This window comes from Malaya genurostris, chromosome 2 (assembly GCF_030247185.1).
Source record: "Malaya genurostris strain Urasoe2022 chromosome 2, Malgen_1.1, whole genome shotgun sequence".
NCBI lineage: Eukaryota > Metazoa > Arthropoda > Insecta > Diptera > Culicidae > Malaya > Malaya genurostris.
In genome coordinates this window covers 258,515,516-258,587,604 of record NC_080571.1, presented here as the reverse complement: position 1 = coordinate 258,587,604, position 72,089 = coordinate 258,515,516, and the positions used below count along the sequence as shown (strand labels likewise).

Sequence of the window (72,089 nt, the reverse complement as noted above, 5' to 3'; positions counted from 1 at the left end):
TGATATAACCAACGTTGTCATTATTCCACCTAGAAGTTAAGGACCATAATAAAATAAGAAAACATGCAGAAGGCATATACCTTTTAAAATGCATTGTTGTTGAGATATGAAACATTGTTTATTGCAGACCCTCAAAATCATTTTTTTTGTCGTTTATTTATACCCGGCTTTAACCAAGTTGCGGTCGTTCGCCGGGAAATCAAATTGTTTTCCCTCATTTTTTTCTATGGTTTTTAATTTTTAAATGTTCTAAAAATATATTTAAGTAAAACATATAATTGAATTGCTTCGTGGAAAAATCATGTCTTATAACAAATAGAATATTTTCAAATAGGTGTTTTTTCTATATGATTTCGTTGAGTTGTAAAACTTTCATTCCCCCCTGTGAAGTGGAGTGCTTAAGTGAGCGCCAGTCTCTAACAAAAATTTTGCACGAACTAAAAAAACACTAAATAACGGAGAGGTCTTCTGATACACCGTTTCATCCAATTAAATAAGAAACACAAGCCGTTAAACTGATTAACAATATTTAATTAAGGCAAACATTGAAAACTTCGTCTATCTTTGGTATGATTGGAAACACTGCGAAAAGGCTGTACCAATTTGTACAAAATTAGACTCAATTCAAAGCAACAATGTGATCACAGTCCAAGTTCAAATGAATCATGGTTAACACTCCCGTTTCTGGAGATAAAATCCTATACTGTGGACACAAAGTAGTAAGACTTTTGAATTATATTTCGCGCTGAAACCTTATTCGTCGTAATAGTTTTTTTCTAGGTTGGTATGACTGTCAGTGACATTTGTGAATCAAAGCAGAAACAAATTTCTGGTGCCGAAACATTAAGAAACAACAACATCAACTGATGATGAACACGTCAATAAAATGAAGAAATTTGTGCTCGCGAATCGTCGATTAACAGTCAGCGATCTTACTGGGATCGTTGTGATATCGGAAGGATCAGTAAAAACCTTTTTGAAATATCATTTGGGCCGAAGAAAAGTGAAAGCACGTTTGGTTCCAAAATCACTGCATTGATTCTTTGTGATTTTGTTGCCAAAAATTCAACAAATATTGTTCCGCACCCACCGTATTCGCCTGATTTAGCTTCGTGTGACTTCTGGCTCAAACGACCACTTGGGGAAACCGTTTTGTATCAATTGAAGACATCAAACGTGAGTCGGTACGCGCATTGAAGGCTATTCCCGAAATTGACTTTAATGTCTGTTTCGAGGATTGGAAAAAACGTTGGCACAAGTGTATTGGGGTCAGGAGGGATTGCATCGAGGGGGACGAATTAGATTTGGAAGAATAAATAAAGAATTTTTAAAGTATGTGAGCCAATCGACAAATCGTTCTATTTTATTTTTCAGATTTAACTCAACCGATTCAGACAAACTTGGGCTAATTCGACAGCTACTTCGAAGCCATTCATCAAGTTTGGAAGGCTCTAGAAGAAACTTATATATATATATATATATATATATATATATATATATATATATATATATATATATATATATATATATATATATATATATATATATATCTATATATATATATATATATATATATATATATATATATATATATATATATATATATATATATATATATATATATATATATATATATATATATATATATATATATATATATCGAAAAAAAATTCAACTGTCTTTAGTGCACGGTTTTGAGAGTATCCAGGTAATTTAGAACAACATTTTCTTGAACATCATTTTATTACCAGTTTCCGAACTACGAGAAGTGCATACAATATTATATACGGCATTTAAAAAAAGCAGTACACAGTTGATAATCTAGTGCTGATTGTTGATTGTTGATTGTTGATTGTTGATTGTTGATTGTTGATTGTTGATTGTTGATTGTTGATTGTTGATTGTTGATTGTTGATTGTTGATTGTTGATTGTTGATTGTTGATTGTTGATTGTTGATTGTTGATTGTTGATTGTTGATTGTTGATTGTTGATTGTTGATTGTTGATTGTTGATTGTTGATTATTGATTGTTGATTGTTGATTGTTGATTGTTGATTGTTGATTGTTGATTGTTGATTGTTGATTGTTGATTGTTGATTGTTGATTGTTGATTGTTGATTGTTGATTGTTGATTGTTGATTGTTGATTGTTGATTGTTGATTGTTGATTGTTGATTGTTGATTGTTGATTGTTGATTGTTGATTGTTGATTGTTGATTGTTGATTGTTGATTGTTGATTGTTGATTGTTGATTGTTGATTGTTGATTGTTGATTGTTGATTGTTGATTGTTGATTGTTGATTGTTGATTGTTGATTGTTGATTGTTGATTGTTGATTGTTGATTGTTGATTGTTCATTGTTGATTGTTGATTGTTGATTGTTGATTGTTGATTGTTGATTGTTGATTGTTGATTGTTGATTGTTGATTGTTGATTGTTGATTGTTGATTGTTGATTGTTGATTGTTGATTGTTGATTGTTGATTGTTGATTGTTGATTGTTGATTGTTGATTGTTGATTGTTGATTGTTGATTGTTGATTGTTGATTGTTGATTGTTGATTGTTGATTGTTGATTGTTGATTGTTGATTGTTGATTGTTGATTGTTGATTGTTGATTGTTGATTGTTGATTGTTGATTGTTGATTGTTGATTGTTGATTGTTGATTGTTGATTGTTGATTGTTGATTGTTGATTGTTGATTGTTGATTGTTGATTGTTGACTGTTGATTGTTGATTGTTGATTGTTGATTGTTGATTGTTGATTGTTGATTGTTGATTGTTGATTGTTGATTGTTGATTGTTGATTGTTGATTGTTGATTGTTGATTGTTGATTGTTGATTGTTGATTGTTGATTGTTGATTGTTGATTGTTGATTGTTGATTGTTGATTATTGATTGTTGATTGTTGATTGTTGATTGTTGTAATTTAAATATTGATCATTGATTGTAGACTGTTGTGTCTTGGAAACCCTTTGTATTATGTACCATTCTACTCAGTTCGACGAGATCAAAAAGGCTATGTGTGAATGGGCGCGTTCATTAATTTTTTTTTAACCGTTCGATCACTTCTTCTTGTGCATCAGATGGAAAAGACGTTGCTAGCTGCGATTAGTTACAAAATTACTTACTAATTAGACGAGCGAATAAGCATCGAATAGGAACGGTTAGGAACAATCTAATTTTTGGTGAAAGTATAAAATTGGAAAAGAATAGTTAATTGATTTTATTTACTAAAAATTTATCACGATACGCCGGCTTTGTTTCATTGTTAGGATCTTCAATCATATCAAATTCAAATAGACGAAAATAAATTTACGCGTCATGTAATCCTCAAACAAGTGTACGGCCAGCAAGTCGAACCTTGTTTCGTCCAAGTAACCAGGTAGCATTAACCAAGTAATCAAATAGCAATAACGGTTTATATTGAGCTGCTGAATCTCGTTGAAAGTTTATTATAAACTGCTAACGCACTGATTAATCATAGACGAAACGTAAAAACAACTAACAATGGTTATGTGCTCTTCGTATAAACTAGGGGGGAAATTTTAAACTCTCAAATAACCTTTTTCTACAAAATCAATTCCATTTTACAATCCCATGAAAAATTGTTTCTATTGTGGCATTTAATTGCTATTTGATCAAATAGTAAAAAGACAATTGTATGACAAAATTATCTACTAGTGCATACTTATTTCGCGGAAACAGAAAGTACGGGCATCGCTCAAATACCCTAGCTTCGCTTCCAATAATACTGCACATAAAATTGATAAAAGAGATAAACAATACATTGTGCCGCTGCTAAAACTCGCGCAGTGCGATAGATATTGTAACTAGAAGTTCATTCAACTTTCTGCTTCGCAATCTGGTTTGAACCACTCGAACGATCGTTTGCATTTTGCACAAAAAATAGAACCTGACCACACCAAATTATTTGCTCGGAATAAATATACACATACACAAAATGAACTGCCAAAATTTTGTCTAAATGTCATTGAACTTCTGTTCGCCTGCGTTCGTTCCCGAACGGTCGTACGTAGCTCGTTGCAAATGTGTGCATTTTTTCAGTCCCTCTCTCTAACAGAACACACCGAACAACTTCTAATATAAAAATTAGAAGCAAAATATCGCAGCATGCACACACATGCATGCATTATTATCCGCGCCTCTCCGTTGCACGCCAACCAATTCTCTAATACATGCCGATTGGTGGAAATGTGAAAAAGTGTGACCTAAGCAATGAAAAAAAACACAGTTGCACCTCCTCCTGCTCGGTTCCTTTGCTTCTGAGAAGTTCACTTTGCACCATTCTACGCTATCCGCTCGGCCAACTAAACGAGGTTCCTAAAACCATTTAAGGTTGTGTGTATTTTCTATGGTACCAAACCGCATTCATAAAAACAGCATTTCTCAAAGCAGCAGTGCATGGACGTCAAGCGGAAGGCAAAACCACTACTAGGCAATCCATCTAAGCAAAATATAAAATCATTCCAGAAATATAACATTAATCAGCGCACATCTCGCGTTCTTCCTTTCGCATATGAAGACTGCACTCTTCCAATGGAAAGAGAGAAGAGGGCGGGGAAAAAGCACATAATTTTGCATACTTAAATTTGCGGAGGTCAATGATACGGTTGCGTAATACGATTACTTCATATTGCATTTTTTGTGAGTAAACAAATTTTGTTCCATGGATGAACGCGATTTGGCGCGTTCCGCACTTCTGGTCATTCCATTGGTAGTTCGAATGGAAAAATCCATTCATTAGAACAAATTGCTACCTGCCCACCATTTTCAACTACTTCCTACTTTACTGAAGAAAAAAAAGAGAAACAGGTTCTACGTCGCGTCCATTGGAACATGAAAAATCAATCAGTCAGTTTCCGATGGTAAGCCAACCCCGGAATATATTCTTCGAGTCAAGAGTTGCATTTTTTTGTGAGTATCGCACAAAGCCCCTAAAACTTTCTGTCCGGTGTGAGTCCAACATAACGGCTAGATGCACATTCGTGCTCGGTGTAACAGCGCTCGGTAGCATAAAAAAATGCGAAACTTTGTAAATACCTCGGTACCGAATGTGTCAACTGGGATAACGCGCAGGAAATTAAAAACGTCAATCACAGAACAGACGGAGTGCAAAAAGGCATCAAACGGTACCATGATGGAGTACGACGCAGGCCGTTCGGCATTCGTTTATTAGAAGTTACACAGCGGTTTGGGATGCGTACTTCAGTTTTTTTTCTTTATTTTTTTTTTTTTTTTGCTGAACAGAGTATCAAACCCGGAGCATAGTTTTTGTTTTTGTTACTACTTTTGTGATTACGATATGACTGCAAAGTCAAAATTGCATTTTCTTACCAGCAAATAGAAATTCATGCAAAGAAATTTAAACAGCATTCTAGATTGCTACATACTAGAATCAATTTTGAAATTGATGCTATTATGTCCCGAATTCCATTCCTTTGTGGAAACGCACAGTACGTCGTAGATTATGTAGTATGAAAGCGTGTTGTTTACTTATTACTCAAAGGTAAGTTTTAATTATTTCTGTGCTATTTTAATAAACGTCTATAATAAATATCGATACTGAAGTTTAGAAAACTAAACGGTCCTTTTTAGGGCATCTAAAATTCTCAACGAAATATAATCCAAAAAATATTTTAAAATAGAAACAAACAAGTTCGTGGCAAAAGCTTGGTATCACATTCCCTTTGTGGAGTTTCATCTTCTTCTTCAACAATACTAATAATACTTTAGGTATAGGAACAAGCAAATTATGAGCGAAACGTATAATAAAGATTGCTAATGTACGCATAATCTTCCTAAAACACCAACCACAGGTATTCGTCGTTGTTATCGTTATTGTTATTGTTTTCTTTGTTGTGGTTTTTGTCGTTTTTGCCGTTGTTGTCGTTGTTGTCGTTGTTGTCGTTGTTGTCGTTGTTGTCGTTGTTGTCGTTGTTGTCGTTGTTGTCGTTGTTGTCGTTGTTGTCGTTGTTGTCGTTGTTGTCGTTGTTGTCGTTGTTGTCGTTGTTGTCGTTGTTGTCGTTGTTGTTGTTGTTGTCGTTGTTGTCGTTGTTGTCGTTGTTGTCGTTGTTGTCGTTGTTGTCGTTGTTGTCGTTGTTGTCGTTGTTGTCGTTGTTGTCGTTGTTGTCGTTGTTGTCGTTGTTGTCGTTGTTGTCGTTGTTGTCGTTGTTGTCGTTGTTGTCGTTGTTGTCGTTGTTGTCGTTGTTGTCGTTGTTGTCGTTGTTGTCGTTGTTGTCGTTGTTGTCGTTGTTGTCGTTGTTGTCGTTGTTGTCGTTGTTGTCGTTGTTGTCGTTGTTGTCGTTGTTGTCGTTGTTGTCGTTGTTGTCGTTGTTGTCGTTGTTGTCGTTGTTGTCGTTGTTGTCGTTGTTGTCGTTGTTGTCGTTGTTGTCGTTGTTTTTTTTTTTTTTATTCAATAATATAATATAATATTAAGGCACACTGCTTAAGCTCTAAGATGCCAAGGGTATTTACTAATCTTAATTATCGTCTAACTTAAAACTAGAGTAGTATCATTATGTAATATAGTATCTGGCGATCGGTAGTGGCCGGTGAATTGAATTTAGGATGAGATGATTCCAGATGGCGATGGTAATTTTCTATGTTGGCCGCATTCTTCGGTCCGTGAGGGTCCGCGGGAAACACCCCCAGGCTACGAAGGCCCGGCGGGTGGCCCGCATGCTGGTCATTGACTGGAGCGGTCTTCCGGTGATGGTGATGTTACGGAAGAGAATGAAAAAAAGAAGTAAATATTGTGGGAAACGGGGTAAAAAAGGGGTGTGGGAACAAAATGTTTGAAAACGACAGAGATCTAATTAGTTGCCATCGAGATGGTGAAAAAACAGGGAAAGGGGAACGAAAAAGTTAGTGACAAAAAAAAAAGATCTTGTTAATTCCAATGAAGATGGTGGACAGGGACGGGGATCGAGAGAATCGGGCGGATGTTAGTGTCGAACCTGTAGGTGGAGATTATATTTTCTGAGCGAGGAATAACACATTACACTTGTATATCAATGTGTTTAAGGTACTGGTATATGAGAAGCATATATGAACTATCCCGACTCGCCAACACATCCCGAACCGGCACCTCAGGCGGTCTACCTCGGGCCCTGAGGGATTCCAGTAGCTTCGACCTGGCGTCACGATACTCTACGCACGACCACACGACATGCTCGATGTCCTGATAACCGTCGCCACAGGTGCAGAGCCCGTTCTCCACGATCCCGATACGCCGGAGATGTGCGTTGAATGTATAGTGATTTGACATGAGCCGTGACATAACGCGAATGAAATCACGACTCATGTTCATCCCCTTGAACCAAGGTTTCGTCGATACCTTAGGGATAATGGAGTGTAGCCATCGTCCCAGTTCGTCATTCGTCCATGAAGTTTGCCAACTTTCGAGAGTTTTCTGACGAGAAATACTGAAAAATTCATTGAAGCAGGTTGTTGTCGTTGTTGTCGTTGTTGTCGTTGTTGTCGTTGTTGTCGTTGTTGTAGTTGTTGTCGTTGTTGTCGTTGTTGTCGTTGTTGTCGTTGTTGTCGTTGTTGTCGTGATCTGTCTTAGCAGACTGTACCTTAGAAATCAAATTAAGGAGCGTAGAAAATGGTTTTATAAGTAAGTGCTCATATTTTTATAATTAGAGTTTTGTAGAAACCCTTCAATTTTAGCATTGCATTTACACATCTAAAATTGTTCATTTATTAGCTATGACACCTATTGCACTTGAAACACATTCGGCGTTGTCGTTGTAGGAAAAAGTGCTTTCAAAGACATCTAATGGCTTTTGGGAATCGGCATTCATAGCATGAACATCCTTTTAAACCTTTCTCATATAAAAAGGTTATGCAATCATTGGGAAAACCGAGGCCCGCAGGTCCGAATGTCATATACCATTCGACTCAGCTCGACGAATTGAGTAAATGTCTCTGTGTGTGTATGTAACAAAAATGTGCAGTCGATTTTCTCGGAGAGTTCTGGATCGGTTTTCCTAAACTTAGATTCAAATGAAAGGTCTTTTGGTCCCATGGAGTGCTATTGCAACAAAATGAACAGAACGTGCGCTCGATTTTCTTAGAGATCACTCAAATTAAAGGCCTTGGAGTCCTATAGGTTGCTATCGAATTTCTCAGAGACCGCTTATCCCATTTTCACAATCTTAAATTAAAAGTCTTACAACCGCATATAATCCTACCAAATTTCATCCGGATACGACTTCCGGTTTCGAAATTACATGCTGATAGGTACAAAAGGGCCGTGTTTTTATTCATGACACGAAAAATGCAACCAAATACATTCAAATTACCGTATAATTCTTGAATTGGACAGATTTGGTTAGTCGATGATCAAATACATTGATTATGGGTATACCGGATCTTCGTTTCAGATTCCGGAAGTATCGAAAAAAAGTGATCCTGTACTCCAAACCGGAAATCATTCAAATTTCTTAGAACCGGCTGAACCGGTTTTCATAATCTTATGCCGTTTTTCATTGAAACACACTGGTGGCGTGGATTACTCTGGTTTTGCACTTTCGAGCAGAAATGGCAATGAAACACCGTCAGAATTTTGCATTTCTGCTCGAAAGTGCAAAACCAGAGCAATCCACGCCACGAGTGTTTTTCAATGAAAAACGGCATTAAATTCGAATGAAAAGTCTCTTGGTCCCATAGCCTGCTATTGAATATTATTCAGATCAAACTTTCAGCTCGGGAGTAACAGAGTAAAATGTGCAAAAATATGAAAAAGTGTACTCTAATTTCTGGGAGTCCGCTCAACCGGTTTTGTCATGAATTGCCATGGGGAGCCTTTTCAAGATTTACCCTCTGAGAGAGTGTTAAATATTCGATCGTGAATATATATAACCGACTTTTGAAATGAGTCCCGTAGAGTCGAGTTCATACACTATTCGACTCAGTTCGTCGAGTAGCAAAATGTCTGTGTGTGTATGAGTGTGGATGTGTTTATGTAACATTTTGTTTGCACTAACTTTTCTCGGAGTTGATTGAACCGATTTTCACAAGCTTAGGTGCCAATGAAAGATCTAGTAATCCCATACAAAAATTTTGAATTTTGCTTGGATAGAACTTTCGCTTCCGGGGCTATGTGGTAAAATGTGTAAACAAATAAAAATATGTTTACTAATTTTCCTCAAAGATGACGTGACCAAGCTTTACAAACTTAGATTTAAAATAAAGGTTTTATGATTATATACAAAATTTCTGTAGGGTAAAGTGTTTTAAAATTTAAATTGGCGAAACAAACATCTAAAAAAAATTCTAAATTAGCCTCAACACTACTCCATTTAATAGCCATTATCAGTAGACGGCCAAAAACATTGATTCCGGCTATCATGGTTCCCGGTTTCCGATTCCGGAATCACCGGAAATAGTGGTCATATTTTCCCAAATGGATCTCACTCCCTTTTCACAGCGATGGTTTGACCGATTTTCATAAACTTGTATTCAAATGAAAGGTCCCGTGGTCCTATTTGGAATTCCTGTATTTATCCGGATCCGACTTCCGGTTCCGGAATTACATGGTGAAGTGTGTTTAAAATTTTATACCATCTCTTAAAGGGGCGAAACGAAAAACGTAAAAAAATTCTAAATCAACATTAAAACTGCTCCAATCGGTAATTATTATCACGGCCAAACAAAGCAATTCTGGTTATTCCTTCAAGAATCGAAGAAAATTATTTTGAAGAATACCACAGCATTACTTGATTGACTGTCACTATCTTACTTATGTTAGATTAGATTTTCATGGAGATCCATCAAACCTTTCGGATGGTTGGACAGAGCCAAATTCGATTCTACACTTCCCGAATAAGCGTTTGAAAACGACACAAGACTGATTAATTGACAAACGCAAAACACCACCAGTAACGTAATTTTCGAAACCGCTACAGCTAGTAACCACATCTTGTACACCACCAAAAAGCATCAATTTTGAGTCTTAGGTTCCACACCAACTCAGTATGTATTTGGCATGTTTTCGTCAAGTGTTCCTCTACCATTCTAACTGATGCGTGCTGCCGGTTCCATCAGTTACTATGCCCACCTGTGTGTGTGTGCATGCGTCCTCTCGATTTATAAATAGTGAAGAACCATTCACCACCGAGCAGATTCTTAAAAGTCATTACCACAAAATGTTACCATTCTCCAGCGTGATAGAGAGACGGTTCGCTGTCATAGGCAGAAGAAGAAGCAACCAACGGCGTGTCACTGGTTCTGCGGTGGATATGGAGGAAGTTCCTTCATTGCTATCTCGTGTAGGCTTTGATGCGAGAGACTTCACTCCAGCATGCGACGCTGCCAGGAAATGAGTGGAAATTTGATTTTCAACGTAACTGCTGCTGCTGCCGCTGCTACTCTCAGGTGTTGTACGGTCTTTGATATGGGAAAGAAATGATGTTTAGGAAGAATGGGCTCGCCAGGTGAAACCGTGGTTAATTGATTTTTCGGGTTTTCTGCAAGTTTCTTTCGTTTACATTACATATATTGGATCCGGACGGGGGTAACGAGAGGAGCTTTGCGTGTACCAAGCTCACACGCAATGACACCGAACAGCATGGATGCAAAAGAAACCAAACGCTTTAACGGCTTACCAAATGAGTCCCAACAACTGTCAGAATGTATTCTATGTGGCAGCTTCATGCTCCCATTTCTGCTACTGATACCGATACCACCGGTCGTTATGCAAGAGGCAGGACATTTGCTTTTATGTGACGTTAATTAACTGTTATTACAGACATGTTACGCATTTTATCGGGATAATTAACTTTATATTAGATGTGATTTTTTACTTTTATGGTATGGTACTGATGGGTAGGCGCTCTGCTGTGTTTTCCGCATAGCAAATTATTTCGATGCGTTGCTGGATGTTTGGATTGCAAATGAGCCTTCGTTCATGTTTTTGTTTCAAGCCTGACCTTTTTTCAATAAATAAATTGTTCTGTTTCGATTTTTCGTTTGAACACTAGAGGAATACATTGAATCAGTGATATAGTGACGAACGGGTGTACTAAAACCAATACTTACTCGCAAAAAAGTCCGACGCGAATTTTCTTTATTCATTTTTCTTGTTTCACGAATGAAGCCTTTTTGGACTATATTTCCAAAAATTTCAATGCGGGTTTGTTCAGTAGACAACTCTTAGCTCTCGCTAAGCAAATTACATTTGCGACGCAACAAGTACCAAGATTAGACGTTTTAGGATAAAAAAAATAAAAGAAAAACGTAGACTATGTGTAATAGGCAAGCAAAATATGCTCAGATAACGCCACTGAAGAAGTAAAATAATTCCATCTGATTACTAACAATTTAATTTCTGTAATCATAGAAAGATGTAACAAAAGAAATCATAATAGCAAATGGCTGTTGTGGTTCACCCGTTATTGAAGATTAGTGACAAATAGTAAAACATGAAGCACTAAAAATCAAGCAATGAAGAATACAATCTAAAAATTTGAAATTAAAATAAAGAATATTCAAAAACAAATCTTCAACTGCTCTAAAACTGAATCATACATAAAACAAATACAATACTGAATGTTCCGATGAATTTTCATGGACAAGTTTTCCACTATGAGGTACACTGTCAAGGTACACTGTCATAGTGATAGTGTACTTTAACGATTGTACATTAACAACTGACAATACTGAAAGTTGGAAACAAGATACTGTTGATTTTTCTGAAAAATACCGGATTCTTGGGAAAAATTATGTTTGTTCTAATTGAGAAAGAAAATTAATAATAATTAATAATTGGCAACCAGGATTTTTTTTATGTAGTCTCAACTTTCATACCGAATTTGGAGTCTTTTCTTGGGGGCGATAAACGAACACATGAACAAGATTTTAATTGGGATGCAATACTCGGCTCTCTATTCTCGAAGAAAATTATACTAATTCCAAGTTAATTAAAAAGTTACTCACGCCTTGAAAGCAGGTAATTAATATACAGATTTTCAGAGTATACTCGGAACAAGGAAAGATTTTATTTTGTTACTATATTGAAATGCTATAAATTTGTTTCCATTCGCACGATTGATGTGCAAGATTATTCCAATTAAATTACGATATAGGATTAGGTATAAGAGTTCGAAATATGTAGTGTTCAAGGAAAAGTTCGGTATTTCATTCAAATGATCTGTATTTTAAGTGCTCAACATTTTTATTCAAGCTTTACTTTTCTTGCACACCTGAATTTTTGGAAAACATAAGTGTCAATCATTTATCATTTCTCCTGCTTTAAAGAATCTTAATACAACAAAAGCACCAAATCCTGATTGAAATAGCTCCAAAGTTTTTAAAACAATTAGCAGTAGAATTCTCAACAACATTACCTAATCTCTTCAACTTTCAATTCCAAATTGCAAATTGGAAAGCTTGTACTTAGTACACTTCAGACGTATGTAACTATTGAGAGATTTTTAATATCTCGAACATTCCATCATTAATGGTGGCATATTTCAATAAGTGAAAAACTACATAAGCACAAGAGCTACTTTGAAGGCTATGCTACTTCTACAAATCCTTTGGAATTCACATTCACCTTGGATGCTGCCGACAATAGCAACCACATGGACACTGTATGATTTCAGAAAAGCTTTCGGCCGTATTGACGTATCATAATTACTATTATTTTCTAAATGAATCATATTTAACCAAACTGGGCGCTCTTTTTTTTATCTTGTCGAAACAACATTTCCTTTTTAATATTTCAATATCCAAAAGAACTTGTATATGCAGACGTCATAGAGCTCTTTATGGAAATTAGACGCCGGAGTGTTCCTAAAACATGTTCAAAATTTAGAACAGCAAACGTTTACAAAACTAAACGAAATTCAATATAATTTAGTAGTAAAATTAAGACATGCTCTCCTACCATAACATTTACCTGTATAATTTAAAGTAAAATGTAAAATTGTGAGGTTCCTAGGTGTAGTCATATTCGGTAGGTCTTTATAGCAGTATGCTGGGCTTCGTCAAATGTTTCAGCCATGAATTCACAAACCTGTACACCATCGAACTATAAACTATACTTATGTCAAGACAGCACAGTATGAAACCCATTTACTGCTGTATAAAAAGAATCGGCTCAAAATCCATTTCTACGGTAGTCACTTCATACGCTCGACTGGGATGCATTTCTTCTTCCCTCATGTGAAACACGCTACATGTTCATTAAGGTTGTATCGAAAATAGAAACTCATCGAATTTCACAAAGCTTTTTTTCCACCCGCTTCTTTTCCAAGCTCGATTCATACTGTATAACGATCAGTTCGGTTTCACATCTCATCCAAGTCAGTCGATAAAACAAAACCGCTTACGTTCGGGACAGATGAAAACCAAGTACAGTATTGTGTAGTGAACAATAGAACGATCTCGAGTGAACCAAACGAACAAAAGCTACCGCCGACACGAAAGAATACAATTGTTGTTGACTTCAGGCAGTTCAAAATTCGACCTTCGATACGAGAACTTGAAGGTTTGCTTAAGGAGCAAATGCATCTTGACATTAAACGTGTGCATTTACTTCAATGCAATAAGACCAATAATGTTGTTTACATCCAGTTTTATAAAGAGTTGGATGCAATTCAATTTACAAAAGACAATAACAATGTGCACTATGTGGAACACGAGAACATTAAGTACAACATTCCAGTATATATAGAATATAGTACTATAGAAGTGCGTGTACATGATCTTCCCTCAAGCGTCACCGATTCATGTATTCGCGAAAGTATGTCCCAATACGGAGAGATTCTCTCTATCGAAAAAGAAAAGTGGAAGAATTTTTTCACCGGTATTCTAAATGGCGTACGTTTATTACGCATACACTTGAAGAGGCCTATACCTTCTTATGTGATTTTCGGTCAAGATACAAGAATTCCGAGCAAATCACTTGTTACCTATGACAATCAGATGGCCACATGTCAATATTTCCAAAAAGCTGTTCACTACGGTAAGCCATGTGATAAACTGGACAAGGAGACAACTACACCAAAGGACAACGGTGCTTCCTTCACACAAACCCCAAGCAACCCCAGTACACCTGTGCCAGCCAACAACAACAATGAAGCATCCCCTTCCACGAATCCATCATCATCCCCTATAGAACAAAGTACACCAGCCGCAGTTAACAGCAACTAGCAACGAAAAGAAGACGAATGACCACGAACGAAGTGCCCCTCAATCCTCGCAGGAGGGAAATGGAAGCTCCTCTCCCCCTAGAAAAGGGTGACAACGAGATCCAACTCAAAAAAAAAATTTTTAAAAAATCGGCTCAATCGGTCACGTAAAGCTTGTACGCAAATAGGCCTGAATAAAAAATATCTTTTAAATAAAAAAAAACCGTATAACGAAAAAATATTTTTTTGAAAAAATTAAACTTCTTCCATCCTGCTTTGCACAGCCTCTTTGGTCACTTTCATCAACGAACAACGGAAATTTGCCTCGCTTGTATTCGTTTGTCACGTCAGTAATGACGTTGCAATTCGATGCGAAATGTGTTATTGCAAATAGCATTAACTTTACACCTGCTTGGAAGTTTATGCATGATGAACCGCGCGGTGTCATTGACAGTTCCACTTAAACTGCTAATTAACTGATGAGTCGAAAACGAAACGTAAAAACCTAGAAAAAAATTTCTTTTGCGCAAGACCATAACATCAGTTATTTGAACCAAAGTTTGAGAAAATCGGTCCTGCAATCTCAAAGCAAAAACATAATTATTTCGATTTTTTAGTTTCCGATCATCTATTTCCGATTCTTCTGGAAACGGTTACCGAAGTGGGTTCGTTTGACCATCAACTGATAGATCTGATTTTTTGATAGATCTGATATTTTGCATTGCTGATTTAAAAGACGTAAATGACGGAAGTCTTTTCACCCTGTAATTCCGGAACCGGAAGTCGAAATGAAACTAATCTTTTATTTGTTGAAAATCGTTTATGAAAATTGGTCCGATCCGGTGAAAATGAGTGAGTTCAACTTTAGATTATGAGTTCCGGAGATACAATGATATAAGTGACGAAACCGACAAAACGCACTTTTGTTTATATATCCGCTCAATTTTCTTGTTGATGGCTGAACTGATTTTAACAAGTTCAGGCTGACTTAAGAATAATATGGGGTAGTGGTTCGGGAGATATAATCACTCAGTTCCAACAAACCGCACTCATTTTTCTATACGTTCAATTTTCTCGAAAATAGTTGAACCAATTTCACAATCTTAGACTCGTTTGAAAGCTACCGTTGGATCATTCATTGATCAAGATCAAATGGCTGTCACCTCCAGCTCCGGAAATATAACCGTATAAATGAGGTAACCGAAAAATCGCTCCTTTATTCTATCCGCACATTTTTTAAAAGTGACAAATGATCAAGTTGCCAGAATGTATATTAATGAAAATAAATGGTTTAAATCAGACTGTTTGAAAACAATTCCATAGGAAAGATGTTTTGATTTGACACCAATTTTGCATATGCATTCTTTAGGTTCAACAGAGACAATTCTCATCATAAGTTTGCCAGTTTTACTCTAGCCTTATTTTTTAAAAGGAAAAAATTCCTTAAAAATTTTTGAGAAGAAGAAGCGGTGGGTTCGATTGATTTGGTTTCTTCTGCAATATTTTAGGTAATTATAAGGACTATGTAAAAAAATTTGGAACTGTTGAAAAAATGCATTGGATTGGGCTCAAAAGCGAAAGAGAGAGCAACTAACACAAATTTACTTTTCCTATTCAAATTCAATAGAGTATGAAAATACAAAGCAACATCTCAATCAGTGATGGCATTTCACTAGAGTGATACACCATAGTGTAAGTGTTATTCCTACACTGTGTATCCAGCCAACGAAACCAGAAAAAAAAGAAAGCCCACTTCTTCTCAGTGTTAAAGGTAAAAGAAGCTGATGCCAGTGAACCACAATCTCTTCGCATGGATCGCTCTCACGTGCTCTCGCCTAAATACACCCAAGTGACCACTGGTGCGTGCTGGTGAGCGAACACTTCTGTAATTTAATTTTTAAATTTACAGAAGGTAGCGCTAGCCTTTCTATGAAAATCTTTTTCGCAACAAGGAAAAACTACATTTAAACGATAGCTTGCGTTTTTGCTGAATATGCTTGCCCCACGTTTCTCTTATGCGAAACAGAGGGCAGTGTGCTCACTTCGGTGAAAATATCTGCATCAACCTCGGAGAATTTTGAAGCTCTACTCTAGCAGTTTAGTGTGATCCAGTGCTAAAGGTAAAAGAAAATAAACACGCGCTCTCATGATGCTCTCTCGTTGATGTTGTCAGTGCGAGGGGAGAAATTATACTTGCTCTTCATCTCACAGAGAAGATGGACATCATTCTCAACTAACAATTATCAAAAGCAATTATTATTCAAGGAACACAAAAATATCATTCATTCATTTCAGTTTCTCTACAAAAAACAGATATTAGACGATTTTCATATTGTAATGCTAGCATAAAAATTGTAGATATGAAACTAAATTTCCGGAATCTTTAATAAATTCGACTCTCGAACATAGTATAAAAACTTAAAATAAAATTCTTTCGGGTAAAATTTTAATAAACTCAAATAACCATCCAAAAATCGTTAAAATAATAATAGTTTTTCCGTAGTTCTTGTTCAAACCGCTGTATCTCGAGAACGGTAGCATATAGCAAAATTTTGATTACAGCGTTCTTTCATAAAAATTGCTGCAAAATGAAACAAAATTCAGGATTTTCAAAAATTTACATTATTTTACAAATATGTAACTTTTTCAAATATTATTTCTTCATTCTAAAAATTTGACAGTCTTTTATTTTGGACCTAAGCTACAACCCACCATTTCTGGGAAATATATTAATGAAAATTTCCAAGTGATTTTTTCTTGGTCCCTTTTCAAAAGTGAGGCTAAAGTGAAAAGGGCAAACTGATGATGAAAATTGTTTCGTTTGGCCACAAATAGTGCTTATGCAAAATTTGAACCAAATAAAACAATACAAAAATAAAATTTTAAAACAAAACCTGTCATTTGCGGTGGACTTGCTCTTGAATGACAATAGAAAGGCATTATCATACCACTAGGTGATTCGACAAAAGTTTTTGTATTAAAATATACATATTCTTCTTGCTACTTCAAACTACCAACAAAGTATCGAATATTTCCTACACATTCATTCACCCACATACTCGATGCTCCAAAATCATCCACTCCTAATTGTTCGGCATAAGTATTCTGTAAGAGTATTAACAGCTTCGGGTTCAAAGTATTGAAACCGATTCCCAAAGCACAGCTCTTCTTAATTTTGGAATAGCACGAAGTGGCGCAACCACAAAAGACTTTCAAGTAAACTAGCATCAGCACAAAAAAAAAGAAACCTAAAATCATTAAGATTCAAATTTGCGATGCGAACGAGGAAACCGCCAGAGCGCATAGCACATTTTATCTATTCTCAGCTGCTGGAGATGAGCTTTCCTATGCGACTTCTCTTCACCTACGTATAACCTAGACGAACAGTTGCGATGCAGGACGGGGCGCAACAATTCGCCAGAACCTGTATTTGAGAGACACTAGCAAGCATACCTGGATACGGTGGAGTACGAACCAAAAAAAAAAGAATGATCGTTTACGATCTTGATTGGAAGCCTTTGGGATCTCGGAAACAGCTCCTCACCGGTTTGAACCATGCTGGTGGTGGGTTCATTCTGCGTCCAAGTTCATTGTCATGGCCAAGTTAGTCACGTCAACAACCGCGGACGAGCTGCCCTAGGATGTGGCAATTCCGCGAGGGGCCGGCCGGTTAGAGTACCAGAAACGATACGGATGCTGGAAGGCACCGAAAGTTTGGATTCGAAAATAAATTGAACAGAATCTGCCTGAGGAGTTGATGTGCATGTGGAAATATAAAGCAAACCATGGGACTTACACAAAGAGTTGTGACTTGTACTTTCAAACTCTTTGGTGAGAATGTCAGTCTATGATTGCAAAAACACATTAAGATTCTGATGTATGTACGGATGAGACATGAAGAAATGAAAACTTCCTAACTAAATAAAACCAAGATAGTGATAGAATATATTTTGTGCCCAAATTCTCTGCTGAAGATTTAAAATTAGCTCGCGCAAACTGTTTGTTACTGTTTGCAGACTACAATGGCCTCTATGGTAGCGTTTTAAATTTGCTAACTTATTCTTGTAAGTCAGTGTTGAAAGTGTACATGGCCTCAAGTCCGCATCCATTGTTATAATGTCAATAGATGAGAATTAAAATATACCAACTTAATCAGTTCCTGAATATGAATTGCGAACAGATGCCAGCAACAATTGTTTATACATCCCATTCGCTTAACCATTTCTGTTCCATCAAATTTAAAATGAAATGCTAAGAAGGCGCGAGAATTTCTGCAAAGCACATCTCATTTACCGTTTGTTTAGCATTTGATGTTCCGCACTATTGGTTCAATTTACGTCTCAGTACTCCAACTTTTAATCAACATTCAAAAAGATACCAGTTGGCTCCAAACTCAACGCCCGTCGCGCTGCGGCTCGAATGAAAAATCTACTTTCGCCTGCTCGTGTGATCGTACAGAATTTTCTCGTTCTGTGAACAAAAAAAAAGTAAAACATTAGATGTCGTTTTCAGGGGAGCGGGAAAATGGCAACGAAGGCTGGTAAGTGTTTGTTCCGTAATTTCATCAACCATGAGAAACTTTCAACATCGATTGTGGGTAGCTAGCATTCTACCATCTGTAGGCATCAGAACACACCGCACACGTCGCCACGTCGTGCGTACGACGGCGACAGCCATGTAATTTTCATAGCACGGAGGTTGACTGACTGACTAACTGACTAACGAAAATTGAAAATGAATGCGTCACTAATGATGACGATTTCGACGTCGCACGGCAAGTGAAAGGGAAAACGCGGAAAATTATGCGCTGATGCCAATTTTACCTCACTGGGGAAACCGCCCCGCGCGATATTCGAGCTATGTATTCAAATTCGAAATTTCTTGCTACAGTGAAAACCCTACACCACGGGCAAGGCCGGAATTCGAAGGCAACATTCTGCTCGATGATACAGAAGTATTTATTTTTTTCGTTTATTTCATTTTACGCTCTGTGTGGAATGAAAATCAAAAGTAGCAAATAGATGTCATTCGCATGGAAATGTACCGAAAACACTAATAGAATAATCGAACAGTTTTAAATTTTCTAGCTTCATGCAATTAGTTTCTTTGTAGACAACATCCGATGCTAACAGCACGAATAGCGGTTGCGTTTTTGCGGTTTAAATTATTGTACAAAACCATTAGACAACCAAAACTTGCCAAAAACACGTTTTATTTACAATATTTCACTCAGTAAATACAGAAAATTTTCATAAATAGATCTTAAATTGATTTTTATAGAATATGGAATAGTTTTCCAAACCAATCAATAACTCAACCAGAATATCAAAACATACTATCAGAAGCTTTATAACCAATTCTAGCACAGCTAGTGTGTTGCTATCCTATTATTGATCAACACCAATTGAGTTGACAAAATCTAGACTTGGACAATCTGGTAAATTTTCGGTATTTATTTTAGCAATAAATAGTCACGCACATACGTATAACTCCAGTAATTTAGTAGGGTAAATTGTTCTCTGTGATTGTTATTAATATTTTGTTGAAACTTCTCGAAACAATCATGTTATGACCTTTTTTTAAAAACCATTTTACCATTTTTGGAGTAAAATAGTAAACAGTGCATCGTTATCCTTTGGTATAGTTGTCTTCTTGTCCAGTTTATCACATGGCTTACCGTAGTGAACAGCTTTTTGGAAATATCTGATTGTCATAAGTGACAAGGGATTTACAAGAAATCCTTGTATTCTAACCTTAAATCACATAAGAAGGTATAGCCTTCTTCAAGCGCATGCGTAGCAAACGTACGCGAAAAAGTTCTTTCACATTTCTTTTTCTATGTACAGAATATCTTCGTCCGGTTTGCTGCTAGTACCGAAGGTCGAATTATGCACTGTCTGAAGTCAACAATAATTGTATTCTTTTGTAGTGGCGGCGATAGCTTTTGTTCGTTTAGATTACTCATTTCGAAATCATCCTATTGTTCACTAAACAATACTGTACTTGGTTTCTGCCGTCCCAAACGTAAGCGGTTTTGTTTTATCGACTGACTGAGATGTGAAAGTCGCCAAACTTTGTACACATAATTTACGCAAACTTTTATTACGCGACTTTTTTCACGTCCTTTATTTTAAATAACACGATTTTTTATTTAATTTACGCGATGAAAACAAGGTTTTTGCATAATGGTGGAAATTTCAATTTATATGCATATGCAAAACCATCTGCCTTCAGGGAATCGAATGTTGTGAATAGTATATGAATAGTAAAGTACTGGATTGTTCAGTTTCGAATAATCTAAATAAGATCTTGGGCATCCAAGAATTCTCTTGAAAACAGATATAGTATATAATCACTTAACAGGTATGTATGACAATTGAGTGTGGTATGTATTCGTAGGACTGATTACAGAAAATTAACATACATAAGATCTGTAGAAGATCTTATCACAGCATGTCAATTTTCTGTAATCGCTGTCCAAAGCCTGTCGCTCATCCAAAACCTCCTCGGAACAAGCCTTAAGGTCTACCAATGTAATCAATGACTTTAGCGAGTTTATTGATTGTGGTCTATACTTTTTGTGTTTCAATCAATTTATGGAATCATTGCGACGAACTACTAAGAAGTACTGGTTCATCCAAATATTACTTGGAGCTCAGGCCTTAAGATCTACCTGTGTAATACAGTGCAGTAACGAACTTATCGTTCTCGGTCCACATTCGTGATACCACATGCGATCAATAGAATAATTGTGATTGCTATAGGCCATCCCAAAACTACCTGAAGGTCAGGCCTTAAGAATAAGGGCAATAACGAACTTATCGTTCTCGGTCCATACTCGTGTTACCACATGCAAGAAAATATCAAAATACCCAAGTAAGCAGTATATAGCTCTACGATTATGAACATAATTGAAAAACTGTACATAAACTGCTGAATACTCGTGAAGATCCTAAGACCTGTTTTCACTGAAGTTCTTGGACGCGTGGAAATGTTTCAGGAACAGTCGAAAATAGACTGATGAGCAATATGTAGCTCTACGATTATGAGCAGCATCCAAAAACTTTACATAGACTGCTGAATGCTCGCATAGATCATAAGATCTATTTTCACCGAAGTTCTTGGACGACTGGGAATGTTCCGAAAAAAGATCAAAATACACAAGTAAGCAGTATCTGCGACTATGAGCAGCATTCAAAAACTATACATAGACTACTGAATGCTCGTATAGCTCTTAAGCTCTGTTTTCACTGAAGTTCTTGGACGACTGGGAACCTACCTGTAACATCTATGAAGAGACAATCAAGCAATGTGTAGCTCTAAAAGTATGAACCACAAACAAAAAATGTTGTAGTTCTTGCGGTGACACAGTGTAGTCCCTAAGGGCAATACTCCAAGTAGTTCTTGGATCGTGGAACATCTCTTAAGTTATTCCATAGTCTCATAACATACTCAAAAGGTCATCAGGCGCTAAAGCATCGGACGTAGTAGGATTGTTTATGTTATTTACACTAAAATCAAATGAAATTTGAAAAACTTTTTTTTACGCGAAAAACTTGAAATAACGCGATGTTTATAGGTGTAGGTTCAAAAACGAAAACGATATCAGTCATATACCTCGAGATCACAAAACGTCTGTGTGTATGTGACAAATATTGTCACTCGATTTTCTCAGAGATGGCGTGACCGATTTTCACAAACATAGATTCAAACGAAAAGTCTTATGGTCCCATAACTTGTTATTGAATTTCGTCGTGATACGACTTCCGGTTCCGAAATTACAGGAAATCTATGAGAAAATGCGCACTCAATTTTCTCGGAAATTTCTTGACCGATTTTTACAAACTAAGATGCAAATAAAAAGTCTCAAATTTCTTTAAAATGTCCCCGAAAAGTTTATCCAGATCCGACTTCCGGTTCCAATATTACAGCGCAATAAGTGAAAAATTTTCATTTTCATTTTTTTACAACTGAAGGCGAAACGAGGTGCGATTTTTTATAAAACTCACTGTTAGTTTCATTTAGTTAGAAGGCCTTGTTAGTTAGTCGATACATATATTAACTATGGGACTACTGGTCTCCGGTTTCTGCTTCCCAAAACACCGGTAATAGTGAAAAAAAAAGCTAAAAACGGAACTCATTTCGATTTCTCAGCAGCGGTTCAACTGATTTTCACAAATCATGATTCAAATTAAAGCTCTCAACGTCTTAAAAGATACTGCGCAATTTCATCCAGATTCGACTTCCGGTTCCGAAATTACATGGCGACGAGTATCAAAATTTTCAAACTGTCATATAAAATGATGCAAAACCGGTACGCATCGGTACGTGCTGGTACGGAAGAAGAAAACACCACCACCTAGCACACAGCGTGCTTTGTTCAATTCTGTATAGCGTGCAGGTCTACCATAATTAAATCTATATTAACTTGACATAACTGTTTACAAATTGAAAAGGTTATGGTAGTTTATACCCAAAGAAAGTTTTAGAAGAAAGTTTGGACGGTTCTAGAACTGTTGCATCAGTTTCCGAGCAATTCTACTGTCCATTCAGTTCAAAAGTTACAGAAAATTCTCGGTGTACAGGTCAATACAACATTTAATAGCCAACGGGGCAGAAAGCCAATTAGGTTGGTGATTGACGTGTTGAGTGTTCTCTTGTGGAAGGATCATGAAGCACAGAAGCGAAACTGGAAATTGAGCCATTGGTTGTTCAGAGTCTGTCAAAACCCAAAAATTGGTAAAACAATATCGAGTGCTGTCTGTGTAACTATTTAAAATCTGAATTTCCATTCGTCAGTCATTTCTTTAAATTTATTTTATCGTTAGATACTGCCAAACATCTGACTGGGGTATAGACTATGTATTGTTACGTCCGATCACACGTTTTTAAGCTTGGTTTCTTCGTGTCTGAGCTGTTCCATAGTGTATTGCACATACAGGGTAGTTCAGTTGACAAAACGATTTCCTCGGATGAACGACATTACGGGTTCGAGACCTGTCTCTACGATAACATTTTCGCAGCTTTTTATATCATAGTTGTGTTTGTCAGACTTTTTTGGATCTGTTAGATACTGATAAAATGTAATATCAACAACAACCACACCATAAGCCATCTCTTATCAAATTATCAAACCATCAAGGCGCCCTCGGTTATTTTTAATCTTTTTAATCATTTTCTATTTTTTCAAGAACTGAAATTATATTTACTTGCTTAGATCTCTTATACATATTTGATAGAATAATACTAACAACCGGACAGAAAGCTTGCTACAGTGAAATAATAGCTTTTTTGCCTTTCTCATATAGAAAGGTTATGCAATCACTGTGAAAACCGACTTTTGAACCGAGGCCCGGAGGGCCGAGTGTCATATACCATTCGACTCAGTTCGTCAAGTACGCAAAATGTCTGTGTGTGTGTATGTGCGTATGTGTGTATGTAACGTTTTTTGCACTAACTTTTCTCGGAGATGGCTGACCGATTTTCACAAACTTAGATTCAAATGAAAGGTCTTGTGGTCCCATACGTAATTCCTGAATTTCATCAGGATCCGACTTTTGCATCCGGAAATATAGGGTAAAGTGTGTTAAAAATTTTATACTATCACTGAAAAGAGCGAAAAACCGTAAAAAGTTTTCTAAATCGACCTCAAATCTTTTCCAATTGATAGTTTTTATCAGTAGACGGTCAAACAAATCTATTTCGGTTATTCTTTAAGAATACCACAGTATTATATATGATAGTATGATTGATATGAGAAAGGCATCATTACACCACTAGGTGGATTAAAACAGATTTTTAGTTACTAGGATAGCGGAACTCAAAAACGGCTCCACAAGTAGCTTAAATGAAAATATACCGATTATTCAGCGCTCTACGATTCGAGGTCAGGCTCGAGTGATGTCGTCACTCTATTACGGCTGACGTTGACAAACTCACGAAATATCGTTTCCCACGGCACACAATTTCGCAGGAAGCAAGTACCAGTTACTCCGGCACGAATGAAATCCGGTCCGTATTGCAATTTGGGACAGGGCAATTTTTTGTACGACCTCGAGTGAATGTGTGCGCCATTCACTAACAAGCGAATAAATTTTCAAAGAATAAGAGTGCGTAAACATCTCCAACGGGACAAAGGAAATTTCGGCAGCTAAAGTGAGCAATTCTAATAAATGCACACAAAAAAACACCCTAGTTAGACAGGATCAACGTGCGTTTTTGTAAGGCTGGCTCAAGGACTGCACATCTTTTCGCGTTTTTCGTCGCTAGAGATTTTTGTTGTGTTTCTTTTCACGCCAGCAGAAAGGGGTTCACGTGAGCCTCAAGATGAAAAATAAATACGTATCCATTCCAACGAATTATGCTTATTTATCAGACGTCTGTTTTTGCACTTGATCACTGACTCGATGGAATCTTACTCCAGAGGCCATTTGTTCTAGGCCCGTTCTAAAAGGATTCTTAGTGCCAGTAGGATCTTAGCGATAGGGTATGCGACAGCGAGTTCTCTTCAAATCATAAGGTCAAATTTCACAGCAAAATAAAGACCTAAACTATGTTTTGGGCTCATTTTTTGTTTACGACAGAGCAAAATGTACAAATTTGTTTCTTATACCAAGGAAAAAGTTCCTCCATACAAAGAACCTCACCGTACTGCTCAAAGTAATGTCGTTTAAGTTTTGGATATGGGTATGTTATACTTAACATTGTTATGCGCAACGCAGTGGACTTTATTATTTTCCGCCGCGAATTCAGCCACCTCCGTGGTTCTTTAAAACTATATTATCTTATTATTCACAACGCTGTGAAATGCGATACCTTTGGACGTAATCGAGTGGCTACTTACTGACAGTCAAAAGATAATGAACAAGAAAGGTTCATTCAGGGGAAACGGGTATAGCGTGATGGGTAAGTCGATGCCTTTCACGCTGCCCACCTGGGTTCGATTCCCAACCCCGCACATACGGTCAGAAATCTTTTCTGGACCGAAGAGGTTAATGACAACAATGTTAAAACCTCTATAATCGAAAAAAAGATTCATTCCATTACAAAGTAACAAAATTCTATTACTTACGTGTTACTTTAGTAGATATCTAACCTTTTGATGACCTTTTTGACAATAATTTCACGGTTTTTTTTTAAAGAAAGTAGCAACAGCTTAAAAAGTTTAACCATTGGTCTATATATCTCGAGAACGGCTTTTTTTCTCCTGAGCTGTTAAACCATATTCCAGTGTTCAAATGATTATTTCTCATCCAAAACATCGAAGTTTTGCCAATGTAAATCTGTAAATTGTGAATTGTTTTAGCAGTAACTCCGCCATTTTCGAAATAGCGCTAATATATTTGAAGCAAATATTGGTTCCAACACAGCAAAAAACTATGAAATTTACAGGTGACGCAAATCCACTTATGACTCAATTCATAAGAACGTAATTCGTAAAATGACTGAGTTTTACAAGAAAGCTTTGAATATATGTCAAACACACTCCATCTTTCAAGTTGTCTTTCAATTTTAATGTTTTAGTACTCAAAGGTATGACTTAGCTTAGCTTAGGTTGGCTTATTTGACCGCCCGTGAATTTCCCGTGATTGCTCAGAAACCATTTGAAATTGCCTATTGAACGATATGCATGATACTTGCGAAGTCGTACACTCTTAGAAAAAATGAAATTTACGCTTGACGTAAATTCAAGTATGCCGTAATTTCTTCGGTGATGACACAATATTACATCTACTAACATGTAAACATAAATTTTGCGTCTGTATCGATGTGAGTTTCAGCTGAAACAACTGTGAAGTTAAAGATATGACTTATCTTTAAATGCTTTGTATTGTGAATGTAAGTAAAACGCGACGCTCCTTTTATGTGCATCTATAGAGATGTAACATTTTTTAAGTGTGTAGATCATGCTCAACGTGTAACCTAAACTGACTTAGAACATGGACTGATCAATAAGGTAGATAGCCACGCCCACTCTACTCTCGGACCAAAATAGTAAAATACCAAATGGATCTGTTACGGCTCACACTTAATATTTTGTTTTAAAATGAAATGAAACATGAACTACTACACTTACATCACAACATTTAATAATTTTTCATACTTACCCTAAATTGTGTAATTTTATTTACCTATACTGAAATTTATACTTTACTTACACATCACGCATACTTACCTACTGTTGTACAATTTGACAGATAAAATTGTAATACAATTTGACAGATAAAATTGTAATAATAAACTGAGCAGAGTCTTTATCCATTCTTCATCTAGAATGGTCTTTCATTCTTGCTATCCGAAGTCAAGTGAAAGCAAAGGGTCAAAGCTTACCGTGTCCACCAAAGTGAACTTACCGGTAGCCGAAATTCGCCTCACAGTTACTCGAACAGGATCCTCCTCGCAGTCTAAACTTCATTTACATACGCCCTATTTAAGCACAGTCGCGAGAAATGGCTTCACGGTTGTAAACTTGACGCGCGCGACTTCTTAAACTTAACGTTTAACCCGAATAAAAATAGATCCATTGTTCAAACGTTCCCCCAATAATCGACGGAGATTAGTCTAGCCCGATTTTTAGTAAGGATAAATATGATACGACATTGTAAGTAAGAAAAATGTGAAATATCTCTAGGGAACGATCTCACCAGTATCCTGTTCCTCCTATTCCCATTGTTGTAAACAACGCGACTTGCGGATGGGTTTGTTGCAGACTAATTTTAGATGTTTAGCTTGAATCACACGATTGACAATTTTCACATATTCCATATAAAACTGATAACATAAATTTGATATCATCGACGATGATATGCAGATGGCGCTTTGATCGGTTAACATCGTTTAATTTTGGGCGGTAAATTCGCTGTATCCATCGCTTAAACATTTTTTAGTTTCGCCAATCATTATTCAATAAAAAATAACACTTTAAACACTTTTCACTAATCTACTACTCACACTGCACTACACGGGAAAAATTCCGATTCTAGAAATGAGCAAAACGAGTCATAATTTGGGGAAAATAATATATTTTCATGTTACGATAATACACCTTGATTAAAACTTCTCGGATCATGATCCATTTGGACTGATTTCGCTGAAATTTAAACGTAACACACTTGACGTTGTTGGATATAACTTCAGGCGTGTTTCTGCTACGATGGAATTTTCATAACATAAAATCAGGCGTTATGTGTGATTTTTGCAACGATGGTAATTTTTGCAACATAAATTCAGTGAAAAGCACGACGAACTTCTTTTAATCAGAATCATTAACAATTAAAATATTATGTTTCTGACAAACGACGATGCCCAAAACAACGCGTTTACTTACGTTCATTGTTTCAGTTTTAATTTTGTCTTTCAAAATTTAACGAACTGCATGAAAAAAAAACACGTGTGAATCAATCCTTTTAAAAAAGAAACTCTATGTCGAATTCTTGCAAATACCGCGGATCGATTTTTTCTTTTATGTTTTCAGAACATCGTTTGCAATATCGTCTCATTTAAAATATTTAGGTGAATCAATACAGCTTGTGTTGTTATATCTATGAACCAAATTAATCAAAGTGGTTGAACAAACTATTTTCCTGATATTCGTTAGATGGTGTTCCAAATTCGCAATCGAATTTGTTTTTTGATTTACGCTGACTCTCGGAATATTATTCTTGCAACAACGGTCACATCAAATATGTAAGATTACATTCAAACCAAATGTAACATTGATGTTTGTCAAATGAAAAGTGTAGCCGTGCTTAGTTTCTTATGATGTCAATTTTTTGGTTTATTATCTTTGTTTTCATGTTATGTTTAATTCTCTATCAGCCGGTGCGTAAAACAACACGATTATTGAATGAACATGCTTTAGGATCAAGTAAACATTTTCAGTTGATCTTGGTTTTCAATGTCTGCTTTTTGCTTTACCATTAATCTATTTAGCAGTCTATCACATCACTTGAGGCAGAGGGTTCAAAGCGATATCCGGGTAGAAAATTGGAGTTATGAGCTTTGAAAGAATTACATTCCTCAAGTAACGCATTTTCGAACCATGATTAATTTTCATGGGAGAGGAGTTATTACTCATGGTTTCATGAGGAGTTGAAATTATTGGTTTCATGATTTTCTAATCATGACATAACGGATTTCTTTCCGTGTATCGCTCAAGGTTTTTAGGTGTGAATAACAAGTTCTAAATAAATATATTAAGAAAAAATGCAGGATACATTAGTTTTAATATTTTTTCTGCGAAATATCAGATTCTTGGCAGAGTCTTCAACTTTTCTCTTCAAAGTGTTTGAGTTACGACGATTTAAATAAAATACATTCGCCCTTTTTAAAATAAGTCTTAAGTCAAATTGGTCTCTCCATCAGAGCAAAACGAATGGTTTGCTAAACTGAAGCCGTGTGCAAAGTTTCATCTAAGTCGCAGTAGCTAGAATCTGATGACATTTCTGGAATTTTTCATTGCTAATTTATACCAATACATCAAGACCAACTCTAAGATTTTTCAAACAAGAACAGGAATGAAAATTTTGATAAAACTTAAAAAATAATCCAAACTCTCAAGATTTATTTGAGTCTTTGGTCATGCAAAAAGACTCGTATACATGAGTCCTACTTTCATCGGCTATTAGACAACGCGTAAGCAGTGATTGTCGTTGTAATACAGTCTGTTACATAAGAGCGTGGTCACGATTACTCGCGATCGGTAAAGGGGAATGGTGTGATATTTTTTGATGTGGAACACATCTTTATTTTTCTATATAGAGGTGCAAATTAGAAACTCAAGGAAAAATACACGTAGAAATGTGGTCCGGTTTTAAACAGCTCAGTATATTTTGTATCAGTTATTATTATTTTATTATTTGATTGGAAATATTTCTAAGATTCGATTTGAATATATCAAGCCACGTATTGTCAATTGTAAATGATTGAAATTTTGATTAGTAGCGAGCAGTGTCCTATTTTGTCTGCTAAAAATCTCCGGCATATCGGATTTTCCTGCTATAGACGACGGTTTTGAAGGAGTAAGCGATATATCAAAGGGAAAGCATCGCTCTGATTGGTCAATCGATGCAAAAGCGACGCTGTTGGAAGCATGCGAATCTATAAATAGCAGCAAAATTATAGCTAACGTTTCAGTCCTACGCGTAGCATGTTAGAGGTAGGTTGTTGCTAGACAGAAAGACAGAAAGTGCCATAAAACGATTTGAAGCTTTAATTGGTATGCTCTGATCTTGTGTCATGCAAGCTCGGATGAAATTCCATGTTATGTCGTTTCACCTGAGAAGTTGACAACTACCCCAGGGTAAATTTTGAGTGCCTAAGATTAATGTCTAATTTATATAAGATGAACTCGATTGATAATTAGAAAAAGTTTATCGCTTTAACCGAAATCGCAGAATGGTAGAGAAACTTAACGCTATAAATATAACTGCTTGCATGCAAAACTTGAACACAAGCTTGGCGAAGAGAAGCTCAAATATCAAAATCCGTATGGCAAGTATGTACAAAGATATAATTGCATACATTTGGGATATTGGTGTAATTTCGTTGGCTATAAAACAAACAATGTTCGGTGTTGGTTCCTAATCAAGATCAATCTAGGCAGATTCTCGTGCAAATGTGGATTCAAAAGTGTGACGATTGATTGAACTGTTTGATTGTAGATCATTAGAAAGTTTGGTTGCCTTGTTCCACATCAATGGCTCGAACAACCCCATAGGGGTGATCCTTGTAGTTTTTTAAAACAGAGGGTAGTAGTGTCCTTGATGCAATGTGAGAATAAATCAGCTGACTGTTGTTTACAATTTGATTTCAGCATTTTTCCAAAATGAATACCGCGTACGCTACACGCTTCGAAGCATTTTTTTTTGTGCTCGCACCCGAAAGATCCCAAAATGACCCAAGCTGTCGCTGCGAAATACATGAAAAAGTCGAAACAGTTTGTGAGTAAGTGGGTGAATCGTTTTAAAGAGGTGAAAAAAAGTCGACGAATTTCCAAATCGCGACTCTGTCGGTGTATTGTCGGAAAAAGACGAAAAAGTGGTGTAAATTTTTTTTATTCTGTCACAAAAAAGTGATTTGTGACCTGTTTTTGAAGAATCCGACATTAACTTTACGCGAAGGTGCTTCAAAATTGACCAAAAAACGTTTACATATATCGTACGGAACTGTTCGCAGACATTTGTTGTCTTACCTTGGATTTTCATGTTGAGTGTTTTCATTCTCTCACAACAGTGACCGCGCTCTTATGTTGAGTGTTTGTAAGATAAAAATGTAATGTTTTTGTAAGATAAAAATGCTTACTGAAATTTAATGGCTTTTGCACCACGGAAGCGTTGGAGTTGCATCTGATCGTTTTTCGTAGCAGGAAAGAAAGTCGCTTCAACAAATAAGAATCGAAATGAATCAGATTGAAGCAAAACATAGTAGTGCACATGCTGGAAAGAAAAGCTACCTAATGTAGAGGTATTGCATGTCCCCTTACTTAACAAGTACCAGGTGTTGGAATTAAATAATAGTGTTTCACGAAAGATTGCGTTAACTAGCTATTTATAGTCGCACATACAAAAGTTAATATTTTCCTGGAGGCGCATAGCGCTTCTTTATCTATATATGACATTGCGTTATTGTATCCGTAGCATTTCTAGTGCCTGAAAAATCGTTTTTACTGGGAGTGTTACTTCATAACTTTAACACGAAGGAAAGAGCCGCGTGAAGTTATCTTATTCAGGTAAAGTATACAGTGAATATGATCTCGCCAAGCGAATATGCAGAAAGTGGCTTGCACGGTTCAAAAATGGAAATTTTGACTCAGAATACAAAGAACGACCCGAGTAGTCGAGAAAAATCGAAGATGAAGATTTGGTAACGTTGCTCGACGAAGACCCGAACTAAATACTTCTGGAGTTGAACACTTGAAGTCAACTTTTCCGGAAAACTCAAAGACATGGGAATGGTACGAAAACTAGGAACAAGAGTTCCACATGAATTGAAGCCAAGAGACATCGAACGGAACGGAACCACCTGTGAGATTCTTCTCCAAAAAAAGTTGCGACGAAAAATGAGTGAGTACTCTACGATAATCCCCAGCGCCAAAAACCCCTCATGATTCGACATCATTTCCCAGGCAGAATATTCTTGGAAAGAAGATCTTACTGTGCATTTGGTAGAATCAACGGGGTGTTGTTTATAATGAAATGCTCCAATCGGGTGACACCATTACTGGTGACATATACCGACAACAATTGATGTGTTTGAACGGCCGCAACACAAAGATCGTTAAGACAAAGTAATTTTGGTTCATGACAACGCAAAACTCTGTTTCAAAAGTCGTAAGAACTTGTTTGCTTATTATAATGTTGAAATGGACAGTTCTGCCCCACCCGCCACATTTTCCGAACATTGCTTCACCAGATTACCATGGCGATACATGATTTGTCCGAGCAGTCCTTCGAAAACTACGAAATGTCAAAAAATTTAACCGATCCATACACCGAATCAAACGAAAAAAAAGTTTTCCTACGCGGTATACGAGATTTACCACAAAAATGGCAAAAAGTAATGGATAACGATGAACAATACTTTGAATAACTGTACAAGATCTAGTTAAACAAAATGATAAATTATGCTTGCATCCACCCTCATCACCATGGAATAAATATGCAAATTTAGGACAAAATACAAAAATGTTCTTTTTATTATTTAAACATGAAATTTTTGGTTTTTTTTTGTCTGAAATATTTTTTATTAATTCAATTAACACGGAATGGTTGATACAGAAAATTTTTTCCTAAGTACTCTCATATGCTTTTCTTTTCCTGGAAGGTATCTTCACCCAACTGTATTATATTTCATACCATTAATGTACATTACACTTCTTTATTATAAAATAACTTAATTTGAAATCATTGTAGTAATTGGCACAACGAGTAATAATAATGGAAAAATAATTTCATCCAACTTTTTAGTAAGCTAATACTACATAAATTTGTGCATAAGAAAACAAAACAGATTTAAGCTGATTGAAATTCCGTACAAATGACGGAGGAAAGATAAATAAACGCAATGTTTTGCTCACGAAGAAGATGCCAATTTCATCCGTTTCTCGTTTAAGATTCCTCCGCAAAACCGATCGTTCCGCCAAATTAAGTGCACAGTCTTGTCCTCACATCCTAACACATTGCTACATGAACTCGATTCTTATTCCTCATTGGAACGAACTAGTGTATGCATGTGCGTCACTCCAAAACAGCAAAGCCTTTGGGATAGAAAAGGTCGTTGTATTCTGCTCTAGCAAAAGTGCAACCACCTTAAGACCTTGAAGCATTAGATAACTTTATTGCTTACTAGTTTTGCAGGCGAATCTCCGGAGAAGGCGCCTCGAATGCGACTGTGGGCCAAAATTACTTCAATTGTGAGCAATGCATCATGTCTAACATTGCATGATAAAATTTAATTTGAATGTATTTTTTTTTTCAGGATCCATCTCACAATTCGGCAAACTAATTGTAAAATATTAGTTGTAAATATTAAAATCGTGAGATGGCCCACTGCAGAAATCAACTAGCGACCATCACCATCATTAGAAGCAGCATTCTGGGCGTCTATTCAATCCATGGTTCAACCAAGTAGATGTATTTGTGCATATAAACAATTTCAACTGCTCGTTAGCGAGCGTTGCTTAGAAATTCTGCTTCTCATTTTTTGCTGGACTCAAACGGGTCCCAAGAACCCACACGACAGAGCAACGTTAGAAGCTAGGCACGGCTTGATGAGATTTTGCACGAATAAATGCAAAACAACTCTACGAATATGCCTTGCTATAGAAGGGGAACCAGCTTGGCTGCATATAGTATTGGTTCCCGGTGGATAAAAAAAAATGAGCTGGGAGAGTTCGTGCAAGAAGAAGAAATCCTCTAAATAAGAGTTTTACTACATACAAAAATAAATACATCGCTTAGTTCAATAGCTATACCATAGAACAAGGAAAATAAATAGCTACAATTTTAAATTGGTAGCAAGTGAACTCTTCATAAATAGTTTGAATGCTAATTATAATAACACCATTTTAAACTTGTAGCTCGGAATTCGAAAACCTATCGAAATCCAAATCAATGTGCTTAAAGTAAAACAAAAACTGCAAATCTGAAAACAATACTCTTCAACTATCTCTTTTCCTTACAGAGTTATGTCATATAGCTATGCTGCGAAGACAAAGAATGAAATATATTGTTAGATTGGAAGCCCGGATTTTCCAGTGCTACTAGACTCAGTAGTAGTTTCTAATGATGTAGCCTAAGCCGGATCAAACTGTATACCGCAAGAGCCTAAACGTACACGTTCGGTTTGCTTTTTCTAAAGTACAATCCGAGTTACAGAAAATAATAAAAATAATTTGATAAAAATATTTTAACAAATAGAACAATCAGCCATGGTATGGACTATGACTTTTGAGAGAACATCCAAGAATCGTTAGATGATCGTCATCTCTCACCAATCGGGTTACTATCCCCAAATCTAATACCTCATCCTCTCAAATGCAGCTTGAACACAAAATTCATCCCGACCGTTTCCAACCGCCCAAACCCCGTAACTACGTGAAGCCTTTCGACTGGTGCTCTTGGCACACATTATTTCCTCCTCTAGAAATGCGTATCTCGACTTGAACCTCTCCTCGTTCCGCTACCATGCGTTCCCATCATGTCGCTCAATAACTCCTCCAGGCCGCCTTCTTCTCCCACAAATGAATCAACCTGTCTGCCTTCGTACCACCCTGCCACGGTATCCACCTGCTTGCATGCGTTTCATTCGTGACCTAAATAATACGCCTAGGATACGCACTATACAACTGCACAGGCTATAACCGTGCCGGGTTGGATTCTCTTTGCGAAAAGCAGCATCTACGCTGGGATGAGAGTACATAGAAGCAGAGACACCCATACATTGGCACTTTAAATTCCGGTACGTATACCAGCATAAATTGCCGGTTAGTTCAAAGGACACCGTCGACGGTTTTATGAGAATCGACGCCAGCAAATCCGTTGGCTGCAAGGAGCTTTATGATAATAACAATCATAAGCATTCGTGTGCGAAACAGGCGAAAAACTCTCAACTGCGCTATCTATCTGTTGTTTGCATTGTCATTGTAGTTTAATGTTGCTTTTAATGGAAAAAATAATAGAAACAATTTGATGAACTATGAGCACGGATTAATCATTGTATCTCACGATTCCTGAGCTAGCTTACATCTTTTTTATTTTCACATCGATCTAGCTTATGTTTAACTGGGGATTTCGTTTCGTCGATTTTAACCAAACAAACCTAACTAGGATCTATCATTTAATGACCAAAATGATGTATATCATAATCAAAATGTCAAATGGTGAGATAACTAAGTATTCACAAGTTCCTATCTCATGACTCCCCGTGTGTCTATGATGACATTTGGTCAATAGAACGGCGTCGACTGGGTGCTATCGCCTTCTGCTCTAGTAGCAGAATGAGAGGGTGCGAAATGGTTTATATGTTAAAGCCCATCCTAAAGTGCAACATTTTTCATAGTATATTGCAACATATAGTTCTGTTGTACATTATATTACATTCATTATATATTGAATTGGATTATATTATATTATATTATATAGAATTATAATTATCATTATTAAAAGAGAAATATTATATGTCCGACGAAAGAAGAGCTTAACTTACACTGCGACATTAACCCTTATGCACTCGAATGGGTACCCGGGTACCTTTTCGAATTTCAAAATAAGAAATTTCTGAGTTAGGTTTAAACTAAGATTCTGCAATTCGGTCAATTCCAAGAACTAGTTGGACCATAACTTCTCATGCTTTGACTTTTCATTTTACAGTAAGGGGGTCGAATGGGGGGGCTCAAATTTTTTTTATTACGTAAACACCCGAATGGGTACCCGGGTACCCACAAATAAAAATGCTTGTAACTAAGGCAAATTCCATCCGTTTTAAATTTTTTCAGTACGGGTAAATTCAGAAATTTATCCACTTTTCGATGGCCGTGTATATTGCTGTAGTAGGTTCTTCTGGTTCCCGTTAATCCGGATTTCCGTAGAATGTTCCGACACTTGTGTTTTCCACCATAAATGTCATTTACTAATTTGAAACTTTTCCAAACCAGCTATTTGAGAAAGGCCGTACCAAAATGAAACATATGTAGAATACACAACGCTGCCAACTGTTGCAGGACATCTCACTTATACATATTTACATCGCCTGAGGCCGAGGGGCACGCAGACCGAATTGATTACATGTTCAATTTCAAAATTTATTGTTTTTGTTACATTTTCATTACACTCCTTATATTTTTATTACCTGAAATTTACTACTGCTTTCACTAATTTTGATTGCATTTAATTACATTGCATACATAACACAAAATTTGGTATTGCGTGCTCCTCGCAATAGGCCTGAAGTACATAATAATTTTCAAACTGAAGATAAGAAAGTGAAGTATATAAGGGAACATACATAAAGTACGTCACGCGTTTAGGGGGGAGAGGTTTCAAAAATACGTGACAATACATGGTGAAAAGATTGAGAAATGCTCGACAAAGGGGGAAAGGAGTGGTAGAAAAATTCAAAATTTTATGTTACGTACATAACGGATGCCCCCTGAAATATATAAACATAACAACTCAGCATAGCACTTGATTTTATATAGCAATTCTTAGATAAGATTACAAAAATACGTGAAATCCGTGTATAAATGCCTCGATGTCGGAACTCATTTAGGATATCCGGGTTCCTGGGAACCAGGAGCACCATGTCCATCTTTATGGGTACCAATCCCAAAGAGCTTAAGTTCCTGAATCCAACAGTGCTAAAATTACTTCAATCGGTTGAAAAATGCTCAACTTACAGCGATTTAAAAAAATGGGTACCCGGGTACCCATTCGGGTGGTTAAAGGTGTTTTTTTTTTCGAGTGCACAACGGTTAACTGTTATATATTGTATCATAGCATATTATTTCATATTATCGTCTTATATTATATTATGTTATGTTATATTATGTTGTAAGGTATTATACTGTATTGCATTGTATCATATTACATTGTATTAAATAATATTATAAGTATATATGTTGTTGATGCACAATTGTAATATCAGTAGACAGGTTAAGTGAGCGTCTCTGTACATGAAGTAGAAATCGATCAACGTCATTATTCGATCAGTTTTATTAGTAGTTGAGAGAGTTTGCGATTACATTCGTCTGCGATATAAGCTTTCCGGCATATTCTACGTGATATGCTTTCCGGTAGAGACAAACTTTGTTCATATAATAATGTACGCAGACTATATAATGGCAGTGTAGATCAGATCAGGCGCGATACTGTTCTATTACGGTATTACGATACTGTTTTATTACGGTATTACGGTACTGTGGTATTACGGTACTACAGTACTACGGTACTTCGATAGTACATTAAGTTTACGTTATATTCGTCGTGATTGTCGTAGTTCTAGTTATTACATCACATCCGAAGTGTTCTGCGGTGTCCCCATCCGTGCGAAAGCCGTGCCATGGCTTAATGTATTCGAAGTGTCCGCAGTGTCCCAATCTGCATGGAAGCCGTCCCAGGCTTAAGTTGGAAAGCTGTCTCGAGCTTAATATTTCCGTACAATTTATACACAACGGAGGGTTCAGATGAGCCTCATCATAATCTTGTGGTGAGCGCCATCAGTTGTGTTATATTGTATTGTATTATATAATATTATATTATATTATTATATTACATTATGTTATGTCATATTGTTTTGTGTGATATTACATCATATTATATTATATTATATTATATTATATTATATAATACTACAATATGTTATATGATCTACTGTAAATCAACCCGCATACACTGGTAATGCTTTGAACTGATGGTGACTTTACACATACATACATACATACATACATACATACATACATACATACATACACACAAAATGATGTTTATCATAATCAGTATATCTGCTCGCATGAATATTTATTACGGACACAATTTGCATCAATTGATCATTTTTTTAACAACACCCCATCAGATTTATAACATTCCAAATAAAGTAAATAATAACATCACTTATTAAAAGTGTATGTGTATGTGTGTGCGTGACAAATATTGTCACTCACTTTTCTCGGAGATGGCTTAACCGATTTTCTCAAACTTAGATTCAAATGAAAGGTCGCATACAAAGTTCCAGAATTTCATTTTGATCCGACTTCCGATTCCGGAATTACAGGGTGATATGCACCAAATATGTGAAAATAATGTCACTCACTTTTCTCAGAGATGGCTAAACCGATTTTCACAAACTTAGATTCAAATGAAAAGTCTTTACAATTACAGGGTGATATGCATACAAAATGTGAAAATAATGTCACTCACTTTTCTCTGAGATGGAAGTTCTTAAGATGCCAAAAGAATATCCCAATTTTCATTCGGATCAAACCTCTGGTTCCGGAGATAGGGTGCTCAGTATGAAAACGTCAATATCAGGAATACTTTGTTCATAAGTTACCTCTTTATATTGACTAGTATTTTTCTCTAGTGTGCAGACCAGACTCTGTAACCAAATAAACCATATAAATGATTTGCTTAATTTTATCCAAGTGCAAAATCCAAATCGTCATAGAGAATCGTAAAAAGATGTGTAGGTCATATTAGTGCACCGGGAAGATGTAAATGGCAAACAAAGATCAAAATAATAACAAATTTTTCCATCATATCATATAGTTTCTGTGCTATCATGGCTATACTTGATATTTTATCTAGAGAATCAAGAAATTGTACAATATCATCTAAATTAGTTATTATATCTTAATTCGTTATTGATGAGTTATTCCAATTTTATTAAGTACCATTGATCCAGTAGTTCTTCAAATAAAATACAATTGAATAAACTGCATCAGAAACAGATAAGAGAAATTCTTATCATATTATTTTATTCTGAACGCTAGAATATAAAATAACTGAAAAATTCTTCTTCTCCAAATATTTTGTTTTTTTTTCATGAAGACTTTGTTATGAATTTTATGAATGAATGTTAATTTCTACCATTGAGTTGTTCGGTTTTAATAATAAAATTTGTTATTGGTTTGCAAATCACTTCTACCCGGGCGTGGTTGAATGAACTGAATGTCACTATGCCGATATCCAGCTTTTGGCTGCGGAAGTACCAACAATAGTAATCAAATATGTATAATAAAATGTAGTTCAGTGCACTTTCTCACATTTTATTGAATAGATTATCAGATTATTAACTTAAATTCAAATGTAGTATATCAATGTAGCAGTATTATGCTACAGAAATCTTCAAAACTAACTCTTTTAAATTGCAGTATTTAGGGGAATTTCTGCTGTAATATACAGGAGAAAATGTACATAAGAAAGGCATCATTACACCACTAGGTGGATTAAAACAGGTTTGACCAATCGCGTCAGTTTATCCGGGAAACCGTATTCATGCATGATCTGCCATAGCTGTTCTCGATCGATTGTGTAGTAAATCTGAAACATATCGATTCTATTTTTTTACACTTTTTCTGCTGTTAATTTCTGGAATTGCTCAATTGGACTGAAATATAATACATTTCCACTTTTTTTGTTACTTAGTTTTGAAAGCCCTGTGACCAAATTCAACATGAAACATTGAGAAATTTTATGTAGATTTGCACAGCCAATAATGGTAAATTGTGATACGATTTGAAACAACAAAAAACTGGAGCCAAATGAAAGATAGACAAAAATGGGGATGAGAATTGCGTGATGGGTAAGTCTCAGCAATCCTGAGATCGATACCCCTAACATAAAGTCAGTAAGTCTTTCTGACCCGAGAAACGATTGACCTTACGACTAAGACCTCTAGAATCGAAACAAAAGAAAGGATTGAAAAAAAATAATCCATTAGTACAATGTTTTCTGCGGACTCGCACTGACCGAAAGATGCGGCCAACATAGATATTTACCAACGCCATCTGGAAGACCCTCATGCTATATTCAATTCACCGGCCACTGCCGATCGCTAGCAGAAAGTTGGATTTTCAAGTTTTAAATTAGTCATTAATTAAGATTATAAAATACCCTTGGCATCTTAGAGTTTAAGCAGTGTTCCTTAAAATTATATTATATTATTAAATAAAAAAAATAACACAAGTTTATTCCAAGAGAAATGAACTGTAATAATCAAAAGTACACGACATCCGTTTTTTTCTACAGCAGCTGGATATGAAATTGATAAAAAATAATAATCGGTCATCAGAACTGCATGAATGTTAATAGATATAAAATTCAATTTAACCTCGCTAGAATGCGACAGAGAACAATGATTAACTGAAGAGTAAATCTATAAATTTGATTCAATATTTCTGCTAGCATATTTCCGAACATTACGTGAAGCCTTTATATAAATCATTTCACCGGCTACCCAAGGAATGTCTTTTGAAAGTCATCGGAACCATGTAAATGCTGGTAGCGGCTAGATACTGTTTTTGCAGCTAGCTCCGTGTGCCCGCACTGGTTCCCTAAAAACACACTTTCCACCGGCTGATGGCTGCCATAGTGGAAACAGGAGGCGGGCACACAACAAGCTCAAAACTCGGTCTTGGGCTATGTGCACGAACACGCACACGTATATGTACAGCAGGAAAACCTCTTGTACTTTTTTGCAGGCAACTAAAAAACAGCATCGGCAAAAAGACGCTTCCGTGATCCATGCTGAGTTGCGAGCAGTGGAGAAGCTCGCAGAATGCCGTTGGAAATACATAAAACATAAAGTGGATGAGGAGGAGAAAAGTTCTCTACGCACTACACACATCACGCACAAATTTCATCTTGCCTACCTACAGTTCAGTTCTCAGATGCTTTATCTATCCGGTATCGGAACAAAAACCGTAACGACATGACGCTTAAATTTAAAACCCGAGCAAGCATGGAAAAGTGAAAAAAAAACTACTTTTATGTACAAAACTTTCTATTTCTCCTCATTCCAATGCTCTATTAGGTAACCGACACGACGTAACCAACGCACAGTTTGTGAGGTGAAGGATGTGCTTCTCTCGCATTCTGCCAGCCAAAAGTGGGCTACATTGGAGTGCAGTGGGATGGGATGCTTTTCCGGTATAGGAGGCTGGAGGGAGACTTGGAGAGTTTTTGAGAGGATAGGTTGATGTGGAGACGAATTTTCAGTATTCGACATAGAACCGGTACACCGAAATATCGGTCGGGGAAAGTAGTGAAGGAGAGACGGGAGAAGGGGGGGTTGAGGAGTTTGTGCTCACCGGAGAAGGATGGGAGTCATGTTTACGTGTATTCTAGTTTGAAAAACAGTGCCAGCGGAAAGCGAAAGTAGAACGACAGAACCGGGCGAGACGACGCTGAAAGTGATGCGGTTGATGGTGGCATGCTACCAGTAGAGGGGGGAAATAGCTGGAAGAATAGGAATGTTGTGTGAGAAAAACTCGTTCTTGGCGGAAAAATTTGCAGGCTGAAGGGTTGCCATCTCAGCAATCTCGGCAAATGCAAATAGACAGAATAGATTTTGACTTAATTTTTACTACAATCTAGATGTTTTTACCAACAAATTTAGGATTCTTTTGGTATATAGAATAATATCTTTATCTGAATGAGAAAAATCATTCAGTCTCATTTACATACAAACTTAGCGTGGACTGAACCATTTTTACCTCAAAAATGTTTCTTTTTGTTGAATGCCGTTGTTAACCTTTTTCTTAGGGGATTCTAACAAGTATTGAGGGGCCTTAGCTTTTAGCATTTTTTTGTCTTTTTTTGTTGTAGTCTTGGGGTCGTTGCTAGTTGCTATAGAATCGACTTTCACTGCACTTCCAAGTTAAAACTGAACATAGACAGACCTACAAATTTTGTTAATTTGTACCTCTAATACATGCTTCACTTTGAGATTCATTTGTAAGAATCAATTTCTTTTGCTGAAGGTCTGATTTGCAGCGTTTGGAATACACCCAAACCTCCGTTTACGAACACTTTTTATACGTTAACTCTTTTTACGTAACTCTTTTTACGAACCAAATCCCAAATAACGTAATCTTATTTACGAACCAAATTCCAAATAACGTAAACTGCTATTTCTGGCTCATTTATATTCCATGGAAACTACTACAATATGGGTATTTTTGAAACGGGTTTAAAGAGTAGATTCCGAAAAATGATGTTTGAGGTGGTTCTGAAATTCAAAATGGAGACTTTCAGTTTCTTGATATACCTTGGAAACCCTTACAATATGGGTATTTTTGGAAAGAATTGGAATTCAAAACGACCACAAATATTTTTTTTATACCTACACAACAAATCTGTTCTAAAAATATTCATATTATGAGTATTTTCAAGGAATATCAATATCTTGAGTTTCAGAATCACCTCAAACATCGTTTTCCGACATCTACTTAAATATCTCGATCAAAAAATACTTATATTGTAAGGGTTTTCAAGGAATATCAAGAAACCAGAAGTCGCTATTTTGAATTTCAAAATACAATATTGTTAGGGGTTTTAAGCAATATCAATACACCCGAAGCCGCCATCTTGGATTTTGAAACGAGCACAAACGCCCTCTTCTTTCACTTTCTCTTTAAATCCGTTCCGAAAATAGCCATATGATGGGCGGTTTCCTCATTCATTGCACAAAACTTTTTTTACGAAGTAAATTCCAAATAACGTAAACGTTTTTTGTGAATCAAATCCCAAATAACGTAAACTTTTTTTACGAACTACCTCTTTTTACGAACCCCCGTTTAGTTCGTAAATGGAGGTTTCGGTGTAATTGCGAGTTAATTTTGATCGCGAAGACAAATACTCCGACTATTATTTCTCGGATTGGCTTATTTCGGTAGTGTCTATTTTTTCTCTAAACTGAAATATCCTAGTTTTTGTCATCTCCATCTAAGGCGACTTTCGACTGCATAAGGTACATGTAAAAATTGAGAATATTACATTTATTCATATATTATGTAAAATAAGTAACGTCGTTGTAATTTATCTCAACTGTCAAAGAAATTTGTTGCATTTTAAATTCAAATTTCAAATCCTTATATTTCGGTAAATTTTGTAATACGAAAAACATATTGTAATATTTTTCCACATTATGAACTAAAGATTGACCATATTTGAAAAATGATACAACAATGACAGTGAGAACGGCGAAAAATGTTATACCTTCTGAAAAAAAACAAATTCGCTCTCACCTCTCCATTCATTATTTTCCGTATCTTGAGGGGCGGGTAGGGTCTAACACTTTTAAAAAATTATTTATTTTTTTCTTTATATTTTCTTATAGTAAAACATTTCAAGAATATTATGTGAAAATTTCAAGCCTATTGGAACGAAACTCTGGAAGTTATGGACCTTTATCCATGGCTATCTCATTCTGCGAAGAAGCAAGACCTCGGCGCACAGGCCCAAGATTTCTACTTCGATTGATTTCAAAACTTGATAAAACATTCTTGAAATGTTTCAATAGAATAAATTATAAAAGAAAAAATATAATTTTTTGAAAATGTTAGACCCTACGGGCTCGCTGGAGTAATTAATTGTTTCCATTGATTTTATAGATGATAAACTTTAAACGCGTTTTGCTCGAAAGCAGGTTTCGAAAGTCCGTGTCCATCGTCATTCAAAAACTACTGCACAAATTTTTTTCAAATTTTGCACACACTTTCTACATAAAAAAAACCAGACCCCAACGTTTTCCTTTTCGTTGTTTGTTACTTTGGGGAGATTTAACAGCTACAAATTGGCGGATGTTTTCGTGAAAAATCCTAGTTTTCACATTGAACAACCACCAAAAATTTTAAAAATTAAATACAAATCAAACAGAAACGTTGGGGTCTAGAAAAACTTCTACTCTAACTATGCTGCGTTCATTTGTTCACTTCTGATTAGTCTGCGCTGAGATACAGTGGACACCGCAAATCCTGATTTTCAAGAACCGTCCTCAACAATACCTCTTCACCGACTTATTTCTCAATATTCTTTCACGAAAAAATTTTCAAAATGTTGTTCTAATGATGCTTTTTATCATCCAAAACATTTGAATTTATTTTGCTGAACGATAATTCTGGAAAAAAATTGCAAAAATGATGATTATTTTCATCGTTTATTTTATTTAGACCCTTAAAACTGTTTCAGTTTGTAGTTCATATTATCTGATGGTTTAATGATCCGAATTCCACTATACCGGTATCCAGTTTTCGGTTACATAAGTCATTTCCATGAAGCGACAACTTATTTTTAACTGATCTGCAATACCTTGTTAGTCACTAGTCAAAACTGCGCTTTTTGAATCTCGTCTAAGTTTCAAAAACAAAATCTTTTTACTAGAAATCCCAAATGTTGCGAAACATTCCCGAAACACCAGCAACCCGTCCTATTCTAAAACACAGGAAGATCACTTTCCGAGTGCTATTTTGGAGAAGACGACCGTGAAGTGCAGGGAAAGCGGTGCTCTGACTCGGATATGGCTTTGTGCGGTGCAGCACCGCAGTGGTGATGGTGGTGGTGGTGGTGGCCTGAAGCTGGGAAAAGAAATGATAAGAAGTTTCCAGTGAAAGCGAGGGGAAAAGTAGTTTAGTGAGTCTTTCTTTCTTCCCCGTGGGTCTGCCTTCAGATCACGCTTCCACCAAACACCACGCAACACCACCGGTGCCGACGTTTTCACCGTTTGAAGGCCGAAACCGACCATAATCAGCTGCCAGGAGCGGAAGGAAACAGCAATCGGTGGGTGGTTGCTTCTTGCTTGCTGTTGATGGCTGGCAAGCACAGCGAAAGTGAAAGCGTTCCTATTGTGGAGCGGTTTTGCGAGCAAGCATACAACAACAACAACAGAAGGAGATGATGCGATCGGAAGAAAATACATCCTTGAGAATTTCGTTTCCTTTGGCGAACGTTTCCTATTTGCTGGTTTCTATTTGTCTTGTCCCGGTCGATGGGGAATTCGCAAGATGGTTCGGTCGGCATTGGCTCCATAGGCTGAAGCCTGTTATTTGCTGTCGTGTTCATTTTTTTGCGTCCTTCACCGTCAACAAGCGTGCCTCGCAAGCAGTTTACCACCCGCTGCGTTTTTCATCTATTCGTTGGAGTGTGGGACGAACCGAGATGAAATTTTCCTGAAGGATGAGTAAGAACGAGGTGGCCAATGGTATACTACTTTCGATATTGTTTTCCGCGCTCTTGATTTATTGGTCCGGGAAGACCGTTTTGGCATTACGAGAAAACTATGCCTTTATGGGACCCGGGAGAAACCGAAAACGCACAGTCGCTCCGGTACCAGATACTGAAATGATAAAAGTTTTCCCCGTTTACTGATTTCAGATAAATGGCTTTCCATGGGTGTTCCGTGGAGCGTTTGTGTTCCATTGTTAAATAATGACAAAATTGCATTTTAAAGCAGCGCGTAAAAGATTTATTTGCGACGTGGGAAAATGTGGGGCACTGGTGTTGTATTAATTGCGAAACTTTGCGACAGTTTACCAGATCAAATTACCAGAAAATTATTGTATTGAACCCTATTAATTGGTTTGAAGGGAACATTGAAGGGAAAATGGCCACAATGTGAGACCTGGTAACAGTCTATAATTTTTCATCACGACAACGTTTGTGCTGTGTTGTACTCATTCCAAACGACAGCTTTGTTCCAGACTAGCAGACGATCTGCCGAAAACAATGTAAAACTAACAAAACTGCCAACATTTCGGACTAAATGTTTTTAATGGTTGCCAACATTACGAATGCGATGTCGTCATTCTGGTTATAGGCACTTTAACTTCTATAGAGAACAAGTTTCAAGTTTTATTAAAGTATCCTATCGCACTCAGAAATAACATCAAATGGATCTAAAACTATCGTGCAAGAACCCCTGGAAAATCCAGAATGGCCAGATGCCGGAAACAACAGTTTTTAGAGTGTTCACAACCCACAAGAAAACCCTGACTGTGGAAAGGAATCAGCGGTCCTACGAACTAGGGATCTTCAGAAGTGCAAAAAGGTGATGAGATACGCTAAAGCCAATTCCAGTCTTTCGATCCAAGATGTGACCATAAGATGTAACAGCTTCTTTCGAACGCTGCAGAAGCAGAGATAAACTCAAAATCACAATATCCCATACGGTCTTTCAAAAAATGTTGGATCAGTAACCGCGAATCAGTGAACTTAGTAATAATGCAATTTTATTGACCCTTCGTTAATAAGCGTCGATAAACATTGAAAAACGACGGTAAAATTCCATAGCAACAATACAAGAAAGTAAACATATGTAAACATATCGCACAAAATATTTTGCCTCGTAAGATAAGAATATAACAAATTGAATAGATTCTTGGTAATAATTCTTATTGATTTTTGCTTTACTGTTTCAATATTCACTCGATATGCAGAAAAATTTCACGATGTTTCTCATATTGCAACTTGAGATGAATTCTACATAAATAATCATTGTCATAGTTACGACGCATGTAGCGATTCGATGGTTGTTGTTTTGTTCCAAATAACAGTTGATCTGCAACTGACGGTGAACCGAGCTTATCGAGGGGTCCTATTTGAATGGTACACGGAAAATCATAGATCATTCAATCTTGAGTTTATCTTTGACGGAATATCCGTGCCAGGGAATGCAATGATTCGGCAATCAATTTGCAGTTGTAGCCTGAAAACGGAACCATTCGTCAAATCCTCGCCAATGACATCCCAAGTTTACATCGAAGAATGCCTGATAAAGCGTGTACTGCCGTTCAACATAAGAAAAAAAAAATTTTTTTTGCCATTTGACCAGCTGCCACTACTACAAAGTGGTTCTGGAGCGATACGCTGCCAGCTGGATCGATTATGATCCCAAGTAATATTTTCAGATAATGAAATTTAATAACCTCGATGGACAACCTGCCATTCCATCATTCATTGTCTTTGTTTTGTATGAAAAAGCCTTAAGAGCATATTGAACCCCCAAGGGTGAAGCCAGAGAGAAAGTGACAAGTGACGCGAAGCGAAGCGTTGCGAAACTTGACAGATCGCACGGAGTCGCGCGGTATAACTCCGTCCACTCAAGTTGAAGCCAGAGAGAAAGTGACAAGTGACGCGAAGCGAAGCGTTGCGAAACTTGACAGATCGCACGGAGTCGCGCGGTATAACTCCGTCCACTCAAGTTCAGCAAAAAAAGGACAAGTATATCAGAGTGAACTTAATGCGTTGCGTAGCGACTACTAGCGGCCCTTACACGATCATTAAAAGTGTCATTACTAAGTAATGACACTTTTGCTCAAACGCTCGTCATTACTGCATTACTGTACATCATTACTTTTTAGCATTACACGTTCATTATTAATGATGAGTATTTGTAACTACTCCAGCAATAGCAATAGCAAGATTTTTATTTTCGTTTAGCTAAAAATAAATTTGATTTGCCATTGAAACGTTAAGATTAATGAAATATTAACAATTTAAATCTACACTTTGTCATTTTTTCGCGTATAGTTCTAAAGATATTCAGCACTTCCACAAAAAATAAGAAGAAGAAATAATGTTGGTAATGATGGAAAATCCGGAATTCCATCATTACTCGTGTCATTACTGAACTCGTAGACCTTACACGATCATTAAAAGTGTCATTACTTTTTACTGACCGATCGCATCGCACTCACTCTGACATAATTGTCACTTGAATGGAGTTTCGCTTCGCGTCGCGTGTAGCATTCTCTCTGGCTTCACCCTAAGTGTTCGAGTTGTGCATAACTTAAAACTGGAATCTGGAAATTATAACAAAATAAAACTGGGCATCCCAACTGCATTTTTCTCTGGTTTCAAAAATACACCAATTAGAGCAAATGCAGCAGCTGGAAGTTTTATCTTGGCGATCTATCATAGAACAAAAACTGAAACAAACGTATTCCCAGCCTGCCGTTCTTATGCTCTAGTACTACATTTTATTTATTTTTAAAACATGCAATAAACATTTGCGAAAATGTCATCGAAATAGTCTCAACACAATTTTTAAGCCTGTTGCGCGAAAATTTTTAAAGCGCGTGAATTCTTATTTTCTTTGTTATTGGTTTTGATAGTTTAAAAATGCTTATAATTACGCAACATCGGTAAAAAATCGCCCTGTACGAATTTCATCCTGCTTCATTGTCGATCAATTTTAATAATCCTCAGAGACTACAAGTTGAATTTTTTTTTCACTTCTATATATTCCTTCTCTGCTCACAGGTCACATTTGGGTTGAAAGCTTATTTTCCGATGGAAAACAGGGTTAAGCACTATCGCAGTACTCTGGAGTGATACGAAAACTTGTATTTTTGCAACCTACAAAGTGGAAGAAAACTTTCAACGTCGGTCCATTCTAATACTGAAAGCGCTGGGAACAATGGAATCATTTGTCGCTTCTGTGGCGTAGGCTTTTAGAAGCTTTTATACATTTCCTACGGTAATTCGTTTCACCACCTGATTCGTTGAATACCAAAGCATTTGAATCCGATAGACTGGCAGCAAAGCAATTCAATGCGGCTTCAACAATGATTCAACAACAATGGTGGCCAGGAAAAAGCAGCTAAGGTTTTCTTCTACTTTGATTACTAGTGCTGAAATATATGAAACTTACATCCGAATTTCACTGCATCAATTGTTAATTTGTTTTTATTTCTTTTGGTTTCCTTTACAAAAGTGAACAAACAAAAAATAATTCCCATGCAAAAGTTGGATTCAACCAATCGTTTCCGGATGGCAAACATGGCACTCAGTAGCATAGATAAATATTCTATTGGATGTAGAAGAAAACTACGTACGCAGGCACCATGCGAACGGGAAGGAGGACGAGAAGCTTCTCGATTGCGTATAAGCCGCTTGGCGCCTCCCGGCTCGAACGGAGTCATGTGCAAGATCGAAAGTGCTTCTGCTTCATGGGATGGGAAAGCCTCCGTCAGCCACATAAGCAAGTTTTAGCATCAACAGGATTGCTCTATATAGTTTATGTGCGGGTTTGCAGAAGAGTGAAAGTTGTTTAAAATTTAATAGCGACAAGCCTTTTTTTCCCCCACTGACAGCCTAGCGCGAAAACGACAATGAATTCCGTCCATGTAGAGGGAACCGGAGTCTTTGTGTAACTTTCTAACACCTGTTTAATTTTTCACTCGAGGTATAGCGGAAAAGTTTCTAGATGTAATGGAAAACGGAGCCTACCAAAAGTGATACTTAGTGAATTGAATATCTAGCTATTGAAAAATGGTTGGACCGTTAATCGCACTGTTCATTAAAATGCATCAGATATACCAGAAAACATTAGACACCATTGTTTCAAATTATGTTACAGTCTGTTCAACGCATGAAGCTAACATTTGTCCTATTTTTAACTTTTTTAATTTCTGTCTAATACGAAATACGAATAAACAGCAGAATTAAAAATTATGGGTTTCGGTGTTCTGGCTTTGTGGTATAAAGCAGTGATTCCCAAAGTGGTTCCTACAGCCCACCAGTGGCACTAGATCAATTTTTGCTAGTATATTTTTGGCGACACTGTATTTTTGACAGATCACGCGTAATTCGTGTCTTGTGTCATTGTAAAATTTGTTCAGTTTGGTCTATAACTTTATCATGAACCGTCGTTCGATCTATAATTTAATCATAGCAAATTTTGAGGAAGATCCACTTTTTTATCAAAAAATTGTGTTCAGCGACGAATCTGGTTGAATGAATACGTCAACAAACAAAATTGTCCTATCTGGAGTGAAGATCAGCCAGAAGTATTGCTAGAGCTACCAATGCATCACAAAAAAGTCACTGTTTGGTGTGGATTATGGGCCGGTGGCATTATTTGTTAAATACCGGCCGATATGCTGGTGCCAAAATTGGACCTTGCACATGGGCCATCTAAAGCGGAGCCGCTGCAAACATTTCCATGAATTCATCTTCAAACAATAAAGATTTCATCAATTTTCTCAAAAATTTTGTGTTAAAAAAATTACCCTTCTGTTTGACTCTTAAAATATCACTCTTTATATTTGATTTTGCTGTTGTTGTTGTTAGTGTAACATTGCGAGGGCTAGCGTAAGCCGAAAAGAAAATCGAATATAAAGGCTAGAGTCGGGTAAAAATTGACAATCTGCCATCAAAAGGAAATTCATTTTGTTATACCTTATTTGGATTGGAGACAATTTTCTCGAAATTTCAAGCCTTTAACTGTCATATTGACGGAGCTAGGGTGGTTCCATTGATTTTCATTTCACCGACAAATTTGTAAAAAATCAGGATTGTTTGTTTTAGACATTGTCAGTTCATAGAAAATGTATTTCTTGCACTAAAAAACACTTGAATATTTTGAAACATATTTTTTTTACACTGCTGATTTTGGAAACTCGCTGGGGTTTTCACTACTTTTCTATTCAAAGGCATTTGTATATAAAGTAAAAATATCAAAAATGAAGGTATCACGAAAGAAATATGTTCATCACTGCATTTCATTTAATTCATATTTGAAATCTCCATTATTATTTTTTAAATACGCTTGAATTTATGTTGAACGATTCATCATAGTAGCAGAAACACACCTAAAGTTATACTTATCAATGTAAAGTACGTTACGCTTAAATTTTAGCGGAATTAGTCCAAATGCAAATTTTTTCGCCATTCATTTGACTCCTTCCATCATGTTTTGTACACACGCTTAAAAATAGTTACTCAAAAATGAGTAAGATCCCACTCATCTATAGAAAAAGTGGAACAACTCTAATTTAAAGTAACTCCGTAGTTACTCAAACTTGAGTTCTTCCACTGAAAACGATGTTTGGGTAAAATCTACTCATTCACTGAGTCATACTTTATTTGTACATGTGCTAAAAATTGAGAAACTAGCACTCAAATTTTGAATGAAATTTTATTTCATATATACCAAATTAGCATAAAAATTGTTCCTTATATGAATGTATTGTATTAAAATATTAAGTAATTGACACTCAATACATAAAATAACACTACTGTGATTATTTATTATTCCGTTTACATTTGATTTCTAACTTCGAGACATCATATCGGTCGCTTGGAGTAATGTGTCAATCGCACATTAACATACATGTTAATAATGCTCAGGCACCAATCAGATACTTATTTCTCATTAATGACATATGAGCATATTCGTTTCCATTCTGAAGCACAATACGGAGCACTCCTGGACACAATATCTGCGTCGGTTGCACAGCCAAGAGCACAGTTTATCATTCCAGTTTTTCAGACACAACACCGTTTGTGTTGGGCAACTCACCCTTGAAATACAAACAAAAATAGAACCTGTTGCTACAAATGGTTATTACAACTTTTAGACTGATCTTGCGAATAGTAACATAAAAACGAGCTCTAGCGTTAAACTCAAATTTAGAGTAGGTGTTACTCAATATCATTGATGGTAACTACTCAATTTTTGACGTTTCCATGTACCATTTGAAAATGAGTAACTAGTACTCAAACTCTGAGTAACTTTTTCTAAGCGTGCAGCTTCTTCATCAGACAACGCCAGTTTGCCTTAAAACGCATCTCACTAACAACTGTCTATTGCTTCTTCTTGTATTTGAACTTGACAATGTCCCAATATATTTCTATTTGGCGGAGATATTGCCTCTTGGGTGGGTTCATGTCCAAGACCCCTAGTACTGATTGAGAAAAGGAGAATTTTTGATAGATGATTCCGGTCGCGAATTGCATGTCACTCTTTAAGTTATTGTAAAAGCTGGCACGAGATATTTCTTTAAGAACTTCGACAGCTCAATGTGTTTGAAAGTCTCTCTTCCAGTAACCGTCGAATATACTTGTTCAGGAAGCTGTTTGAAAACTGAAAGTCTGGATGTTGATTCCATCATTCTGTACCCTGCAATCAAACTAAATTAATTATTTGCGACCGACTCGATTTCCTTATCGCATGATTTAGAGTCAACACATTCTTGTAAGTCGACAGTCTGGCTAGATTATTAGCGATGCACGGTTCTAGACGATATTTTTTGGATGGTTAAGTTAGACTTGTAACAGTTTTCGACGTTTTTGTGACATCTGGCTTTCGATTACCTTCCCATTTACACTTACTGGGTGTCGACGACGATCTCGGAGTATGACAAATGGATCATTTTCGACAACTTTACGAATAGTATGGATTTTCGCAATGCACAAGCAAAATGTTGACGGGTCGCTACTCTTGCTTCGAAGCCGTTTTCACAACCGAGAAGCGAATATCAATCAGCGAACAATATGCACGATGCTTGTTGAAGTCGAGTGCAATCTAACGTACTAAATAAAATTGTACTCTAATGTCAATCAAATCAGATTTCAACTGCAACGCGATCAATTTAGTTAGGACAGAAATTTTTGAGCTTCGCATGCACACTTATGAAGTTTAAACATAATATTTGATCTCAAATGTTTTGTATTTATTCTCACACAAGAAGTAGAACCATCCATAAATGTTTCAAAAAGTTACTTTTACGCATTTCAAACAGCAAGACTTTTGACCAAGTCCTGTATCTGACAAAGTAGAACTTATCTCCACTACCCTACGTAAAAATACAAGTTCTCAGAGAGGGTTATTAATTCGCCACCTTTTTCAATCCGAAGAAATATTTCTGCCAATTAAACTACAGTGGAAGTGATGGAACAATCAGAAGACTTCCCGGAACAAGAGAAATTGGTATTTGATATGCCTGTACACGGTCGGTGAGGTTCTAATTTTAGTCTCACCTCTGCAATCTAATACCGCACGTAAACACAAGTCTTTGGAGTTTCTATAGCCGTATATTTGTCTTATACAATATTTGCTCGATAAGATTTCAACATTTTATTGGGAAGAATACTACTTTTTTCGTCATTTCTCTCTTTTTTAACCCAAGTTAGCTGCAAAAATGCTAAATCGATTTACATATGATATGATTTTTCAACTTTGTAGGCAGTACAGAGAATAATATATTTAAACTGGGCATTCGACCAAAAAAGTTTCCGAACCACTGGTATAAAACATTCTCATAAGACGCTCAACCGAAAAAGCTATTTAAATATCAATTATTTGTGTTAAGAACCTGTATCAATTTCCCATACCATTCGATTCATTTGATTCATTCATTTTGATTTTCATGTTTATGTGTATGTATTTATATGTGTATGCAAAAGATGAACTAATTGATTTTTCTCTGATATGATTGGAATCTAATTTCGTTGACTCAAATTAAATGTATAACTTCGACCTAAGCTGCAGTTCTAAAGTTTCAGAGGTCTTAGTCTAGCGAAAGGTCTTTAAAATCCATAATTGATCAATTTTCATGTAGCTGAAGGTTCCAGTTTCAAAGCTACGAACAATTGAAGCGAATACAGAAAGGTATAATAAACAAGCAATATATCATAATTATAAATGTTTTGTTTGGATTAGAAGCATGATTCCCATGTTGGAGTTTCATTATGAAAACAATAATTACACTCATGTTGTTGTTTTACCTTTTTTTATATATATAAAAAATAGGTATAGAATTCGCTCGAACTTTCGAAAATTTTTCCGAGGCCCGGAGGGCCGAATGTCATATACCAATCGATTCAGCTCGACGAACTGAGCAAATGTCTGTGTGTGTGTGTGTGTGTGTGTATGTGTGTGTGTCTGTATGTGTGTTGTCAACTAAGAGGTCGAGATCTCAGAGATGGCTGGACCGATTTTGATCAAACTAGTCGCAAATGAAAGGTCTCCCCGTCACCCAGAACGCTATTGAATGGTTTTGAGATCGGATGTTTACTTTTTGAGTTATACGAAGTTTTATGTCAAAATTTTCAGTTTTTTGACAGTATCTGTCACATTTAACCTTAAAAACAGAATATGTTTCCAGACTTAGATTTCGCTCGGTAATACCTATCCAACAAGCCATAGATTGTTAAAATCCGTCCATTTTTAACGGAGATATCGATATTTTTGTGTAAGCCTTATTCCAGTAGAAGGAATTTTGAGCGCTGTATGAAAAAGCAATGCTTGGGAGCAACATGAAACACGATTTTTTATACTGTTACATATAATTTTTTCTAAGTACCAAAAAGACTGTGTACAGCATCCTTTTTTATGACAATTTGCCTCGGACCAATTTTAGCACGGTTCATTTTTGGCAACATAATCTTTCGAATATGGCATATGTAAACCAGATGATACCAGCATTATCGAGTTGGAAGTAATTCCATAATTATATTGATTTAAACTATTTACAGCAATAAATGCTGGAAGAACATGACTTCCATATACCATACGACTCAGTTCGTCGAGATCAGCAAATGCGTGTGTGACAAATAATTTCACTCAATTTTCTCGGAGATGGTTAAACCGTTTTCTACAAACTCAGATTCATATGAAAAGTCGTATACTCCCAAACAAGGTTCCTGAATTACGTTTGGATCCGACTTCTGATTGCGGAACCACAGGATGATATGTGAAACGAAATTAAAATAATGCAATTAATTTTGCTAGTAGATGGCTGAACCGATCTAAGATTCAAATGAAATTTAAGAATCATCTATGATTCAAATGAGAGGTCTTAAAATCCTATAAAACATCTTACTTTTTAGTCAGATCCGACTTCTGGTTTAGGAGATACAAGGTGATTAGTATAAAAATGTCCATTTCACATAAATTATTCAGGTTTATCGGGTTTGCAGATTTGGATAGTCGATTACCAAATAAATTTATTTCAGTTTGAGCGGTATTCGTTTTTGGATTCGGAATGTACCCCCAAATTTTAATTCGCACCACAATTTCTCAAAGATGTCTACACACTGCTCAGGTGAATGTAACTGATTTCGGCTACACCGATTTTAGAATTCCGGTTCCAGTATCGAATCGATTCTCAAAGCTCAATCATTTTCTAAAAAAAGACCAAATCGAACTTCAAAAACAAATATTACAGGACTTAAGGTCCCATACAAAATTGGTGAATTTTATCCGATTCTGGAATCACAGATGATGAGTTTATAAATTTCATGTAAATTGTTTGGCGTAATTATTTATGGCCATTCGAATCATTTTGGGCTATGCTAATTCCTGAATACCGGCTCTGGAAGTACCATAAATAGTGACGAAAAACTCTAAAGTGGAACTTACTTCGACATCTCATGGAATGTTCAATCGATTGTCGCACGCTAAGATTGAAATTCGATATGTTTTGCAGTTTCGGCATTACAGGGTAATGAGTGATTAAAATCTCAATTTGCCGTTTAAGACGACGATAATTAAAATACTGTCATGAGAACTAAAACGCCTAAGAATATCCATGCAAAAACACATGCGTATTGATAAAAAAAAGGTATCATCTCACTGCTAGGTGGATTAATCACGTTTTTTTATAATTATTGTCTTGAGGAAACTACACATCTATCATTACATTACCATGCATTTTGAAATCAACTCAACCAAATACCAAACTATATCAGTTTAAGGGAAACGAAATCCATTTTATTTACATGAGGGAAAATCCAGAATGGGCAGCAAGTCGTCAGAATTTACTTACTACGATTTGGATGAAACTTTGTGCAGATGAAGGGACCAATTCGACTAGACTGATATTATTTTTACGTTTCGTCTTTGACTCATCAGTGCAGTTCAAATTGAACTGCTTAGCGCTAAACTAAACTAAACTAAAGACTGATATTTAAAAATCGCAAATGTATTTTGGCCTGCACTTTCTTCAGATCATCGTAACTCGGAAAATGGGGATTTACAGAAATGGTTTTAAAAGAAAGAACTAGGGAATCGATCGGGCACTTTGTAGTATACAAAAAAGATCCACGATTTAAAACAAATTAGAACACTAAGAACAGCAATAAAATTGAAAAATTATGTCTTTTAAATTTTTATATATCGACTTAAATTTAGTGACTTAAATGAAATTTTAAATAACTAGCAACGCTGAAGGCTGAAAATCAATTCACCATGGATACTGTTGATTATGATGAAAAAAATGAATCACGCTTGGAGACTAATAGAAAATATTTCACGATATTCATTTTAAATCTCTTTTTTGTAGGATTCACAGGACACGTCGGAACAAATACAAATCTTTATCTGTTTGATAAAGGAAATTAAAAGTTCATCCGCGGTCAAGGAGAAATGCCTTTACTCATGTCTAGCTAAGTTACAAAATTGGCTTATTAAAGTGTATACACCAAAACAAAACTTTCAAACAATTGAATCACGATCGTAGGGACAAATAACAGATACCAATAATCATGTATCAAACATCCGGACTCAAGTGATCAGTGTGGAATCGTAAGATAATTCGCACGACGCTCCTAAATCGCAGTAAAAAGGTATGTTTGACGTAACAGTTCGACTGAAAAGTTCGTATCGTTTAATAGAAATACACATTTTTTGCCAAAATTCGTTTTTATTATTCAACATAATTGCCATCAGAGGCGATACAGCGATTATAGCGATCTTCCAACTTTTCGATACCATTTTTGTAGTACGATTTGTCCTTTGCCTCAAAATAGGCCTCAGTTTCAGCGATTACCTCTTCATTGCTTCTAAATTTTTTACCAGCGAGCATTCTCTTGAGGTCTGAGAACAGAAAAAAAGTCACTGGGGGCCAAATCTGGAGAATACGGTGGATGAGGGAGCAATTCGAAGCCCAATTCGTTCAATTTCAGCATGGTTTTCATCGACTTGTGACATTGTGATTGTGAGCTCACGCGGCACCCATTTTGCACAAAGCTTTCTCATGTCCAAATATTCGTGAATAATATGTCCAACACGTTCCTTTGATATCTTTAGGGTGTCAGCTATCTCGATCGACTTCACTTTACGGTCATTGAAAATCATTTTGTGGATTTTTTTCACGTTTTCATCGGTAACAGCCTCGTTTGGACGTCCACTGCGTTCATCGTCTTCGGTGCTCATATGACCTGTACGAAATTTTGCAAACCACTTACGAATTGTTGCTTCGCCCGGTGCAGAGTCTGGATAACACTCATCAAGCCATTTTTTTAGTATCGGCGGCACCTTTTTTCATCAAAAAGTAGTGTTTCATCAACACACGAAATTCCTTTTTTCCATTTTTTTCACAATAACAAAAGTAGCTTCACTCAAAATGCAATATCTCACAAACTAATAATCAGACAGCTGTCAAGTTTATACACGTATCTTTTGAAGGTTGGTACTAACTGAAAATGGTAACGATACGAACTTTTCAGCCGATCTGTTAACAGTTCAAAACAAAGCTGGTATGCATTAACGAGTCTAAGACGAAACGTTAAGAAAGACATTTATGTATGTTTTTTATTATCCGAAATTATTCCCTTCTCGTTACATTTTCGTGATAAAATCATAAGATAAAATTGTGACATTTTTACATTACTATTACAGACTATTGATGAAATACGTAAAGCGAATAATTATACCATGCATAAATAACAATTAAAAAAATCATTAGACTGTTTATGAAAATCTCTACCTGTTAATGTCAGGCCCGTGCAGAGGAATCATTCAAGGAGGGGGGAGAAGGGGTTTAAAAGGAAAGGGGGCTTCAAAGGGGTGGGGGTTTAAGGTAGGGAAGAGTTCAAAAGGTGGGTAATACGCAAAAATTTGAAGGAAAAGGGCGTCATCTACAATTGACACTGTAAAACAAATTCTGAGAACGAAGTATGAATTGTCAAGTTATTTGCGCTTTAATATAATAAGTGCCCGGACCTGGATAATGTAATTGACTTCTGCTTGGTTCTTGTGCCTTACCTTGTGAAAAAACGTCCAACGGAAGTCTTCCGTTGATCCAATACGTTGGATCGTTGGTACGATGAATGTGCACTTGTTGGTCGTACTTGTTTCGGCGTCTTTATAGCAAAACACACAGCAGTCATTCGCCAGTGAATGTAGCTAAAAGCTAAAACTTTATTTAATTTTATACTTTGTTTTATGAAATCAATAATACTTTTACTCACATAATATATAACCTCAAAGTTTTAATTGCAGTACATCCCAACAATTCAGTTAAGTAATATTTAGCTATAAATGTACAATAGTTTAGGTGTTTAACTTAGAAATACAAATTTAGTTTACTCACTGTTACAATAAATTCAGTTCACTTCGTAGTAAATTATTAAATTAAATCTAACCGAATTCACGCGTCTTACCGTAATGAAAGTTCAACGTATTTTTTCTCGTTATTTATCCGAGCTGCCAACTAATCTTACTGTCTTACAACTAAGTCACCTTTTGAACTACAGCTTGACGTACACGTCCATCGCGTCCAGGCCGCGTTTCAATCACGCGTCCCCTGATCCACCCGTTTCGCACAGATTCTTCAATAATTATGACCAGATCTCCGGGCATCAACGATCGCGTATCCTTGTGCCACTTCGTCCGTCGAGTAATCGTTGGTAAATATTCCTTCACCCATCTTCGCCAGAACAGATCAATCAAATGCCGGCAAAGGTTCCAATCACTCTTGCACACAGCTCTTAGTTCGATCGGAGTCTTCGTTGGTTGTATCACACCACTGGAACTCGCTAAGATAAAATGATTCGGTGTGAGGGCTTCCTGGGTACCAACGTCTAATGGAATAAACGTAAGAGGTCGGGAGTTGACAATTCCTTCGGCTTCGGCTAATATAGTAGCGAACGTCTCTTCATCAGGGCATCTGGACGTACTCATGGCCGCAAAGGCTATCTTCACCGAACGCACAAGCCTTTCCCACGATCCCCCCATGTGTGGAGAAGAAGGTGGATTAAACAACCATTTTGTGTTGGTATTAGTAAAGGTTTCCGACAACTGTCCGTTGATCGATTTCATTTCGCATTTTAACTCGTTGCTTGCACCCACAAAGTTGCTGCCATTATCGCTGTAAAACTCAAGTGGAGATCCACGACGCGCCACAAATCGCCTAACTGCCATCTTGCACGACATCGTAGAAAGAGAATGCACAACCTCGAGGTGCACTGCTCGTATCGACAAGCAGGTGAATAAGGCGACCCACCGCTTGACTCTGCTTCGTCCGACTCGCACTTGCATAGGTCCGAAATAATCCAGCCCAACGAAAGAGAACGGACGAATAAACGCACTCAACCTTGCACCCGGCAGCGGACCCATCCGTGGAATTGCAGGTGTAGCTTTGCGTACTTTGCAGTGCATACAGCTTTTGGTAACTTGTCTCACTATCACTCTCAGCCGTGAAACGTGAAAACGTTGCTTAATTTCATTCACCACGGTCTCCGCGTTACAATGAAGATATTTCTCATGGTACCATGCTATAATAAGCTTGGTAACACAGTGATCACGTGGCAATATGATCGGATTTTTCATGTCGTATGACGCAAAGGCTGCTTCAGCTATACGGCTTTCCATGCGCAAAACTCCATCCTCATCCAAGAAGGGAGAAAGGGAATTCAGTTTACTATCACTCTCGAACGTCGGATCTATTCCACTGCTTTGCATTTTCTTCCACGAAGACAGGATAGCTATCTCACTCGCGTACGCTTCCTTTTGCATGTTGCGGAAAATAAGCATTTCAGCCATCTGCAACTCTTTTTGCTGTAAGAATTTCACATTGATTGGAAGTGCGATGCGCTTCAATCGAAGATTGTCCACGTAGCGCAAAACATAACCCACCGTACGCAATAATCTGGTCCATCGCGAAAACCTGTCCCATGAAATAAGCTTTACTGTTTTCGTATGCTGAATTACACAAACTCGCCGTTCCTCATTGGTACCGGAAATCACTTCCGGTTGTTTTGGCCATCGGTTCTGAGAATCATATAGAATACTGGACCCTCGAAACCATCGACTGTCGGGTTCTAGATTAGGGCCGGTTCCCCATTTCGTTGCCTCGTCCGCCACGTTCTGCTTACTAGCGATCCATCTCCAATTCGCCGGGCTCGTCAGAGTGAGAATTTCACCTACGCGGACCGAGACAAACTGACGGTAGATACGTTGATCAGATACAATCCACGAAAGCACTGTACGCGAATCGGTCCAGACAAACCTCTGATGGATGGGTAAAGTGTGAGTGGAACAGATACTTTTAAGCAACCGCGCACCTATCACTGCCGCTTGCAGCTCCAACTTTGGAATCGTCAAACTCTTGAGAGGGGCTACTTTCGATTTGCCCGCCACGAGTGAACATTGGATTTTTCCCGAAACAATAGCACGAAAGTATGCAGCACAAGCATACGCTGATTCGCTCGCGTCCACAAACACGTGCAGCTGAATAGACTCGATTTCTGGCGATATTTTATCGGGAAAATAACAACGTGGAATCCGAACTAAATACAGCTTACGAAGCAGCTCTGTCCATTTTTGCCATCGAGCCGTTAAGGCTTCCGGTACGGGATCATCCCATCCAGTCTTACTACGCCAAATGTCTTCTATGAGAACTTTCCCATGAACAATGAGATGCGAAAGTAAGCCCAAAGGGTCGAATATTTTCATAACGGTTGACAAGACCTCTCGTTTCGTCGGCCAAACTGGCACTGGATCGGACGCCGCTGTATATGTGAACACGTCCTCCGTTGGGATCCACTGCATTCCCAACACTCGCTCCATCCCGTGCGGATTACTGGATACCGCAAGACTTTTCTCTGTGACGGGCTTAGTATCTCCGACCCGTTTCCGAAACTCCTCACTGTTCGATAACCATGAGTGTATCTCAAAACCTCCGCGGGAGTGGATATATTTTACTTCCTCCGCTCTCTTGATGGCATCCGCTACGCTGTCTACGCTGTCCAAATAGTCATCCACATAGTGCTTGCGTTCAATCGCATCTGCCGCATGTGGAAACTGATTTGCAAATTCTCGGGCGTTAATGTTTTTAACATATTGAGCCGAGCAGGGCGAACTAGTCGACCCAAACGTCGCAACATCCATGAGGTAAACTTGAGGTATCATGGATGAGTCGTTTCTCCAAAGGATTCGCTGAGCATGTCTGTCCTCCTTTTTCATCAAGATCTGGTGGAACATTTCCCGAATGTCGGCGCAAATGGCCACCTTGCGCTCTCGAAAACCGCTGAGTACGCCGGAAAGAGAAGTGAGAAGATCGGGGCCCTTAATTAACATAGTGTTAAGGGAAATACCATCTACGGTAGCCGCTGCGTCGCAAAAAATCCGTATTTTCCCAGGCTTTTTTGGATTTAGTGCTACCCCAAGTGGAAGATACCAAATCCTCCGCGGATCGGCGTCATTCAATTCTTCTGCGGTAGCCAAATGGATATAACCTTTGTGCTGATATTCATCCATTTGCTTTGTAACACTTCTACCAATCTCAGGATTCTCTTTCATTCGTCGTTCAAGACATATCAGTCTTCGGAGGGCCATGGCGTAACTATCTGGCAATTCAAATTCGTCGTATCTCCATAACAAACCGGTTTCATACCGTGTTCCGACGCGCTTCGTGGTTGTCTGTAGAAGGTGTAGGGCGCGTTGATTTTCTCTGGAGTCGGGAGCTTCTTGCAGCGATATTCCCAACGATTCCACCGAAAAATAGTGCTTGACAAGCTCGTGCAAAGTCGCCATATCCTCCGCACTCTCACGTATGTACAAATTGTAATCGTTTTTCATAGCTAATGTAGCAGTTCCGTGCACTGACCATCCTAATCGTGTCTTTGTAGCGATGGGATCACCCATATTTCCCTCGCGCGTCTTGAGCGGAACAGCCAAATGAGCGTTGTCGATTCCAATCAGAACCCGCGGCGTAATATTTACGTAACTTTCGATAGGCAATCCTTGCAGATGCGGATACCGTTGAAGCAAATCACCATAATTGAGTGACTGCTTTGGTAAAGCGAGATTATGCACAGTTCGTGCATTCGAAAGTTTATAAACTCGTGATGAGTTAGACCCGGATATATGACAGTCGATTTTCAGCGACGCCTCTTCAACCCTTTTGACGCTCGCAGTCCAAGTAAGACACAAATCTTCACTTTCGCCTTTCACGCCTAGCTGGTCGGCGATACTCTTCTCCATGAGTGTTATCGAAGAACCATCGTCGAGGAATGCGAACGTCTTCCCTACACGGTCTCTCGCTTGCAAAATTACAGGCACAATGCGGAATAATGATGAAAATCCTTCCCGATTGTGATTGTTTACATTAGCATACCCGCTCAACTTCGCACGCACTACGTTCGTCGAATGCAGTAACGGGTGATGCTTGTATTCGCAGCCGCCAATGCCACAACGCGTTTTCATCTTACAGGGACGACGTCCATGCGAAAACAAGCAACACCTACAGAGAGAGTGCTTCTGAATTGTTTTCCATCGTTCGTCTATATCTAATTTCCGAAAAACCTCACATTCTCTGATTCTATGGTTGGGGTCATGACATACTAGACATTGTTTACCTACTACCTCGGGTGTAGTAGGAAGCCTAACCGTTTTGGTAAATTCCTCGTTGTGTGTGAATACAACATTCTTCTTCTCTGTCCTGTCGTGTTTACTGACCGGTTTGGAGTCAATAACGAGAGTGACGTCCGATGCGGCAGACACTATAGTAGTCATATACTGCGCAAAAACCCGAAGATCGACGACCGAATACTGCCTTTTATACAATGCCCAGTCGAGTTTTAGATGCGCTGGGAGTTTCTCGACCAATTCGAAAAGCAATGTCGGATTACTCAAGTGATCATTTTGATTACAAGCCGTAAGATGATCACATAGATTTTGGACCGCCATGCCAAAAGAAATAAGCGTCTCTAATTTTTCGGGTTTGGGAGTTGGAATATCTCTTAACCGTTTTAACAAAGTGTGTATTAAAAGTTCCGGTCGCCCGTATAATGTTTGAAGGGTATCAATTACATGCGGCACTGAGGACGGCAGAAGAAGTCTACTGCGCACCGCCTCCAACGCAGGCCCACGTAAGCAACGCTGTAAACGAACTAAATTTTCGGCATTCGTGTAGCCACATGCTTGTGTTGAGTTAGAAAATGAACTAACGAATAGAGGCCAATCCTCCGGATGGCCAGTGAAGATCGGCAAATCTTTCGGCATAACCTGACGAGCAGCAAGTTGCTGCGGTCCGAGATCCCGTCCCTGAGACAAAGGTTGTTCATAAAGTGCTTGTCGTGCTGGCAAAGCAAATGGTGGATCATAATGAGGCTTCGGAAAATTGCTGCGTTGCCCACTATCAATTGCAGAATAAGGATTGGTACGCGGAAGGTTCGAACATTGGTATTCGTCATACAATCTCGGCATCTGTGGTGGATAGGATATATACTTTTCCCCTAAGTACTTATCTGATCCAGCTGGACGCGTAGAGGCAAATTGCATATTCGCTCTAGGGTGATTAATCTCGACCGCATCTTCCTGTTTCTCTCCCGTCCGAAAGGGTACAGTTGTCGAAGTCGTCATTTGGCGAGGTGCTGTATCTTGGCTAGCTGGAACCATAGAACTGGTCTGTCCTCCAGCGGGTTGCTTCCATCCCCACCATCTGCGTTGGCTTAGTCGTGACATCCATTGATGATAGAGTACATCTGGTTCCCCCAAAGGATGGCATTGTCCAAGAGGACGAGTAGATTGCTTATTTCCAATAAGCTGTGAGTTTGCGGTTGATCGCAGCGGACAATTTCTGACAGCTCCTTCATCGGGCACGTTCTTCCGATTGAATTCCATTGGAAATACTTGTTCTTCGTTATCACATGTTTCAATCCCTGGCTGCATCGGGATACATTGATCTATCACGCCTTTCTCGGCAGCTGTCGTAGTCGAAATCTGGCGGGATGCTGTTTCTTGGTTGTTCGGGGCCATTGTAGAATTGGCCTCACCTCCTAGATGTCGCTCGAATCTCCACCCGTTGACTATACTGATGCTGCTTTGTTGCGATTTGTGACTCCGTATATCGTCGATCTCATCTTCGGGATCTTGATTCAATACGCGATACTTTTCGTCACAGAACTGTTTATCTAGCTTAAGTTTTTTCCTCTCAAACTCGCCTTCTTTTTGAAGTCTTTCTTGCTCATGACGCCGCTGCTGATCCCGTTGCTCTAGTTCTAACTGTCGCTCCAGTAGAGCTTTCTGTTCCTCAAGCCGTTGCAAATTCATTCTGACTTTGGATGATGAGGTTAGGGACGCTGCAGCCACGCTGTCACCCTCATCAGCACACAATTTACATATGAAATCCTTCTCACTGATGCTGTCACTTACTTCGGCACAATTGTAATGCCACCACGAATTGCATTTATCGCAGGCAACCATCCGGCTGTCGTCCACATTATTGCATCCCTTGCAACTGTATTTCACCGACGTGGATTCCACATCCGCTGGCATATTGACACGAAGATATTATCTTTTAGTTTGTTGGTCGTACTTGTTTCGGCGTCTTTATAGCAAAACACACAGCAGTCATTCGCCAGTGAATGTAGCTAAAAGCTAAAACTTTATTTAATTTTATACTTTGTTTTATGAAATCAATAATACTTTTACTCACATAATATATAACCTCAAAGTTTTAATTGCAGTACATCCCAACAATTCAGTTAAGTAATATTTAGCTATAAATGTACAATAGTTTAGGTGTTTAACTTAGAAATACAAATTTAGTTTACTCACTGTTACAATAAATTCAGTTCACTTCGTAGTAAATTATTAAATTAAATCTAACCGAATTCACGCGTCTTACCGTAATGAAAGTTCAACGTATTTTTTCTCGTTATTTATCCGAGCTGCCAACTAATCTTACTGTCTTACAACTAAGTCACCTTTTGAGCTAACACTTCTTGTTCTCGCTCGCTTGAAAACTCAACAGACCGAGGGGGCTCGTTGGGACAGGCCGCGCAAGCCGTAACAGCACTAAATCGTCCAACGGGAGGCTGATTCGAGACTTTCGTTTGCAGGTTTCGGAACAAACCATTAAACCGAGCACAATTTTTTTATTTGGGTTTATTTTGCACTGAAAATTAAATATCAAGTGGTATAATAATTGCAATACAACTTTTGTTACATATTTTATTTAGCTGAAGGTATGAAAAGAAATTACACAAAAAGCATTTTTACTGAAGGTTTGAAATTAGAAAGTTTTTGTAAAAAATTTACAGTGTCAGAAAACAACTATCGAGCTATAAAAAATAACTATGCTTTCGAGCAAGGTTATTTTTAACTACACTCAAGCAAATTGAGTAGTGAAAATCATAAGGCAAATCTTATGATGCATCAAAAATCACCAAAATCATAATTTCATAAGATAAATATGAAAAATATACCTCTGCAATATACATCTTATCTATCACTATTATAGTTTTCATACGAACAACTTATGAACTTCACAAGATATGAGAGAAGTTATGTTTATCATAGAAATTTCGCATAATGTTCCTAAAAATTCCGTATGAATTTCATAAGGCGTTTTATTGGAATTCCTATTTTCGGGATTACATAAGGCGGTCTTATGGTTCGCTTACGATATTCTTGTGGCTAAAAATCATACGAAATCATTATGAAATTCCATATATTTTTTGCCTGAGTGTATGACAAATCAACTACTCGACTGTTAAGTTTAAACTAAAAGTTAAAATAATTCGGGAGATGGTTCACAGCCTCAGTCCGTAAATTATTTTAACTTTTAGTTAAAATTTGACCGTCGAACAGTTATTTTTTGTCGAGTAATTAAATTTAGCTAAAACTGTGGCCCATTCTAAAAATTGACCTGGCTCACATCACTAGCAGCTTTTTTCTCAGTGTGTGATAAAACAGGGCAGGCACTCAAGTAAACAGCTGTTCAGATTTCCACCCCTGAAAGTCATAGTATTTTTCTTCAGCTGTCATTCTCTCAAACGTCATAATCATTTGAATAGATTTTCGTCTTCGCAGTGCAAGAGTGTGCACCAGTTTTTGTCGTCTAGTGCGAAAATAAGATCCCGAAAAAAGTCTATCATCGCACCGAACTCCAGTCAGAATGATCGGGAATCTAGCGAAATTGTCCTACGTACGCGGAGTTTCCCAATCAGTTGCCAGTGGTATCAAGGCAGCTGCCGTACCCGTGAAAGTAGTTTCGGAGCCAACAGTCGCAGGTCCGACTCCTATTGTTGCAAGCTCCCCGCTCTGTGATCTGCCACGGAATGTTGTCCGGGCAGTGTCCGGAGTTGCAGGTTGTTGCTTTCGTTTATATTTCATAATACAAATTGAATTTAGATCTGTGTTTCGTTGCATTTAAGTTGCATAAGGAATATGTGACAGTGATATGTTATGTAATATCAAAAGCTAGTGGATCGTTGAAAAAAAAGCAAAATATGTGCAAAAGGATAAAAAGGAATCACAAAAATTTTAAATATCAATTTTTAAAAAAAACTGCGATCATTGTTAATTGAATCATAACCTATATTTAACGTTTATACTATTTAGTAAACATAACTGAATGCGTTTTTGGGCTCATTCTAACATCTTTCTCGTCTACAGCTATTGGGCAAATTCGATTGGCTCACACCGATATCCAGGTACCGGATTTCTCCGATTATCGCCGCGATGCAGTGAAGCGACCGAATGCTAAGAACAATTCGTCTGATGATCGTGCTGCGTTCACTTATCTAATGGTAGGAGGTAAGTACTGTATATCTCAGAGGAAAAAACTTGATTAGTTAACGTTTAATCATTTTATTTTTTATAGGTGCCGTCGTGAGCACCGCTTATGTTGCCAAATCAATGGTGGCAACTTTCGTATCATCGATGAGTGCTTCGGCGGATGTTTTAGCCATGGCTAAAATCGAAGTTAAGCTTTCCGATATCCCAGAGGGCAAATCAGTTACTTTCAAATGGCGTGGAAAACCATTGTTTATTCGGCACCGTACCCCGGCTGAAATTTCTGCTGAACAGTCAGTCAATACAGGAACTCTCCGGGATCCACAATCGGATGCAGTATGTACTAATTACTACTAAATTTATTGAAATAGTTTGTAATTCCTCTCAATTTCTTGTAGGATCGCGTTAAAAATCCAGAATGGCTAGTGGTCATCGGTGTTTGCACTCATCTTGGATGCGTCCCAATTGCAAACGCGGGCGATTTCGGTGGATATTACTGTCCTTGCCATGGATCCCATTACGATGCATCCGGTCGTATTCGGAAGGGTCCAGCTCCACTGAATCTGGAAGTCCCGCACTATGAATTCCCAGAAGATGGTCTTGTTGTTGTTGGTTAAGCAAGTGAGTCTATCAAACGATTGCGGTTGAATAAAGACTAGTAGATGGAAAAGCTCTTTTTGCAAGTTATACGCTGATATGTTTGATAGACAAACACTGTTGAACTTGTCAGACATTGAACGCATTAGAAAATCATACTGAATCGCAAACCAAAATCAATGAAATATGTAATAAAGGTCCTAAATCACTTCAAATAATTTATTTTTTATAATTGGTGATAATGACAAGTTTACATGGTGGTGCGGTAACCATTAGTTAGAGTGAGATCTGCTGTCTCTATTCGATAGATTATCTTGACAATAGATATTTTTCTACGGTATTGCTTCTTAGAGATGAAGCAAAGATATTCTATTCTTATTTTATCACAATTCGTTAATTTAAAGGCGAGCATTCGGGCAAATAATATGGTGAATCTACTAATGAAATGACTATTGGTACAATAGCCCTAGTTATTTTTGTATGACCATAAAACACGAATTTTCCGTTAGCATCGAAATATTTCGATCGAATGGGCAAATTTGTCTCCAGTATTTCCATCGAGCTCGAATTTTCCATACGAAAACGTCACTCGATAGATAGGCCCTTATTACCGGTATCGATGAAAATATTCCGATTCGATTGAAATACAGAATATAGTGGTAGGCTCGTTCTTGATATAGCTATATAAACACAAGGTTATTAACAGAATTATTCAATTACGGTCTTAATTAACCTCTCGTCAAACCGGGGGTTAGGGAAAACATAGTCAGTGATCAGGCCAGTGATATTTCATACATTACAAATTTGCTGCATATTTTTAGGTAGCTCTACCAGTTAGATATTCATCAATCATTTTTTTGTCAAATTGGAAGTATATCCAAAATAGAGATATTTAAACATTACGTTTAAATTATACAACATATCCAAAATAATTTTGGACAATCTATTTTAAATCGTTCTCGTTAAATCCTAATTGCCATATTCAGAATACAAAACCTTACAGTCTAGGTCATAATAGGAAAAATTAGGCATCGACTTCGTTCGCAGATTTCTTGCTGGCTGGTTCGTCATCGGCGACCTCCTCTTCGTTTCTTCGCTTTTTACCATTACTGTTACTACTGTTTCTGTTGTGTTTGCCACCCTTTTGCTGGCGACCTTTATTGCGCGCATTATTGGCCTGCCGCCGAGCTTGTTGATCCTTCACAACCTTCCGTAAAAATTCGGTCTCTTCATCGCCTTCTAGCAAACGCGCAGTAATGTCTTCTTCGTTGATTTTGATCTAGGGAAAACTCATATAAGTACTAATCAAACTCATTACTTCAGTTTTAAGCCTACCTTGCTGTCCGTCAATTTTTCCAAAAACTTTTTTCCATTACCTTCAGCTGCGAACCTTACGACACCATTACTATCAGTTTTCTGATAATCAATGAATGCGACTTCCAGGGCTTCGTCCAACTTTAAAATTGTCTCTTTTATTATCTCCCGACTAGTTTCCTTTCCGAAACCATCCAAATGAACACAAGCTCCTTTTGGAAGATGCGAAATGTCCAGCTTTTCTTCTTGCTTCTTTTTATCTTTTTTTCTTCGCTCTGTTTTCTTTTCCTCAAAATAATCATCTTGCATTTTGCAAATCAGGTCTTTCCCTTTATACACTATTTTTTCTTTGCTGAGGAAATCAGCGCACTGTTCCTTTGTAGCAAAAGTTACAAAAACACTACCCTTGAATAAATATTTCTTCGTTGCCTTGTCATGATACTTGCGCATCACAATATTAGCAACCTTTGGAAATGGTTCGAAGAACTCAATAAGTTCGTCCATCTGAGTGCCATCCTCAGAAGCGAATCCTTTTACATACACTGTGCGCGAGTAAATTTCTTTCCTGGTTGCCTCATTTTGTTCTGGTATTGGCCTTTCCGGATGACGTCTTAGCTTAGAGCGATCTTCGCTAATCTCAATAAGTCCCTCATCCGACTTTTCAATCGCATCTACTATCACTTTTTTATCTTCAGAAAGCGACTTCAAACGCTTGAATGTCAGCAATACATCCAGCGAAACCCAACCGTCATCTTTCATGATTTGTTCAAGTAAGAATTTATCTCGGGACAAATTCGCATCGCCAAAGTAGTACTCCAACTGACGAATAATGGACGCTTCCAATTTGGAAACATTTTCTGAAGCTTCATTATTTGCTGTTGATTTTTCATCATCTGTGCTAATATGAGCAACATCATCCTCAGTTCCGACAGAAGCAGCTTCTTCTACATTGGCGGTCGCAGAAACATCATCTGTTTTGCCAGATTCTTCGATGGAAGCTGCTTTAGTATCTACTTCAGTCATGTTGAAATTCTTAGATAAAAGTTAGGTTAGGTTTGATTGAAAACCGGTAAAATTGTCCCTAAATTATAAACAAACAATATTTTAAAACCATTATACGCCTCTTAGTGAAGCAACACAACTGTTTGCTAACTATATGATAAGAATAATTAGAAATACCTTACCTTTCGAGCTAAAGAAATTACTGCACGTGTCCTTAAATTGAAAATAATCAAGATGAATCAGCCAAAGCAAAGGCAGCGATGCCAAATTTATTTATAACTACGAAAGATATACACACTTAAATTCTGCATAAAATGTTCAAAACGACGTATGTGACATATCAGCTGAACCGAGAAAAGCGATGTTGAAAAATAATCGCACAATTTTAAATTCTATTTAAAAATGAGTAATTGAAACAACTTCATCTCTTCACTAAATCGTCCAATTTGAATGCGTGCAACGTATCATAGTGACTAATTCACAATTTTCAACTACAAAGATAACTTTTAGCAAAAACGACACTTACGTCGTTTTGTAATTTGATCATGTACATTGAACAGTATGATAGGTCGTTTTATCCTGGTTGGCTTGCCATATAAGTCGTTTTGCTTCTGTTAGTTACGTCGTTTTGCGAAAGTCACAGTGTTCAATCGTCGTTTTGTTACTCGCACTTGTGTGAAAGCCAGTTTTGCTCGAATTGAATTCGAATCTGATCCCACTTGTACGCGGCGGGCATATTACCCCCCAGACGGTTGGATATGTCTGAAAGCCATTTCCGGCAGAGAATTTCGCCTAGCGGTTATAAACGGTTTTTTTTTTCTGTCGGATTCTTGCCATACAAGATTGGCAGTACCGTTTTGAATCGGTTCTACATTTTAAGCGTCTTGGTTTTATTTTTTCAATAAAAGATACATATGAAAGGCAATAAGTTATTGCCCTTCATATATACTAATCATGGAAAATGTTATTGCCAATAACATTGCTTTCTCACTACCAAACATACCCATATTTCAATCTCATTTACCTCGTCTCAAAGTTCGTTTTTTGTACGTACATGCGGGATTGACGAATATCAAATGAAGTCGATTAAAAAAAAAGAAAACAGGAAGAGGAGGGAAATAAACAAGACACGTATGGCGAGATAATGACGCAATAATAAGGTCCGATCGACGACACGATCAAGCATTTCGAAGAAAAATTGGCAATGAAATTGTCCGTTAACGATTCACCGCCAGTTACCGCAAATATAGCGACCCCTTGATAATGATAAAAATAATCTTCCTGAGCAACACTGTTTATGTTACTACGAACTAGCAGACCCTATCAGCTTGGAGCGATCTCAATCTTCAGTTCAGCAACGCCATCGCACGGCGTCTCATTCAACATGTCATGTCAATTGTATGGGTGCGCAGTGCTGCTATTTTGGCGCGTACGAATTTGACATTTCTCTCCACTACTTCTATGTACGTAATTCGATGCGGACTCGCCTGAGGGCGCCATGGTCGCAAAAAAGGATGTTGCCAAAGATTTGTTCGGAAAATGTGAGAGCTGGATATCTTGTTAATATGATGTCTTTGGAACTAGTAACCAAGGAGGTCCAGAGTAAATAAACAAACAATTTAAAAGCAAGATATGCGAAAGATACACATTTTGTACAGATTTTATTCAATATAGTAGAAAATATGGATCTGTTAGTGCTTCAAGCATGGAACCAGTTACTTCTACTATGAAATCCAAAGAAGGTATCAAATCTTTCCATTTTACGCAATTGAATTACTAACCAGTCAACATGTTCTAGCTGCATGCGGTGGTGGACTCTCAAAAACAGAAGTTGCAAAACGTTTCGTAAAAAAATCGAATTCGTGATCGAGAAATAAAAACAATTTATCGATCGAGCTTTTTTTAATGTTCTAGCTGTAATGATGTAGAATACGGATACAAAAATTAAACAAAAGATTGTAAAACTAGGTATTAGCACAGACTAACAGACAGGACACTTAAATTAGATTCTTCAATCATTTTAACGGTCATTTCGAATATTCCCTTATTTGGGACAGTACTCACATGTGTCATGATGGCGCCACGTTACCCCATCAAAAACATCCTGTCTGTCATCTAGACTGTGTTTATTTTTTTCATTTACCAACAGAGTTGCCATTCATACAGAATTACCTGTAATGTATTGATTTGTATACGTCCATGCGAATTTCATGCAGGATACAGATTTAATCTCGGATTTAATACATATTGCCTATATTCATAACTATATACATAATTGTGCCTACTTCTCATCCTCCAACGCAATACAAAATCGAACCCGTTTTGTTACAATATTTACTTGCTTCTGGTCTGCCGCCACTTAATTCCGGGTGAAAACTACCAACACAATAAAAAATAGTCTAGATGAACAACGTTGAGTCAAATTAATGGTTACCTTCCAACATCGCGAAAAAGTTAAATGTATACACTTAAAATTTCTTGCTGAATCTCGGCAAAAAAATGCCGAGATTTGCACAGCCGAGTGCTCGGTAATCGTCTCAGCAAAATGTATAATTACTGAGAATCTCGGCAATCCAAAATTTGTCAACTGTCAATTATTGCCGAACTTGTCAGCAGAAGTTTTGCTGTCAGCTCGTCAAAAGTTATCAGGAAGGAATCATGAATTGCCGAGTCATCAGTAATCGAAAAAAGGAAAGATAGTTTTTTATTTTTGTATGAAATTAATATCAGCAAAAGCTAATGTTGGTGAAAGCAATATTTTATTGATGTTCATTTCAATTCAGCAAACCACAAAAGCGCAAACACCAAACGAAAACATAACGGCTAAAGACAATTGTTTCTAGTGCTCCTCACCTCACCTGTAAATAAGCGGATATAAATATACATGCAAATTAGATAGTTTTCGATTTTACTTATCCTTTAATAAAATATACAAATCTTCTTCCTTCATCCAATTTAGATGTTTCCCAGTTCCACGAGCAATGGCGACGCATACTTGGAAAATCTAAAGGAAACTTCAAATGACAAGTGTCTCACCGAGTTTCAGTAAAAGCTAAGTCGCTGTTCGAAATCTCGGCAAACGGTTTTGCTGATCTCGGTATATTTGTTGTTCACTGACACGTTCAGTATAATATTTTGCCAAACTTTAGCAAAAGAACTAGCTTTACCGAGATATCAGCATAGAACTTTAACGATTTTCGGAAAAGAGCATGTTAATTACTGAATAGTCAGTAAAATGTTGCCGATATAATTCGGCATTTCATTATGCCGAACTCGAGAATCGGTTTTAATTGTGTATTATCAACGTAATCCAATAATTTATTGTAACGATTCATATTCAAATATTTTGATGAAATCAGGCATCCCTGCAAGCAGCTGATCGGTGTTGACAAACGAGGGGAAACCAACTAGTAATAAAACTTTTACATAACACAAGGGGTGTACAGATAGTAAATAGTTCGCGCAGTACAATATAGGTGGAAATAGTGCATC

The 72,089-nt window shown here is 37.2% G+C and overlaps 4 protein-coding genes across 5 annotated transcripts; 1 reads left to right on the top strand and 3 right to left on the bottom strand.

Annotated features, from left to right (window-relative positions):
* Positions 1-57,054: 57,054 nt before the first annotated feature.
* LOC131429673 (uncharacterized) lies at positions 57,055-61,602 on the bottom strand. The gene is made up of 2 exons (XM_058593961.1): positions 57,253-61,602; positions 57,055-57,194 (listed from the first exon to the last, which is right to left on the bottom strand). The coding sequence occupies exon 1, from the start codon at positions 61,365-61,367 to the stop codon at positions 57,393-57,395; it is 3,975 nt and encodes a 1,324-aa protein (XP_058449944.1). The 5' UTR covers positions 61,368-61,602; the 3' UTR covers positions 57,055-57,194; positions 57,253-57,392.
* On the bottom strand, positions 61,468-63,925 carry LOC131429201 (uncharacterized). Its single transcript, XM_058593252.1, has 3 exons — positions 63,601-63,925; positions 61,524-63,542; positions 61,468-61,482 (listed from the first exon to the last, which is right to left on the bottom strand). The coding sequence occupies exons 2-3, from the start codon at positions 63,438-63,440 to the stop codon at positions 61,468-61,470; spliced, it is 1,932 nt and encodes a 643-aa protein (XP_058449235.1). The 5' UTR covers positions 63,441-63,542; positions 63,601-63,925.
* A 1,022-nt stretch (positions 63,926-64,947) lies between these two features.
* On the top strand, positions 64,948-66,499 carry LOC131429672 (cytochrome b-c1 complex subunit Rieske, mitochondrial). Of its 2 annotated transcripts, none has more exons than XM_058593960.1 (4): positions 64,948-65,179; positions 65,565-65,705; positions 65,773-66,020; positions 66,083-66,499. In XM_058593960.1, the coding sequence occupies exons 1-4, from the start codon at positions 65,065-65,067 to the stop codon at positions 66,299-66,301; spliced, it is 723 nt and encodes a 240-aa protein (XP_058449943.1). In that variant the 5' UTR covers positions 64,948-65,064; the 3' UTR covers positions 66,302-66,499. The 2 variants fall into 2 exon arrangements, with proteins under 2 accessions (XP_058449943.1, XP_058449942.1); XM_058593959.1 differs by having other exon boundaries at positions 64,948-65,257.
* Positions 66,500-67,185: 686 nt separating this feature from the next.
* Positions 67,186-68,865, bottom strand: LOC131429671 (la protein homolog). Its single transcript, XM_058593957.1, has 3 exons — positions 68,780-68,865; positions 67,617-68,676; positions 67,186-67,560 (listed from the first exon to the last, which is right to left on the bottom strand). The coding sequence occupies exons 2-3, from the start codon at positions 68,616-68,618 to the stop codon at positions 67,306-67,308; spliced, it is 1,257 nt and encodes a 418-aa protein (XP_058449940.1). The 5' UTR covers positions 68,619-68,676; positions 68,780-68,865; the 3' UTR covers positions 67,186-67,305.
* Positions 68,866-72,089: the final 3,224 nt, after the last annotated feature.

Excerpts from the sequence above, each read along its gene's own strand:
- LOC131429672 (XM_058593959.1), top strand. The coding sequence starts at position 65,065 with ATGATCGGGAATCTAGCGAAATTGTCCTACGTACGCGGAGTTTCCCAA. Across the intron at positions 65,258-65,564 it reads GGCAGTGTCCGGAGTTGCAG|CTATTGGGCAAATTCGATTG; the intron begins GTTGTTGCTTTC and ends TCTCGTCTACAG. Across the intron at positions 66,021-66,082 it reads GGGATCCACAATCGGATGCA|GATCGCGTTAAAAATCCAGA; the intron begins GTATGTACTAAT and ends AATTTCTTGTAG.
- LOC131429673 (XM_058593961.1), bottom strand. The coding sequence starts at position 61,367 with ATGAAAACGCGTTGTGGCATTGGCGGCTGCGAATACAAGCATCACCCG.
- LOC131429671 (XM_058593957.1), bottom strand. The coding sequence starts at position 68,618 with ATGACTGAAGTAGATACTAAAGCAGCTTCCATCGAAGAATCTGGCAAA. Across the intron at positions 67,561-67,616 it reads AAAAATTGACGGACAGCAAG|ATCAAAATCAACGAAGAAGA; the intron begins GTAGGCTTAAAA and ends AGTTTTCCCTAG.
- LOC131429201 (XM_058593252.1), bottom strand. The coding sequence starts at position 63,440 with ATGCCAGCGGATGTGGAATCCACGTCGGTGAAATACAGTTGCAAGGGA.